Source organism: Pararge aegeria, chromosome W (assembly GCF_905163445.1).
Source record: "Pararge aegeria chromosome W, ilParAegt1.1, whole genome shotgun sequence".
NCBI classification, from domain to species: domain Eukaryota; kingdom Metazoa; phylum Arthropoda; class Insecta; order Lepidoptera; family Nymphalidae; genus Pararge; species Pararge aegeria.
In genome coordinates, this window is record NC_053207.1 from 1,707,031 (window position 1) to 1,779,119 (window position 72,089).

At 35.6% G+C, this 72,089-nt stretch overlaps 1 protein-coding gene across 1 annotated transcript; it reads right to left on the reverse strand.

Annotated features, from left to right (window-relative positions):
- Window positions 1-13,336: 13,336 nt before the first annotated feature.
- LOC120635946 (glutathione S-transferase theta-1-like) lies at window positions 13,337-18,068 on the reverse strand. Its single transcript, XM_039907155.1, has 5 exons — window positions 17,862-18,068; window positions 17,009-17,096; window positions 15,634-15,784; window positions 15,137-15,320; window positions 13,337-14,566 (listed from the first exon to the last, which is right to left on the reverse strand). Exons 1-5 carry the CDS (start codon window positions 17,971-17,973, stop codon window positions 14,418-14,420), a joined length of 684 nt encoding a protein of 227 aa, XP_039763089.1. The 5' UTR covers window positions 17,974-18,068; the 3' UTR covers window positions 13,337-14,417.
- Between the last annotated feature and the right edge of the window lie 54,021 nt (window positions 18,069-72,089).

The following is a 72,089-nucleotide window of genomic DNA, read 5'->3' on the forward strand; positions in this document are numbered from 1 at the left end:
AGGTGTATACATAAATATTTTCAACAAGCATATTTGAATATGAAATTTAATTGAATACGTTGAAGTTGTGCATCAGTGCAGGCCATTTAGTAGATTAACTGAACTCCAATGTCACATTTATTAACTTGCAACTCACTAGAGGCACTGAACTTTAGTGTAACTTTTGCCAAGCTAATATACTTACTACCTCCAAGTTTGTAAGGGCTTTCCGAGTAATTATCACTTCATCTGATGAAAATACTTCGTCGTAGTCTACATCTCATTCGATAAGCATCCATTGCTGGATATAGATTTTAATACAGAAATAGCTTTTATTGCGTTAATGTAGAGGGTTGGTTTTTCTATCGTGTGCCACGAATTTTATTGAAATTATATGTGCATTCGATTTCTTTTTCTGAGAAAATGATGTGTCACAGACAATACAAAAATGGGCCTCCACCCCTCCCCCCTCAAATTCAGGGCGCACGATTTAACATTTTACCAATGTAGATTCTGTCAATTAATTTTAGATTGACCTTATCAAAATCTACTTTTCCATCTCATGAAGTGTGCTTTTTCATTGAATACACGTTTACTATTCGATATTTTATTGCTAAGTTGTATACTTTCGACAAGTTAGAGGACGATCTGCAGGGTGATTACGTATCTTGCGACAGGCGTGAATCTTGCAATCACTGCTGTCAAACGTCACTTTTGTTTACTTATTATATGGAAAAGTGACGTTTGACAGCAGTGATTGCAAGATTTACGCCGACCGTAGTCGCCCTGCCGGTGATTGAACTCTGTAGTATCAAATCTATTAAATGCATTAGGTATGATTTTATATATTCGTAATTCAATTTTAACCTTCTCATGCCAAATCGGTATGGTTTACTGAAATTCGCCAAAGCCACACAAAACTTGCTAAATGCACGTGGCCTTCCACCTTGTTTGTCCGGCACAAACAGTAGATACCACAACCAGACATAACAGCACACACACACACAAAACACACTTTACGCATGTTTAAACTTAGACACCGGAGCACCCTTCTGAGAGGTTCTATGATTGGGCATAATAAACAAACTCAATATGATATTATTACCTACTATCGCAAAGTAAAGCTTTAACAGGTAAAACCATTTTTTCTTTGTATATATAATGTAACAGTAGTTTTTGTAAAAGGGTTAAATATTAGAGCTTTTTTTATACAACTGTATTCGAAGTTTTTAATAAATTAGTAAGCATTTCTACAAATCTGATATGTCGATTCATGTCGTTTTAATTTTAATTGAATTCTATACTTGTGGACTCTCGCGACTTCGTCCGCGTATGAGTTAATCGAGAAGCTAGAATCGATGTGATGCTTACATCATAATCATCGTGGCTACGTATGTACCTACTATTATTTTACGTGGTATAATATGATAAATGTAAATATGCCGCAATGTAAAATATGATAGTGATAGTGATTGAGATTGAGATTGCGACTGCGACTGCGACTGCGACTGCGACTGCGATAGCGACAGCGATAGTGATACTTTCACACAGTGGCACAGTACAGGACAGTTGAATCTGGCCGCATACCTTAAGAATGCCGCTGGTACGTAAACTCTCTAAGATCTCTCTATTTCTCTCCAATATCACACTTGCGAAGGTTAGTTCGATGTATTATACTACTATATTTATTGTAGTGGTTAGCATATAATATAACCGACTGTGTTGTACATGTGCCCCAAAAGACCTTCGTTCACGAAAGAACAAATTATTCGTGTTCCCTACCGCGTTCATTGTCGTCATTCGTGTTCCCTACCGCGTTCATTGTCGTCATTCGTGTTCCCTACCGCGTTCATTGTCGTCATTCGTGATCCCTACCGCGTTCATTGTCGTCATTCGTGATCCCTACCGCGTTCATTGTCGTCATTCGTGATCCCTACCGCGTTCATTGTCGTCATTCGATGAGCTCTTGGACAGCAATGCTTAATGGGATCTATTCCATGACGAGTGGACAGCATTGTTCCGTGAATTGTTGAGATACTCTGACAAAATTGAATGACCTTTACTTCATTATTCGCAGAGTATCACTATAGTAAATTAAATAAATGAGCAAATAAATATACTACGACAATGCACACATCACCATCTAGCCCCAAAGTAAGCGTAGCTTGTGTTATGGGTACTAAGATGACTGTTTATTAAATATTTTTTTATTTTAAACCGTCATTTATAGGAAACTTTATAATTAGTTTAAATATAGTAATATTGTTTCTTTAAAATATAAATATAAACTATTTAAAACTAAATAAAATCTAAAACGTCCTCGAAACCACCGCAGCGAGGCACAGTTCCTAAGATGCTGGCAGCATTGCCCCTTTGGATGGCCAAACTAATTCGTTGGCCAAGGTAACTGCCCGCTCTAGGATACCCGGTAGACTCGATAACCCTTTTCGATAGATAGAGTTTGCATAAATGATGCAAAGTCTCAGGGTTCAAATACCTCAATGGGTGTCCCACAAGGCTCGATTTTGGGTCCTTTTCTATTTTTAGTGTATATAAATTATCTACCGTACCATGTCAGTGGAACATGCGACATTGTATTGTTTGCAGATGATACATCTCTAATTTTTAAGACTGATAGGAGTAAAGATAACTCTGACGAAGTAAACCGTGTTATGTCGCATGTGTCGCACTGGTTTACAGTTAACAACTTACTTTTAAATGCAAAAAAAACAAAGTGTGTCGAATTTATCTTACCAAATGTAAAGAAAATTGATAAAAATATAATGATAAATGGTGAATCACTAAGAATAGAGACTTCCACAGTTTTTCTGGGCGTGACCTTGGATAATAAGCGACAGTGGGGTGCCCATATAGATTCACTAGCGGGTAAACTAAGCTCGGCTGCCTACGCAGTCAGAAAAATTAGACAGATTACTGACGTTGAAATAGCTAGGCTAGTTTATTTTGCGTACTTTCATAGTGTTATGTCCTATGGAATCTTGTTATGGGGTAAAGCAGCTGATATCGAAACTATATTTATATTGCAGAAAAGAGCTGTACGGTCAATATATAAACTTAAATCACGCGAATCCCTCCGTGAGAAGTTTAAAGAAATAGGCATACTTACTGTAGCTTCACAATATGTTTATAACAATATAGTATTTGTAAGACAACATATTAGTATTTATAAACAAAAAGTGGACATAAACAGTCGACTTACAAGAAATGGTCATAAATTAGTGTCATCTGCATATCGTCTGCGTAAGGTACAGGGATCATTTGTGGGATTGAGTATACGCTTTTATAATATGATTCCTAAGGTGATTTTGGACCTGCCAATGCACAAGTTGAAAGAATTTGTTAAAACACACTTATTACAGCGAGGTTACTATACAATTGATGAATTTTTTAATGACAAGGTTGCTTGGAAGCATCCGGCTCCGCTTTCAGCTCTCACAAGATAGAAAAATGAATGTTAAAATGCAAAATGTAAATTGTTGATGTTGGAAAAGAGCAACTGCTGAGTTTCTTGCCGGCTTCTTCTCGGTAGAATCTGCCTTCCGAACCGGTGGTAGAATCACTACAAACAGACAGACTTGACGTTTCAAAAGTGCTTATATTAGGCCTACTTGAAATATATGAATTTTGAATTTTGAATTTTTGAATTTGATAATTCTTTAGATGACTGTTGAATATTTTTATGAATAATATACATAAATACTTATTATATACAGATAAACACCTAGACACTGAAAAACATTCATGTTCATCACACTAACATTTTCCAGTTGTGGGAATCGAACCCACGGCCTTGGACTCAGAAAGCAGGGTCGCTGCCCACTGCGCCACTCGGCCGTCATTAGTATCATGTCATTTATAATGTTCAATGTCATCTTTCATTTATTTGTCTTATAGTTATCCATAAATTATGTAGTTCTATCTAGTTAGTGTAATTGGCCTGCCGTACTAACAAGGTGTAAAATAAAAAAAACAATAATACAAGACTGCTTGTTAAGGGTATAGTGATTGGTATTTTCGGTCCTAGAAAGTAAAACAAAAATTTTAGTTTTCAAAAAATTCGTAATCGCCAATGAATTCAAAAATAAAAAACCTATCTACAAAGCTGGAAAAAAGTTTGCAACTAAATTTCAGATGGACGGGTTTGATTAAAAAAAAAAAGGCTGTTACATACCGCCACGACTTTTTCAATAGTCAAACGAATATGAGAAATTTCATGTTTGACTACGTTAAACCCAATATTAAAACAGAACAAATAAACCTGATATTTTCCATTTTCCGTGTAATAAAACATTTTTGTTCGCGAGTGGAATGCATTCGCACGAAAAGATAATTAACGTAATGTAAGAGGGATCTAGGAGTCCAGACAGTTTACACGGCTCTCTGCAAACAGTTATTCGAAATTTCCCTTTGAACATCGCGCATATTTCAATATCAACTCGTATTTTGTAATACTGGTGAATTCGTGCGTGAAATTTGCTTTAGGACATACAGAATTTCCATCGATGTACATATATTTGCATAGAGAGGTTATTATAGATTAAATAATACGCTCATAAATTTTGAATATTTAGTTAGAAACAGCGTTTAAAATGTATTTACATTATCGTCATCCTCGGCCTATAAACATCCATAGACTGCAGGCACGAGTTCCCTCTCTCATTGGAAAGAGGGTTTAAGTGCATAGACCCACAACGCTGTTTTAAAGTGGGTTGGCGGACTATAACGTGTTTTCGTGCTCTCTGAGGTACTAGGGTAGATACCAATAGTATTTTAACGCCAGTGACGAGTTCTCGGGTTCGATTCTCCGGTCGTGCTATTATTATAAAAATTCGCTGTGAATCAAATATCATCATAATTATCATCCGCAGCCCATTAACGTCCTATTGCTGGGTACATGCCTCGTCTCTCATGGTAGAGACGGTTTTAAATCAAAGACCCACCCCGCTCCTCCGATGCGAGTCGGTGGGCTCTAATCAAATACAATTTTAATTATTTCTTAAAATATATTCCATAAATTAAATAAGAATTATTAGCACATTTGTTAAAACAGAATAAATAGATAATAGATAAGCATATCTATTAAGATAATTAAAGTAAAGTTAAAAGTTTAGTCATTGACGCGCTTTACAAAATACAAAATTACTGTACCAGTATTAATTATTTGTTACTGTCAGACTATCATTAACATTTACGTTTGAATTAAGTCAGATATTATTTAAAGGATAGTCGCTTGGATGTACCCGTCACTTCTCGAGGATAAGCTGTCCCTATAAATAATTTTCGACTCTATTTCAACATCATCAATGTCAATAATAGTTTGATAGTGACAAAGGCGGATCAATTCGGATATGCGCCAGCCACTGACCTCTATTATACAATATATAGTACGCTGGAGAGGCTTTACCATATAAAATGACAGCTAAAAATTGTTCCGATTTGAAACGCTGATGAGAGTACTACGATAGGGCTGTACCAACTTTGTCGATAGTACTCATCGACACTATTACTGTTAAGATTTATGAAATCACAACACTACATTACTACATTAAAATCATTATGCAGAATATGAATGTCGTAAATTGGGGTTCTTAGTTGAATGATTACTCTTATTCCAAATATTTTGCTGTGCTTTGATTTTTTCAAAAGGCATTCCAGACTTACACTAAAAGAAGTACAGTATAACATAATTTTTTGGTGAGTTAGAATAGAAATAGGCAGATATTTGGAAATACAAAAACTCATCATCAGATCTATATGAAACTTAAATGGAACTATTTCGGAATAATTTTTTGAATTGTACATTTTCCTTTAAAAAACAGTTCAAAGTCAAGTCAAGAGCAAGTCTTAAATCGTTATCGATTTTTTAAAACTGAAGCATCACTAAACTTAGTTCCAAGAACCATCACCATTGCTATCAGCGCCAAAATTAAATAAATAAATAAAGATCATCCCAGTAGTGAAACCAAACGGTTTTAATACGGAGATGTTTCAATGTCAGTAGCGCCAGCATTTCACGTTTTTGTGTTACGTATTCTTTCTAGAGAATCTATTTATCTATAAAGAACGCGTCATTATACAAGAACGTGTAACGCTTAAGGTTTCATCTTCAAAAAAGGAGGAGTTGCTATAAGCACGAGTGTATGGATTTTTTTAATTTTGCTGACCGATTTCACCGACAACTGGCTGATCTGATGAGGAAATTTACCAACAGTTTGTTTAAACTCTTAAATGAATTGAGATCTATTTCTAATTTATGAATGAATGAATATAAGTTGGACGTTCCGGGTTCGATTCCCGGCATTAAAATTTGGGATTTTATAATTTCTGAATTTTCTTTGGTCTGGTATGCTTTTTGGGAGGCTTTGGCTGTGACTAGTTATCCTACCGACAAAGACGCAAAGCAATTTAGTCTCCATCTGTGATAGACTGGTTTCGGAGTTACCTCTATGGTCGTCGACAACGCATTCGCTTGGATGAGTCTGTCTTCTTGGTGTGATGTTACGGCCGGGGCACCTCAGGGTGGCGTGTTATCTCCCTTACTCTTTGCTATATTCATCAATTCCATTACTCAAAATATATCTTCTCTCTACCACATATATGCAGATGATATCCAAATTTATCGCCACTCAAACATTGAAAATCTTGGTTCTGCTGTCTCTGCTATAAATTTGGATCTTGGGGTTATTTATGAGTGGAGCAAGCAATATGGTCTAAAAGTTAATCCTGTGAAGTCTAAATCAATCATCATTGGCAGCCCTGGAATGATTTCGAAAGTTGATAGGCGTAACTTATGTCCTATTCTTTATAACGGTGTAGGTATACCTTTTTGTGCTACCGTTAAAGACCTTGGCTTATATTTAGATCAGGATTTGTCTTGGTCCACACATATAAAAGAAATAAGTAGACGTATGTTTGCCACCATGGGCTCGCTGCGACGCCTAAGATCTATTCTCCCAATCCCGACTAAAGTTATGTTGGCACATTCCCTCCTTCTTTCTATTCTTGACTATGCGGACGCAAGCTATCTTAATTTGAATGAGGACCAGCTAAACAAACTTGAGCGTCTCCAAAGACTCAGGCATCTTGACTGAGTCTGAGACTGAACTTTACCAGCCGAAAATAGGTTTGCAGTAATTGCTTAGGCTCGCCTTTATTTGTTAACAAATATTGCCGAATCGAATATGCCTAACACCTGCATATGTGTGTAGTATGCTAAAGAGAAGGCCACACTGTGGCTTCCAATCAGCGTCCATCGTTGCGTTCTTGATTGCGTATTACGTACGACCCATAGGCCTAAACTGCCGTTTGTTTCCACTAAAAGTTAGTCTTTTGAAGAGTTATGAATCAGTCTAAGACAATAGCAGACTTACTCAGGATATCCTATTATAGTATTAAGGACTACGTCAACGATAAAAATGCTTGGGTGTAATTTATTGCTCTAACCAGGTTGCTTCTTTAATAGTTTATAAATGACAATGTGAGATGGTGATAACGAAAAAAAAAATAACAACCGGCTAAGTTTGTTGTGGGCTGCTTCTTCTTAGACCAGGGCGCGTTTGGAACCCTCGTAGCTTTAGTTTTAAGTTGACGAATTTATTTATCGCCATCAACTCACTCCTGTGTCATATTTTACATGTAATGTACGCATCAAAAGTGCCATCTATGTGCCTATTTGAATAAAGAAATATTTGACTTTGACTTTGACTGATAAAATACAGATAAACACCCAGACACTGAAAAACATTCATGTTCATCACGGAAAAAATGTCCAGTTGTAGGAAGCGAACCCGCGGCCTTGGACTCAGAAAGCAGGTTCGCTCACTCGCAATAAATATTTTTTTTATTTGTCCAACAATAACAAGACATACTATTTGAATAAAGAAATATTTTTCTTTGACTTTGAGTTTATGGGAGTTATATTGGACACAAACTCCTAAACTGCTTCTACGCAGCATTATAAAAGAACGCTGAAGCCCTTGGTTAGTAGGGTGGTCACGAACCACGGCCGAAGCTTCGTACCAAGTTTGACTGAAAATTCAGAAATAATTAACTATCGAATCCGGAACTACCCATTTATAAGACAACTCGAAGACCTCCCTGGCGCAACGGTGAGCGCTGCGAATTGAAGTAGGAGATCCCGGGTTCAATTCCCGGCCGAGACAATTTTGTTATTTATAATTTCTGAATTCTCTCTGGCTTTGTCCATGGCTAGTTACCACCCACCGACAAAGACGTGCCGCTAAGCGATGTAGTGTTCCGGTGCGATGTCACGTAGAAACCTATCTACACTCTATTATCTATCAACACTCTTGGCACTATCCCGTTCTCTTGCTGTAAGTCCTATCTACAAAGGTTGCCTGTAAGAGATTGCTTGCAGCAATAAGGCCGCCTTTGCATTTACATTGTGTACTGTATACTCCTTACTGTTTCTTTTCCTGTATGTTATACGTGCAATAAAGTGTTTTTTCTTCTTCTTCTTCTATTAGGGGTATGACTACCATACTCCCTCTCAGGGTAGCCCGCAACCATCTTAGACTGCATCATCGCTTACCACCTGGCAGCTTGCAAGGGCTAACTTGTACCTAGTGAAAAAGAACAACAGTGCTCATTACTGTAGCAGGGAGACGGTAAGCGATCAGACGCAGGACGCAAATTTGAACGCCACAGCGGACGCAAGACGCTTTCTGGCATTGCCTTTAAGAGCACGTGCTTGTGTTACTTGCAGCTTAACGGCTCAAGGCAGCATCACGTCGCTACGGCTGGAGAACTGAGTGCCAGTGTGAGATTTTAGGTTTAGGTTTAAAGACATTTATTCCCATAAAAAGAACTAAGTCACTTACATAGGAAACTTAATTTTCTATAATAAAATAATACACTTCGCCATTAGACTAAACTAAATTCAATTTTACTACTATCTAATATATCTATAAGAAGCTAATTTAGTTTTGAATACATTGAATAAGTTTACATTTTTTATAAGTATAGGTATTTTATTATAAAATTTGGCGCCTTCAAAGGTAAGGGATTTTTTACCATAATTTGTTCTATTTCTAGGTAAGGTAAGGAAACTGACTCAACGAGTTTTCTACCTACGTTTACTCAATCGATCGCGTGAAAGTAAACTACGATTTATATGTAGGTATCGAAATAGCGCCATCTAGTGACAGTAGGGTTCAACTTCAACTTTTCTTTATGGCAACCGGGTCACTAGGACCCGGATAGCGACCATTACTGCCAATGACTCTTGAAATTCGCACAGTATATTATAAATAGAAATAAATATACTACGATAATACACACACCGCCATCTAGTCCCAAAGTAAGCGTAGCTTGTGTTATGGGTACTAAGATAACTGATGAATATTTCTATAAATAATATACATAAATACTTATAATATACCTACATATAAACGCCCAGACACTGAAAAACATTCATGTTCGTCACACAAACATTTTCCAGTAGTGGGAATCCAACCCACGGCCTTGGACTCAGAAAGCAGGTTCGCTGCCCACTGCGCCAATCGGCCGTCTAAATGGTATGATTAACCGGTTATAAAAATGAACCCGGAGACCCGGTTACCAGTATTACCAACTAATTGGCGCTCCTAAACGTAGGTATAAAATCTCACAGTTGGCACTCTAAGTCGCGCTATATCGCCAGCAAGCTGCGTAAGCCCTTAGGATGGGAATATTAGTACTCAATAATTTGACTCAATGCGTTTTCGCGTCACGAGCCAGGTAGGTGATCCCACCCTTATACAATCACCCCTCTGCTAAAGATTCAATAACAAGGTGTGCAGGTACGTTACTACGAGTAAGTCGGTACGAGTAGCTACTTATAATTATTTAGGTAGGTGTATTTTATTATATCAGACGCCAGACGTAATAATCCCCATTTAATTGGCGTGCTGAATTGATGCAGACTCGTTGGCGAAATAGTAAGCTTTTCGTAGGTACTTCAGTACCTCTCGTACAGATTATTCAACATAAGCTATCCTCATTCCCCGCGTTTTCACCCGCTTTGACTAAAGGTCGTAACATGCTATAATGGCCACGCGGATAACTTACGTAATTACTCGTGGACCCCTCCGGAAATAGTAGATTGTGCTACAAGGATTATGTCCTTGTAGCACAATCTACTAACAATCAAATTAATCAGAGATTGTTATGTTATTATGGTTATTGATTTTTAAGTCGACGATAAAATTGGTTATGACCGAGTTACTAAGGTAAGGTTCGATTCTCGGGTCAGATCAAAAGTATAAGTATTTAAATGAATTTGGCACTGTTTTTTAATTCGAATGCGAAGAAATAAAAGAAATTATTTAAAAAAAAAGACAAAATAACTCGTAAAATAGTGCAAATAGTAAAAACAGAATATATTTTAAAAAAACAACTACGTTATAAAATCCCTACTAATATTATAAATGTCAATGTAAGTTTGTTTGTTACGCTTTCACACAACAACTACTTAACCGATCATCATGAAACTTTGTAGACATATTCTTGGAAGTGTCAGAAATAATATAGGATACTTTTTATCCCGACATTAAGCTCGGTTCCTGTGGGAGAGGGTATGAAAGTGTTTGACGATTTTACACCATAACTCCGACAAATTATAACCTATTTAAATAATTATTTTGTACTATAGAGGTTATAATATGTGTTTAATTTTTCCCAAACTTTGTGTAGATCTGAATGTGGTTGGAGATAGAGGACAGAACTCCTTATTTAAGGCTTAGCGATACAGAATGCTTAAATTTTTTTTAGAACTACAACTTAATTGAATGCCACATCAAAAACCGAAATCAAACGCAGATAAAATCCCATAATTGAAAATATAATAGAACTACATACCGATTAGTAATTTTTACATTTGATGAATTTCTTAATTGGAAAACGCCAGCTTCGCTCTCATCTCCCGCAAAATAGAAAAATGATTGTGGTGACGCCATTTTTACTTTCGGGGAATCATCACCATAAAATGGAATTTCCTTTGTAAATTTAGTGGACTGTATATTTTAGGGTTTGCTGGATTCTTTTCCCCTTTTTAATGTTAAACTATGGCTTTAAAGGATATAAAACAAGGGATAACTAGGGTTGGACAGAAAAGTATTTGCACGTGGACTTACAGTTCGTCGTAATGCAGTTTTCCCTTGATTTCTCGTCACTTCACAAGGTTTCACAAGTTATCACTAAACACTAAAGCACTGATGTAGGTTTAAATACTATTAATCGTCCAGTATAAGGTTCTTTGGCCGGCCGACCATGTGGTTTTATTGAATGGATGAGCGGAAGATTGACGTGCGTTTGCCGCGGATATAGGTGTGCAACTAACTAACGGCGTGATGCGGAAAGATAAGGAAGCGGATATATAAAAAATGGAAGATGGAAATCCATAGTGTAGCCATTATCTATTACTTCGACCACAGATTAATGAGAATTTATCAAATAGATTGTAAAGGTTGATGTTGGAAAAGAGCAACTACAGTTTCTTGCCTTCAAACAAACATACTTAACGTTTCAAAAGTGCTTATAAGTACTTAAAATAATTGAATTTTTTATTTTGTTTCTTGAATTCCCGCCTTAACCCTGAATGCGATGCGAGAGTTACATTTTACCATTCTAAGAATTTTTTGTCTGGTGGATCGCTGAGAGTCTTGGGATGTGCACGGGCCAAGGAATTTGAAGCTTTCTTTAAGGTAGGGTGGTGTCCAACGAAGAAAGAGAGTAGAGTTCAGGATATCTATCCTGTACTCTACTCTCTTTCTTCGTGCAGATTACGGCAATACCTTATAGAAAGCCACTTCAGTTTGTTCAGGTTTATTTCAGTGTTTTTGCTGATTAAATAAATAAAAAGGGTGACAAAGGAGCTAGGATACTGAGCCAGTATCAGCTGCACTTATTCTCAACCAGACCTAGTTTTCACATGCTTGCTTGCTTCTAAAAATAACGTGGGCAATGTAAGCCCCAAGCAAGGCTAGCATGCGTGCCACGAGAAAATTATCTCTACTAGTTAATCGTTTTTTAGAGACAGACGAGATAATACGAAAACATAATGATCTCGTAGTGAGCATGCTAGGTAGGAATGTAGACATGACTTTTTTGCCGGCTCTTCTCAGTGAAATCTGCCTTCCGAACCGGTGGTAGAGTCTACAAACAGACTGACTTGACGTTTCTAAAGTGCTTATAAACTAGCCTACTTGAAATAAATGAATTGTGAATTTTGATTTTTTTTTTAAGCTTATTGCACTAACTTATTTTACTTTAAGTACTTCTATTAAACTGTATCTACCTACTGAAAAACGTCTGAATGAGATTCATATTTGGCCACAAGAAATACGATCACATTTCGGAATATCGCAACCAACTAAACTGGCTTCGTATAAGGCATCGGGGTACCTACTCTGCATGTCATTTCTACACAGTACTCTACTCTCTTTGATCTTTGGACACCACCCTTCCATAAAGAACGCTTTAAATCGCACGTCCCAAGGCTCTCAGCGATCTGTGAGGGAAAATATACTTACAATGGTAAAATATTTCTCTCAAAGCTACTCGGCATCCTTTACCTACTATAAAAGCTGCAACGCTTTGGAATGCACTCCTTGATGATATTTGTCGCTCTAAATACCTGGCAATGTTGAAAAGGAATCACTACATGTTTTTATTTATATCTGTGTTTTTATTTATACAGGTACCTATAGGTACTTATACATACACCGCGGTACCGCAAAAACGAAAGTTACGTTTGACAGCAGTGATTACGAATACGATCTGTCGCAAACCTGTCGCGAGATACGTGATTACGTATCTCGCGACAGGTTTGCGACAGGCGTAAATCTTGCAATCACTGCTGTCAAACGTAACTTTGGTTTATTTATTGTATGGAAAAGTGATGTTTGACAGCAGTGATTGCAAGATTTAAGTCCAACCTTCACTAGTTTGCAGGGCATGTAAAGAAGAGTTGATGACTCCTCTCACAGGATATTAATTTAGAGCCTAACCTTTTAAGCTGCTCAAAAACGGATCATACATTTAGATCATATGTTCAAACGTCGCATTACAATCACAGGCTATTTTGGAAACTATACATGTACTGAAATTAATGAATAAAATATTTTATCATTGTTTTTACATGAATTACAATAATGCAACAATGGAAAATTGAAATACTAAGTATTAGTTATGTGAAACCTCCGAATAGACACAGCGGGTGGTAAGTAGATGCCGAGGATTTGAAGTAGCCGACGCCCGCTTAAAAAGGGCGATAACTGCTTGATCACAGGAGCTATATCTTAGTAGTATAAAATTAATTAAAACAACCAATCCCTTCACACCTTTTAATATAAAATTACAATTAATTAAACTTTGTATAATTTTTTTACTAAGATTGTATAAATTTATATACATAACGTATCATATTTTACATTCTTCAGGTAGTACACAACTTGCAGCCGTGCGAGCTTGGGGCGTTTTCGAGTATCAAACATTTAATTGAGTTTTATTTTATTATTTCACAAGTGGTTAGCCCTTGATTGTAATATCACCTAATATTAATTGATAATAAGTCTAACATGATAGTTGGCAAACCTGTTAGGGTAATGGAAGTTATATTAAATCAATATGCCCCTAATAAGCTTCTACGAGGTAAAGAGGCTCCCAGGCAAGAATAAACCTAATGGCTCTTTTTATATATAAGTGATTTCTAAACTAATTTTATTTTACTATTGTTCCGCCTACCCCGCCTACTCAGACGTCTACCCTGCTTCAGGTAAAGAGCTCTAGAAGGCTTCCTTGCGCAGAGTGCAAATTATGTACAGGACAAATAATACCAGCTTAAGCCTAATATTATTGCAATGAGGAATGCAAATTTAATGTTCATTACTGTAAAAAAAATCTTTAACTAATAATATAATTGCACATATTCGAATGCAATCGTAAAATTGTCTACTGAGGGTCGACCATCAGATGTCTATACGAAACGATTAAATATAATCCTTCCAAAGAAATCGCGACGAATTTGAAAATAAAAGAATTAGTTTTGTTTACAAGTGCATAAAAAGAACTTTCGCTTTCGAGGATGAAAATGCATTAAAAGACTACTAAACGGGAATTTTATAGAAAACTTTACTGTGACTACAGAAATTTACGATGTTTACTTTTCTCCTGCTGTCACGTATGGTTAACCTATAAACACTTATGCACAAAAGCAATTCTAGTATAAAAGAGAACTTTAAAATAACGAGGATTTAAGTTTATTTTTTGTGCTTGAATGCCAGTTTTTACGGAAGTCGAGCCTGTTGCGCGTAATGACATAAAAGTGTACGGCTTTTTTTTGTTTTTCCTATTTTAGAGTTTATTTACCAAACCACACACCATTATTATATTACGTCTAACATATTTAATATTTTTCATCACAGCTTTGCAGCTAGCTTATTTTTTTCGGTAACTTTGTTAATAACCACGTGTGCCTCGTCGTAGTAAGGGTTGAAATGTTCTGGAACCTTCTTCCACCATGTTGATATACCCTTAAAGTTATCAGCAGGTTCGTAGCCTGCAGCTCCTGGATAAAAATTGAAAAAATTCAAAAACGAAATTCACTTATTTCAAGTAGCACGCCAGCTTGCTTGCGCACCTGTACACTCTATGAGTATACAAAGACTAACTAATTTTATTATTATACCTGTTACACATGGTAAATAGAAACCTTTTTTTTTGGCAAAGAAACCCAACAGTTAGTCTTGAGTGTTTGGAAATGGCATCAAGTACAGGACCTCATGCTCAGGAGCTCATGTTACTCACTAGACCAACAAAGGATATGTTAAGGGAAATACAACATTACAATATGTAGTACACACTCAAATTAAATGAAACATAAAACCTCTTATGTAGTGTTGTCGGTTTAAAAATATATTATTATTATTATATTATTACATATAATATTTCTTAAATATAGTTCAATGGGTACATACCACGATGAGTCCCGTCGTGACCATGATCATGCAACTGGGTCGAAATATCGACGAATCTAAAATATTATCGTGGTATGTACCCGTTGAAATATATTTAAGAAACGTTGATTAACCACGAAAATCTTACTTTAAAATTTATATATAATATATTTAGTAGTTACTTGGTTGCTCCAACTCGCATGCCGCCAGCAAGTCTGCCACAGTGATGGTGTCACCGGCAACAAACTGGGTACCATTTTGAAGCCAATGCTTTTCAAACGTTTCCAAGGCGGATATCATCCTCTTTTCATAGCCCAACAGAGTTTTAACATCTGGCGCTTTACCCGTAAAAGTTGGGTCCAGAATCTAAAAATGTAGAGAAATAATAATTATAGAGTGGTGCGCTTAAAATTACAAACCATTCGTTAAAAGGAAAACTACAACAAAGAATACCATGGTAAGTTTTATTGTGGGCTTTTTAAGCAGGATGCTTATAAAAACCTTGTAGCTGCAGTTTTAAGATACTCAAGGACATAATCACCATTATCTCACTAAGAACGCGTAAAAGTCCAGCATATAAAGAAGGTAGTAGTTGATTGAAACTTATTCTTGTTTAATTTATAACAACATAGATAGCAATGCATGTTGCCAAAGGAAAGAAATAATGGTGTAAACCTACCTTGACTCTGAAGAACATTGCGCAATGTTGTCTTAATCCAAGGTGTTGCCATTCCAAAAACTCATCAATCCTTGCCTGCAACTTGCTTTCCTTGGGGTACAAGACATCTGGTATAAGATTCTCGCGGGACAGATATTTGATTATTGCAACACTAAAAATAAAAATAAATAAAACCAAATACAGTGTAAACTCCATGTAACATCCCTCGATTTAACGACAAACTCCCTAAAGCGTCGAAATTAATTGGTTTTGGTTGGTTTAGCTTGTCTTCCATACAATGATACACTCTACATAGCATTACACCCACCTGTGTAGACTGTTGTTGACCATGACTAATAAGTAGGAGTCGTGGATTTTCTATACGTTTTCATATTCTTAGTTGATCACAAACTTTCTAACTGTAAACACTTGTCTAAAATAAACTTTTTGTTTTTCTAATTCTGATTTTCTTTATTTCTTCTCTCCATTTAACGACAACTCTTTATAACGCCATAAAGCACAGTCCCTTCAGTGTTGTTACATACAGTTTACACTGTATTAAAAAAGTCATATTGCAAGTCTAAAAATAAAAATGACTACAAAATCTATCACAACATGATATTATGTCCTCGCTGTGTATGTCTGTATGTAGGAATGCAATAAACTAAGAAAACACAACATGAATGTCCATAAGGGGTTCACCAATTAAAAGTGCTTTATGAGGAAGGTTGTAAGTGTATAATTCATTAAGGATTTCTAAAAAATGATATAGTTAACATTTATAGTACTAATTATTGCCAACAAAAGAATCTACAAGCTCTAAGTGTCACTATTATTCTTAATTCAGAATGGCTCATTTTTATTCACATTATTCAATGAAGTGAGAATTCAAGTCTGAACAATAAATACCTACTGTTCGCAAAACTCTTAACATTAGTCTTCAGATGGATGTTAAAGAGTGACATAACATGTCATTTCTAAATAGGAGTGTTTGTATATACTTTTTAATCCTAATATCCTATATAAGGTATGAGAATTACTAGCAAAGTGGGCCGGGAACTGTAAGTAAAAAATATATAAAATTGAACTGTAATTTTAAAATAACTTATAGTAGGTATAAGTCAGAGATATGTTTTCGAATAGCTCAATACATTTTTGAGACTAAAATGCAAGTAAGAAGAGGTCTTATTTTATACAATCAGAAACAGAGATGTAACGATAGGCAAAAAAAGTGACTGGAAAAAAATTTTACACGCACACACTAACCTTCCAGTGAAAATAAATCCTTTCAGTCAAAATAAAGTATGAAGAGGTCTTAATTTATACCATCAGAAACAGAGATTTAATGATAGGCAAATAAAGTGTCTGGAAAAAAAATTTACATGCACACACAAACCTTTCAGTCAAAATAAATCCATCATGTTCAATAACTGGAACTTTTTGAAGTCTATTTATTGCCGTAAACTCATCAGTAAAATGTTCACCTGTTGAGAGGATAAATAACTAAGCTTATTTATAGTATAATTGAATATCAGATAATACAAGGTGACTAGCGTGTAACTAAATGTTCTTTTTTCAAATGTAATTATAATGAAAGATTAAATGAAAAAATTATAATGAAAACAAAAATAATCTTCAAAATGACATAAGTATGAAACAATAATTTTAAGCCAGTTTTTTTCTTGTTGTTGTTTTTTTGTCAGTAAATAATAAGGAAGTGGATAAAGTAAAAAGTAGTGCATAATATTTAAGTTTTCTTTTTATTTTTATAAAAACCATTATTATTTATTTACAAAAGAACAAAATAAATAATACACATTTAATATAATATATAGATTCCATTGCACAGATTTGTCCTGTTGTTGTTAAATTTAACAAAAGGAGGAATCCTTTTGTTCATATTAATATAATGAGGAAAAAAACATACTATTCATACATAAGAGTCAGCATGTTGAATTGAAGTAAATACTTCAAGTAACCAAAAATATTGATCCCGAATATTAGAATTTCAAATCGGGACTTCTTGTAAGATGTATAATCATACGACGGTAAATGGTAGTTTGCTGTTAGTTAATTTCTATGCCAGTCTTTCTACCCGTTCATTGGTCTCCCCTTTACGGAAAAACTATGCACTTAAGTTTACTTTTAATAGTGCGAAGTAAAAACCTTTTATAAACTCAACAGAATACTTCTAACAATGTCATGTAATGTTATTTTAAAATAAGTTAAACTAGTTTATAGGTACGTACCTTTTCTCAAGTCAACTAACTTTTTTTCAAAATCGCACTTCGCACTTTTGAATAAAATGTATAATGCTCTTGATGGCTGGGACATCAAATCTAAATACAACTTTAAAACCATTTTTAAATTGTTAGGTATCTCCGGTAACAAAATTACAATAGCAAAAGATAAAACTAAAACTTTGAAATAATTACTTCAAAAAGTTAAAGGTACCTCTACCCTCCATAGTTAAAGGTCATACAACTTCAAACTCCAAAGTTTACAAACATGTAATTTTTTTATAATACCACAGACTTTAAATGACTTTATGGCTTTGCGTTCTAGTCTTTATGATTCTATTATTTTGTCTGGCTGTATATAACCACAGATTAGATACCTAAAGAAGTACCCATTTAATAATATCGTATAACATCTCTTCTCTTGTTGCTTGCTTTATTTTTTGAATATTATGTTATCCCAATTCAGCTTCTACGCGACATCGTACTCGAAATCGAAGTCTTTTCCAGTAAGTAAGCGAATAAAATTCACGCCCAGACCAAAGAAAATTCAAAAATTTAAAAATAATTACCAAATTACCCTTACCGGTGATCGAACCAATTTAAGCGATCACTCCACCAAGCGACCACTCTGCCAAGAAGGCCGTTGCAGTATAAAAGGTTTTTCAAATCCGAATGGCAGGTAGGTAGTTCTAAAGAATGCATTCCAACTAAAACTCAAACTCTTGGGCTTTATTATAGTAATTATTATAGGTGTTTAATAAGCCCCTAGCTATTAAGGAAGCCCCGGCCGCAACCGAGCTTGATCTCCTTGTATAGCTTATCCTAATGGAAGGCTGGCTGTTATATTTCAATCATGTAAATGCACTCCGATAATGTTTCCTAGTTTGTACCTACTGCTTTGTTAGCATGGTTTGATTAATTAGATAATTGCTGATGGGAGCTTTAGATGACATATAAAATACCTCGCTTTATAGTCTATGTTACAGTCGTTGAAATCCGTTTTGTTATTTTTGCTTGCTTTTGTTACCTTTTAGAATAAGCCAAGATTAAACAATAACGAATACTAAGATGTTTATATATATTACAAAAACAAGTTAATCATATTATAATTAAGAATAGGTGATAGAATAGTGGTTCGGACTTCTACCTAATCGAATCGAACAAATCGCCGAGAAGATTCCTTCTGCAACCCTCTTCAAAATGATAGTTAAGAAATTACCTTATTCGACTATAGGTTTTTTTTCGGAAACTTAAACAAATATTATATTCTATTACACAACATTTAAAATATAAACAGGGTAAAACTTCGTAAGGCGTGCAAGGAACAAGTCCTACAGCTTGCCGCCTGTGTAAACAAAAATCTAAAATAAATAAAAAAATTCACGAGTTAAAATAAAAACCGGCTTAGTTTGTTGTGGGCTTCTTCATAGACAAGGGCGCGTTTGGAACCCTCGTAGCTTTAGTTTTAAGTTGACGAATTTATTTACCGCCATCAAGTCACTCCTATGTCATATTTTACATGTAATATACCTACGCATCAAGTGTGCCTATTCGAATAAAGAAATATTTGACTTTGACTTTGACTTATAAAACACAGATAAACACCCAGACAATGAAAAACATTCATGTTCATCACAAGAACATTTTCCAGTTGTGCGAATCGAACCCGCGGCCTTGGACTCAGAAAGCAGGTTCGCTGCCCACTCGCTCGCAATAAATATAAATACATATATATTTTTTATTTGTCCAACAATAACAAGACATACCGATGTCGATAAAATTTTTTTCAGCAGTAACATAGATTTAAGTCAGTCACTGGATCACAGAATTAAGATCATACAGAAACCGTTTACTCTACTAATATTGAAGCATCAAAAATCACTCCACTTGAAAAAATGGGAAAAGTCTGTGGGCTAGCAAAATTCCGCGGGTGTGAAGTGTGACGTGCTCGAGGCGTTTTCTCTGTTTTTGCAACCAATGCACTGCATGCCATAATGGATGAATGAGATTTTGCGTGTTCTTTATTATTCTGGGTACTGGATTTAGAATTACACTTTATGTAATCTTTCTCTACTTACGCGGAGAGCATAAGTTATGTGTGAAACTTAATGGTCCTTTGGGTCCTCAGTTGCGAAAACTGTACCGGTATACGCAGCGTTGGTTAAAACCCACAAGTTTGAGCAACGACATCAAAAGAGTCGCGAAGGTCTACTAGATATAAGCGGTACAAGTCAGTTGTCTGTGGATTTTGCCTCGTAAAACACCCTAAGCTACTAGACACAAGCGGCACAGGACAGTAAGGAATTTACCTCCAAAGCATAATAAGCTACGTCGTTAGTTTTGTCCCCTGACTTCTAACGAGTCGCAGATAATTTTCTTTAAAAACAGTGCTCATAAGTGGCCGATGTATTCAAATGAATGATCTAATAAATCAATTCCAATTTCTGTCATGCGTATTCCTACCTCCTACCATTTACAAAGCACAGTCGAAAATGCTTTGTCCAAATATCGCCCTTTGTGCACAAAAAACCGTTCACAATAAACAAGAGCTCATTTATAACACCCTGATCATTTTGAATTTATCCTATCTAAAGAATGCTGCCAAATACGTACGTCTGAAAGTTTAAAATTTTTGACATTTCTGTTGTGTACACTTAACTTCACAAAATTTACAGCTCTTAAAGATAAGAACAGACCTGTTTGATAAATTCTCATTAATCTGTGGCCGAAGTAATAAGTAGTGGCTACACTATGGATTTCCATCTTCCATTTTTTATATATCCGCTTCCTTATCTGCCCGCATCACGTCGCTAATTAGTCGCACACCTATATCCGCGGCATACGCACGTCAATCTTCCGCTCATCCATTCAATAAAACCACATGGCCGGCCGGCCAAAGAACCTTATACTGGACGATTAATAGTATTTAAACCTACATCAGTGCTTTAGTGTTTAGTGATAACTTGTGAAACCTTGTGAAGTGACGAGAAATCAAGGGAAAACTGCATTACGAAGAACTGTAAGTCCACTTGCAAATACTTTTCTGTCCAACCCTAGTTATCCCTTGTTTTATATCCTTTAAAGCCATAGTTTAACAATTAAAAAAGGGGAAAAGAATCCAGCAAACCCTAAAATATACAGTCCACTAAATTTACAAAGAAAATTCATTTTATGGTGATGATTCCCCGAAAGTAAAAATGGCGTCACCAAGACCTTTAATGAAATTTTGAAGTATTCCATGAATTTAAAGTCTCTTTTCAATAAAACATAAAAGCTTATTAAAGTTATTATTCTGGAAAATGACATTTTGCTACAAGCATCGAGTTTTTCAGAGAAACAAACGATACGAAATCGAACGATAACGAATCGACGAAAAAAACAAGATGAGAAGAATTTACCGACTTTACAATTTGGGATTCAAGTTGGCAGCTCTGTTTTAGAAATGGTTGTTTGAGGAATGGTTTGTTGAGCTCAACTCTCTCGGAATGGGGTACCACAAGCAGTAAACAGCGTACATTAGTTTAGGAAGTCAGACCTGTGTATTACTTGTTTTTGAGTGCTCATAATAGTAAAACTTATTCAATTTACTTATTTTAACAAGTGTCTACGTAAGTACAAATTGTTTAACTGCTCATTACAATATAGGTTGTCGCAATATAATATGGGACTTAGGACAATTGACTTAATAACCTTAAATCCATATGAAAAGTAAAAATATGGAAATACAAACACAAAATACTGTAGTATTATGTGTTTGTATTTCAATATAATACTTATGGCAAGAACCATAGACAAGTAAGGAATCGTAATCTAGGCGTTGCCTAGGAATCTTCTTTGATTAGGCGTTACTTAGGCATTGTCCGTCGTCGGTGAAAATAGCGCTCCGTGTTAGAAGAAAGTCGTAAATTTTGCGTACCTACATCCCTTCATCGATTTATATTTCACAAAGTTTCCGTCAAGGGCATCGGCTGCAGAAAGAATGAATTCGAGCTTTATTACAAGAGTATTAAGTCAAATTTACCCTGGTGTAGTTTTGATGTACTTGAAATCCATTGACGATGGCGAGGGGTCTAACCTTGATCCTTCCAAAGTTACCTGAGCCTACTTCCTTGTGACATTGAACTCAATTCGAGCCTATCAATACAAGTTCAGAAGGGTTCATCCATTCTAACTTATTACTAACAATTCATCGCGCAAATTAAGATAAGGTACCAAAGTTTTCAGGACGCAGAAAAAACACCTTACTAATATTATTCTTACTAAACGTTATAAATGTGAAAGTTGTGTGTATTTGTTTATTTGGTTGTTTGATTTACGCAATCAACTTGATTTTTGGTATTTAGTTGAAAGAACGGAGCGTAACACAGGTTACTTTTTATCTCAGGTATACCAACGGTTTCCACGTTTTGTAAAGAGCAGTAATGAACGCGGACGAAATCTGGGCAAGAGCTAGTTATGAATAATAAGAGATATATTCGAAACTTTGAATGTTTATTATTGTTTTAACATTCTTGAACAATATTCCCACTAGCTATTAATTAATTTACCTACTCGTATATCCAAAATTCCTTTTGCATATTATATACATATTATATTTGTACATGTATTATATTTTATTGTATGAAAAGGACGTTGGTCGAAAGCGCGCTTGGCGCCCGCGTAATCAGTCTTATAAAGATTTATTTTGTATGAAACTTGACTAAAGATCATCAAAATGGTCGTGCCTTGTACGCGCCACGTCATTTTAGATTGCCTATCGCCTTGATGGATACTATTTACTATTTTTTTTAGAGCACTAGCGGTTCTTGCACAAAGAACAAGCGTACCTACTTACACAAACGTAGGTAAGTAAATAAATTCAATCAGTAGATTCATATTGAGATAACAACTGTAACCAATCGAATCTAAGGTATAGGTAGGTCTAGCTTTCAATACTCGTGTAGATTATCGTGTAAACCTAAACGTCGAATGGTGATATAAATCTTTATCAATGACCACGTGACCTCGCGTCACATTGCGACATTTTGAATACAAAGCTACCAACTTGAATTACAAACTGCGTCGTCAGTAACATGATATCTCGGTATTTTAGGTAACGTGGTAACACAGCGCTGGTTTTTATTTAAAAATCTGTAGTCCGTTGATTGGAACTAAACTTAGTTCTAACGTAGTTTCAAGTTACTGTAAATAGTAGTCGCTCACTTTTTTTTTACACCCTAACTCTATAGGTGATAGGTTGTCTGGTAGAGATTGCTTGTTAGCGATAAAGCTATATATATACTCGTATATATTGTACGTGCTTAATATTTGTTATGTTATTCTAGTTAAACTTTGTATTACGTTTAGGTGTACAATAAAGTGTATTAAAATAAACATGGTTATACTAATAGACTCATTATCGGACATCCTAATTTCTCTCATTACAATTTGAGATTTTTACAATTGAATGAATTAAATTACCAGAATGAGCCCGCAGACTTTGACAATTGAAAGAGTACACTGTCAAACCTGACAGCTAACTTCAGGGTGTCGGTTTTTTGTGACGGTGTGCGCGCAGATCGAAAAAATGTACTTTCATCATTTTTCCTAACGCGGCAATAGACGTATAATTAAAAAAAATTGACAGTAATCTATATTGTCACTGACTTTTTTTAAACTTTTAATGAGAAACAATTTCGTGCTACATTATTTTGGCGTAACTATAACCGTTTACGCATCGCACGGATCGGAAGCTCTCAATATTTTTTACCGTTTCTGCAGCACTTTTCATTTATGATCCGCTCCTATTATTCGAAGCGAGATGTAGATATACTCGTTGCTGAAATAGCGTACATAATCCATTTATTGAGGAAGGCTATAAGCTAAGCTACGAGTATATCTAGTTAGTATCTACACCTTGCTACAAAACAAAAATACTTTTTCAATCCGAAGTAGTAGTTCCAGAGATTAACTTGTTCAACCAAACAAACTCTACAAGCTTTATAATATTACTAGCTTCTACCCACGACTTTATCTGCGTGGACTTTTGGGTCAAAACATTAGCTCGTTAACAATTTTTAATACTACCACGGGTACTATTTGAGAGATCGGTATAGAAACTACATGTCCTTTCCATTGCACAGGTGACATTCATACCAAATTTCAAAGCAGTCTGCCCGCGGCTTAGCTCGTAAAAAAATTTCAACTTAAGGAATCGGGATAAAATATAGCCTATGTTCTTTTCCATATCAAATGCTATATGCATGCCAAATTTCATCCAAATCAGTTCAGCCGTCTTTGAATGATTGAGTAACAAACATCCAAAATTTCACATTTATAATATTATATATATATTTATCTATAATACTTATCCTACTTTTGTGAAAATATATATAGTAGGATAGATTTTCACAATGTTCATATTGCTACTTAGTTTAAATTGTGGCTGTCTGAATATTTGTCTGTAAAATCTGTTTTTAATTAATACCGATATCGATAACAAAATAAAAAGAGACTTGATAGACTCGAGCCTCTTCTAGGGAACGAAGCTGGCTTATAACCCAATATAATAGTGATATGAAATATCTAAATAGAGTACCTATTGTGGAGCGTAATGAAATATTTGCAACGCTTCTCTGCGATTCAGCTAATTTGGAATTGGAATATTGATACAAAAGCACTGTAGCTGCATTGTCTTGTTTCATTGTTATTTTCAATAAATTGCTACGTTAATACTGAATTGCATTCAATATGTAGGTATGCAATCTGAATAGTTGAATGGCAGTGGCGTGCATAGAGGGTATGTACAGTATGATATAAAATGAAGAAAATCTACAGTACAAGTTATAAAAAACTTAAGGATAGGCATTGTAGGAGTTATAATAATCCCTCTCTTAAATATTTATAACTCGTACAGGAGGTTTTCTTCATTTTGTATCATCTGCATACCCTCTATGGACGCCTGTTGAATGGTTAGCTTATATAGCTTAGGTACCTTACGTTAGCCATTTGCATATCAGAATAAAACTGTATACAATCTGGAATAGAACTCGGAATTCGAAATAACTGCCTCTTATTAAGCTTTTAATAATTTGTATTTCAAGCTTGCGTACTTAATCTGAACATGTCTGTTTATGAATGAATGAATACACTTTTATTGTACACCACATAAACATATAGTAAAATAAAAAATAAAAAACAAAAGTATAAAATTTGTCGGCCTTATCGATACATAGCGATCTCTTCCAGGCAACCAAAGGCATTAAACACAGCTCAAGAAGAGAGGTAGGTGGTGCATTTAAATAAACTTGCATAAACACCTATATATACATATATAATATATACATACAACTTACAATAAAATATATAGATACTGACAATAATTAATATATACCTATATAATTAATATCAATAATACATAAATATATACAATATTGTCAAACCCCAAATAAAACAGAATAGGCATGTTAAAGTTCCGAAGATTCAGAATTCATTGTTTATCTTGGTAACGAACAGTGGCGTGCATAGAGGGTATGCACAGGGTATGCAGATGATACAAAATGATGAAAATATCCAGTACAAGTTACAAATACTTAAGGGTAGGCGTTTAAGAACTCTTACAATGCCTATCCTTAAGTTTTTTATAACTCGTACTGGAGATTTTCTTCATTCTATATCATCTGCATACCGTGTGCGTACCCTCTGTGCACGCCATTGGTAACGAAGATTTTGAATCGGTCACAGGCAGGAAGAGAAATAACCACCGCATCAAATCAAAAGCTCATTTTTGTCAGATTTTTTTATGTTTCTTTGTAAGATTTCTAAGAAAAAGTTTAACCATCCACTAAAAAGATGTTATATGGATGATTATTTATAATCCGGCCAACTGCAGGGCACTCCTACACATGAGAAGGGTTAAGACCTTAGTCCACCATCCTGGCCCAGTGGCACACACGCCTTTCAAAACATTTTAGAGAACTCTTCGTCATGCAGGTTTCCACACGATGTTTTCCTTCACCGTTGAAGCAAGTGACATTTTATTTATTCATTTATTTATTTGGGTTCACAAACAACAACACAGTATCACATTACACAATGGTATACATAGTACAAATAATTACTCACTGCGGCGTCAACTGCGTAAACCACATATTACAAGACATATTTGTTAATGGGGCTTATTCAAAAGCTAATAAAACATTATTGCGTAAAACGCACATAACTTAGAAAAGTTAGTGGCTGGTGGTCGGCGCCCTGAAAGTGAGGCTGAAGTCCTAAACTATCACGAAAGACCTTTTTTTATTTTTAGAAACATTGTCATATGGACACGGGGCGGCAAGTTGCAAGGCGTGATCCTTGCATGCCCTGCGAAGTGTTGCTGTGTTTATACGTGATAGTTTTTCGCTTACCAACAGTCCGGCCATCTGATTGGTCCGTCGAGTACTCCTTCCTAAAAAAAAAAAAATAAGGGCAAAGAGCAATATGAAGAAGAGAACACAAGTTTATTATTTTGCTATCCCCAACCCACCTAAATAGGGATTTTAAAACTAATAGCCTCGAGTCTAATAAAAAAGTTATAGTGAGTACCTTTGTAAGAGAGTTCGCCGTACTCAATTCACCTTTGCTTGCTAATACATTTAGCGATTCACAAAGTGACAAAAAAAACCTAGCCCAGGGTACCTCCATTCCCCTTTGTCACAGATGAAAGCTATAAATCAAAAAGGATAAAAGAAATTAGAACGTCACACGAGTTTCCTGTATGCAACGGTTCGAGTTCATACGCCATATTGATAAAAGTTTACAGCCATCCGCCTGAATTTTTAACAGTTTTTTTTTTTACAGAGGCACAGAAAGGCTACTACCCAGGGCCGTATAGCCGGTAAATAAAAATTGAAAAATGTTTAACTACGTCTGGCGCAGCATTGTAGCTTTATAATTCAAAGTTCCTTGATTCGATGTCGACTGGGATAATTTTAGCTTATCCAGGTTTACGTTTAACCTAGCTTTGAATATTTATTTATTATTTATTTATTTATCTTCATCCTCAGTACCTATACTTATAGCTAGCCAAAACGTAAATAAACCAAGTCAGTTTCAGATGTAGGTAGATTAAAAAAATATTAGAGAACTTTTTAATTAAATTAAAAATAATATAATTTATGAACTTACCTAAACTTATACTAAACATGTTTTTTTGTTGGTGCTAAACCATCAGATTATGAAGCAAGGATAATGCCCAAAATGTTAGAGCATTTCGAGCATAATGCATATTTTTGTTTTTATCTGTGAAAAGCAACCCGTTGGGTTGCTCATCACATTTAAATAAAGTATCAGATTAACATAAAAGGTTTTTGTTGTTCGCTTAGTAGCTGTTGTAACAATATCACTTAGCAAAGCTAAATCAAATTAGTTAGTTTCGAACCTGAGCCCTTTAAATGTAAAAAATAAATATAACTTCAAAAGAACCCTTTGTGAGTGTCCAGTTTCATATCTACTTTATATACAAGCACTGATTCTCGAACTCCTATCCGAATAGTAAGAGAGGCCACACCACAAAAAAGTTGTTAAAAAATCACAGTAATTATGCGTGAAATAGTTTGCTTTTAATTGCTTTTAATAATCTGTTTTCAAATTTTATTAAATTAAACGGGACATTGAACGGGTCTACATTTTGGGTATCCTAAATTCCCGCGAGAACCGTTTGTTTTATTACTAAACGTCATCATTAATTGGTTCATTACAATTATTGTTTTCCCGTTCACTTTCCTATAATGCATTAAATAAAGCTTAAACCTGTAAAGATTCTTATGCACTTAACAAGCAATAACGCAGAGTCAACTCAAAATGCACTGTGACTGTACTTGGCGTATTTTCAGCGTATGCGGCCACCCTCACTGTCATATGTGTTCCATGTTTTGCGCAGTACGCCGCGTAAGAAACATGCAGTGTATTGCAGGTGCAAAGAATATTTCTTGAGATCTTTATCACAAATATTAATAGGAATAGAAAAAGGATAGCCTGCTGCTATCTTTTAATGCATCATTACTTACCATCATTTAATAATAGACAAGTAGCTATAAACGTCATATGGGCTCTACGGGCATTCATGATTCAAAAGTAAACAAAGAAATACTAATGTATAAATTACAGATCTTTCCCGTTGCCTACTTCTTAACCTACAAACAATCCAGGGGCCGTTACAACTTTCCTGCAAAGCCAAACCGTATTTGAACTCTATTTTCAAAGAGCCAAGGTATATTTTCCTATTGCTAGGCATATATAATTAATCATATATTTCGGTCTAGACCGTTGCCCGGCTTTAGCTGGAGCCCCGGGCGGGGTTGTCATGGAAACAGCTGGGATGCATCTACAGCGGCCCGGGCCGGTATTGAAATTGCACAACCTTTGATGTCGGTCGCTCTTTATAAATCATATTGACTTACTGAGTGACCTAGTGAGCGTTGGCCTAGTTCATGATTCTCACACATATAACTTCAAATTATAGGAAAACCTGCTTTATTACAGTCGCTATAAGATTGATGTAATAGGCATATACTAATTTTCGGCCACGACGGCAGGAGAGCCGTAGCTTAATTGGAGAAAGCGCTTAGGCCGCGATTGCCAGAGAGTCGCAGGTTCAAATCCTATCGGTTCCGAAAATATAAAACGCACATTATTGTTATGAAGCGGTATTAGCCTAGTGGTTAGAGCTTCGGTTTTCCTACTGCCCGAGTTCAATCCCCGGGATGTAACTCTAACTTAATAAAAAAATTAATATATTATTACAGTACACATCGCCATGTAGCCCCAAAGTAGGCGGGGAATCCCTACTAATATTATACAATGTAAGTTTTTTTGTTACGCTTTCACGCAAAAACTACTTAACCGATCCTCATGAAATTTTGTACCTACACATATTTTTGAAAGTGTTAGAAGTAATATAGGATTTTTATCCCGACTTTAAGCTCGGTTCCTTTGGGAGAGGGGATGAGTGTTTGACGATTTTACACCATAACTCCGACAAATTATAACCGATTTAAATATTTTTTTTTATACTAAAGAGGTGTTTACATGTGTTTAAATTTGCCCAAACTGTGGTTGGAGGTAGAGAACAGAACTCCTCAGCGGACAGCAGCAAACCCCTCATTTGAGGCTTAGCGATACTGAATACTTTATTTTTTTTTAGATCTTCAACTTAATTTAATGCCCCATCAAAAAACAAAATCAAACACAGACGAAGTCGCGGGCAACAGCTAGTATTTTTATAAATAATTTATGAATAAAACAATATTCAACATAAATACTTATAATATACAAATAAACACCCAGACACTGGAAAACAATCACGTTCATCACACAAACATTTTCCAATTGTGGGAATCGATCTCACAGCTTCGCCTTGGACTCATAAAGGAGGGTCGTCGGCCGTCAATAGCCTAGTGGTTAGAACTCCGGTCTCCTTTCCAGAGACCAATTCGATCCACGGCGCTACACTTACATTTTTTCGAGTTATAATTATTCATTTTGACTTTGCTTTAACGGTTTCAAAATTCAAAATTCAAAATTCATTTATTTCAAGTAGGCCTAATACAAGCACTTTTGAAACGTCAAGTCTGTCCGTGTGTAGTGACTCTACCACCGGTTCGGAAGGCAGATTCTACCGAGAAGAAGCCGGCAAGAAACTCAGCAGTTGCTCTTTTCCAACATCAAAAATTTACATTTTATATTTTAACATTCATTTTTCTATCTTGTGAGAGATGAAAGCGGAGCCGGATGCTTCCAAGCAACCTTGTCATTAAGAAACTCATCAATTGTATAATAACCTCGCTGTAATAAATGTGTTTTAACACATTCTTTAAACTTATGGATTGGTAGGTCCAAAATTACCTTAGGAATCATATTATAAAAGCGTATACTCAATCCCACAAATGACTTCTGCACCTTTCGCAGACGATATGCAGATGTCACTAATTTATGACCATTTCTTGTAAGTCGACTGTTTATATCCACTTTTTGTTTATAAAGACTAATATGTTGTCTTACAAATACTATATTGTTATAAATGTATTGTGAGGCTACCGTAAGTATACCAATTTCTTTAAATTTTTCACGGAGGGATTCACGTGATTTAAGTTTATATATTGACCGTACAGCTCTTTTCTGCAATATGAATATAGTTTCAATATCAGCAGCTTTGCCCCATAATAAGATCCCGTAAGACATCACACTATGAAAGTACGCGAAGTAAACAAGTCTTGCTGTTTCTACGTCAGTAATCTGTCTAATTTTCCTGACGGCGTAGGCAGCCGAGCTTAGTTTACCTGCTAGTGTATCTATATGGGTACCCCACTGAAGCTTACAATCCAAGGTCATGCCCAGAAAAACTGTGGAATCTTCCATTTTTAGTGATTCTCCATTTATTATTATATTTTTATTAACTTTCTTTACATTTGGTAAAATAAATTCCACACACTTAGTTTTTTTTGCATTTAAAAGTAGTAAGTTAAGGAAAACATAATGCAACAACACGGCTAGGTACACGCCTCCTCGCTTAGAGGATAGATGTATAGAGAAGGCCCACCATGCTGTTTCAATGCGGGTTGGTGGTCTTCCTCGATTAATATCTCTTGTAAGTGATAACAGAAACTAGTGATCTCAAGAGCTTCGAAACCAAGTGTCTTAGCCCTACTTACCCTAAAACATGAAGTCTTCTTTAGCGGATGCTGGTCAATTCTGATACATAAAAGTTTCAGCAAAAAAGTCTCCTCTCTCTGTCTCTCCGAAGCGATCGAATGGGTCTTCTCTCAGAATAAGACGGGTTTAGGGATAAAATAAGTACAAGCGCGGCTGATGCAACGCGGTGGGTCGGGATATAGTGTGTAGAGTTATCATCATCATCATCAGTATACATTCGTCTGCTGGACTAAAGGCCCCCCTCAATGGCAGGGTTTTGCCTATTATCACCACGCTGGGCAGAATGGTTGGTGATCCAAGTAAATGCGCCTATATATACCTATTACCTATATACCTATTAGCGCAGAGGACACTACTTCCCGTTTTCCATTATACTCTCTAAGTCGCCTCGTATACACCCGTGAGAAGACATTTGGTGACAACTGTACTTCTGATCTGCTGCCACATTTAGGCACTCTAAAATACGAGCCGCCTGTGTGAATAGAATAGCAAATCATTATTGTACAGGACGCAAGCGTCACAAAACCGTAATTTGGAACTCCCTACAAATACCTATGTCTAGCAGTGTTCGTATAAATGGGCCTCATAAGAAGGCACAGAGTCACACAGCGGGCGATGGAGAGAGCTATGCTCGGTGTAGCACGCGATATTATTAGAAATGAAGAGATTCGTAGAATAACCTAAGTTACCGACATAGCTCAACGCGTCGCAATGCTGAAGTGGCAATGGGCCCGGTACATAGTTCGGAGAAAGGACGGACGTTGGGGTCCTAAGGTGCTGGAATGGCAGCCCCGAACGTAAAAGCAGCGTTGGTCGACTCCCAACGAGGTGGACAGGCGACATTAAGCGCGCCGCAGGTAGCCGCTGGACCCAAGCGGCACAGGACCGTGGAATTTGGAACTCCCTATAAAAGACCTATGTCCAGCCGTGGACGTCTATCGGTTGATATGATGATTATGATTGTTTAGGAAGAATTATCTTTTCAATATTTGTATGCAAATGAAGTCACGAGTAACCTCTTGTATAGAATAATAAATGATTTTAAATTACACCATACCGGCTTGTCTGCGCGGATTATAGCAAGTTCATTATATGAAATTTTACACATGGAATTTTAATCACGAACGCATCATATCAACTTAATTTACAACCGTAGTGTTCAAATGTTTGGCAGATTCCATTTCGGCATTCATTAAATTATCAAAGGGTATATTGAAATGGGCTCTTTGTATTTGTCAATCCTGTCGCAAAATGTTATTGGACACTCCATATTGCGGACGTATGTAGAGGATTAATCAAAATGTACGTTCATATGTAGGATGCACTGCGATTTTGTATTGATATTTGTTTGCGTCCGATTACAGGGAAAGCTGCAAAAGGGAGATGTAATCTCCTCGAATCATTTTACAAGCATAGATTTAGTAGGCAAATATCTAGTCGCCGAATAATGCACGAGAGGCTTGTTGGACGACGGAGAGAACTATCCTCTACGTGATCAGAAATGAGAAGAACGAGAGACAAGTTTCTTGTGGCCGTAAAGTATATTTAAGAACCATCAAGTTTACTTGCATCGCAATGAATTATTTATGTTAATTAAGCAATATGATATTTTTATTTGAAGCAGGAAAGTCAACGATCTTAAAATAAATAAGACTGCTTTAAGCGATGATAGTATGCCCTTAGCCCACTGACCAGGCTGTTGCCACTTTCTTGGTCTCCAAATAAGTATATTGACTATTTTGGGAAATTACTAAAAACGACTAGGTATATATTTTAAATTTTTATTTTACATCTAGTTAGTACGCCACTACATGATCACTTACACTAACAAGATAGAACTACATAATTTATGGATAAGACAAATGAATGAAAGATGATATTAAACATTATATAAGACATATATACATACAGATATTAATACAGTGTACTATTGTGAAACTCTGCGAGTATTGAAGTAAAGGTTATTTAAAATTCTCGGAAAGAGACGATTCTCAGAGTATCTCAACAATTCACGGAACATGCTATAACTAGCTACGAAGTCATTCGTATTTTAGAGATACGAATCGCAAGGAATAATTTTGAAGTCTTTGCAAACATACAAAGCGGTCAAACTTGTGTAGGAGACTCAAATTGAGAAATTACCAAAACTACTATGTAATAAGCTCCAAAGTCACTCGTATTTTAGAGTTACGTAACGCGCGAAATAGCTTTGGAATCTTGTACCTACTTGTAACACCCCTTGCGTCGGGGGCTAAAATAACTTCCTTTTTCCTCCGAACACGCTCTTCCGTGTGAAAACAATGCAACGGGTGCAAATAACATTTCCCGCTTTTGGTGACCTATCATGACGTGAGAGGATTTATTAGGTTTCTCTATTTAGAAAGTCTGTCACCAGCTGTTAGACCATTGATTACCAAATCGACTGCGGATCACGAGGTTTTATATTAGATTCCCAGTTTTGGCAACAAGTTGTTAAGTATTGGTTTGTTATTTGAAAATGTATAAATTACAGTTATTAATGGCAGTCCAGCACTATTTGTTGTTAGTGGAATAAGTATTCAAATATACTTTTTACACGACCAGCGGTGCAAGCTGGTAGTGCCAAGAGCGCATAACGGAGTAAGTCAAAGAATCTGGAAGGGGCATGGCTTTGTTCAACCACTTTTTGCCACTAACGAGCCAAAGTATTTATTTTGTTAGATGCGACTGCTTAAGTCAGTTATTATTTATGCAATGTAAGATGCGCAGGCTGAATAAACTGTCGTACTCCTTTCAAACCTCTACGACGCCATGCTTTGATAAAATATTTAGAAAGCTTTAAAAGACGTCCTAAGCCTTCAAAGTGGGCTTAAAATATATTACAGATGAGGCTTAGTGGAAAATTGCATTTAGGAACACTTTGTGAACTCGCTACCATATTTTAAATCATAACACATTTCTCCTCGAATTCACGTTCCTTTAACAAAATGGTATCTCTATAGAGAATATCTATATGAGAACTTTATACGGTACGACTGTCTGTCTATTATTACTTTTTAAAATTAGAACCTAGGGTTATTCAAGGGTATATTAAAAAATAAATTCCATAAAAGCCAGCAATGAATTGGTAACTCCTCTGTTGCTGTAGATGTTCATGAACGACGGTGATGACTGGTGATCCACCTGCTCTTTTGCCCGCTAATAATATATAAGAAAAAAACTTGATATATTAATAACTGACTTGGCTACCTACTTGAAATTATCTCATCTGCGTATTTCAAACGATGAAAGGCGAAGAATATTAACTTATCATTATGATATGAAATGTCTTTAAACACAAACATGAATACTACTGAATCACGATTTAATAGCATTAACTATATTTACAAGTCTCGCTCTATTGAAGTGCTTCAAATTTATTTACACCCTGGTTGCCTGGAGAGAAGGAATAAATCCCTCTCTCCAGGCAACCAGGCCCATATAAAAAAAAATATATTATATGAATATAATTAAATGAATGTGGCACTAAAATTGCGACTCTGATAATAAATGTGAATAAAACAAGATAAAAAAGATAATATTATGGAAATAAAAACATGTATTAATAAATGTTGTCCTGAAATCTTGAGAAACCATGAGACCATAATAATCGATTGTGAAAATAACTTAATAATTAAATATACTTAAATTTAAATAATATGGCTGTTATACCTTGACCTCACAATAATGAAATTAAAGTAATGTATTGTAAACAAATAAAAAACACTAACAAAGTTAATTCCAAAAATAAATAAAGAACATAAAATAAAATAAAATAATAATTATCAAACATGGTCTCCATTGCGAACAAACAAAAAAAAGCATAGACTTTGACCACTAAGTCAGAGGTAGGAACGTATACTATAGTTAGAAAACTACCAGGTACTATTTCAACAATCTATCTTTTAAAAACTAATCGGTTTCTATTATACGCGCCATCTTACCGGAAAGTATTCGTCGGTAGGGTGGTAGCTAGCCATCACCAGACAAAAATAAAAGATAGCTATAGTAAGTATACTAGCTTACAAGCGGCCGTATAACGTCGGGGCGATTGATTCCGACGGAACTTTGAATCGTCATGCAATAAGTACCTTTTTACACGCTTACGATGAAAAATAATTATAGACCTAGTTTAGAAAATGCAAGCCAAAACCGCCGAGCATATAATGTAATTAAAGTTATTATATTATCATTATTGTCAAATTATAAAAAGCTGTGGTTGGAAAACACGATCTGCTGAGTTTCTCACCGGCTTCTCTGTGAAATCGATCTTCCGAATCGGTGTTCACAGTTATTTATACAGACAGATGTGCAGTTTCAAAAGTTCTTATATTAGCCTACTTGGATTAAATTAGTTTTAAATGTAACTTTTAGTATATTAAATAAGTAACTAAATTTTGCCCAAGTTCTTTGTCCGATTTATTACAGTTTTCTTGTAAAAATAGCCTTGTAAAACGTAACTATAAGCCAGAAATTTTTATTTTGTTTGCTTGCCTTATTAGGGTGTGAATGAAGGATAAACAAACAAACACACTTTCGCAATATTAATATTACGCATTCATAATACTAGTTAGGATTATGATGTAAGCTTACTCTTTTTGTCCAGCACCCTAAATATTAGTAGCTTTGTAATATTTGTATAAATATTAGTAAAGAGAGTAACAGATACATTGTGTTGTGCGAGGCAGGATGATAAACACCCAATTAAAATTGTACCCTTTAAAATGTGAACTGTGAAATACGGAGTGGATATTTCAATAAAGCGCAAAGCTGTATTGGTAAAAACACAAAAGTCAACGTTTCAATGCCCTTTGGTGATGTTTGCGTATGTAGCGTCACGTTGATGTGCATATTAAACAGATTGCTGATATTGACGCATGACATCCTCACACATGACTGGTCACAATATCCGTTTGAACGCTCTAATAGGAATATTCCTAGTTTGGTATTAACAGCAGTAAATGGATTAGTGTGTACAGCGATTAATATCTGGCCTTATATTTTAACTTTTATGGGCAAGAGTAGCAATAGAGTCCAATGGTGTCAAATTATTTATTTATTAAATTACTTAATTACCAACCTGAAATAGCATGGGAAGGTTAGAATTTTAAAAAAGAAAGGTATAAACATACATTCATATGATTTTTACCGTATACATACGCCGTCGACAATCATTCAAGTGGCAACTACATTACATTAAAAATTTTTTTAAGCACAAGGCTCCGGCGCCAGGCTCTGGCCCGTCCTGGCATTAATAGCAGTGAATAAAAATCTTAGTTTGGTCTAAATTTCATTATATTTTGGCAGGCGTCGACTTTCTATAAATATCTAACCCCCATTTTGTGGCGGCGGCCATCTTGGACCGATTTTCACCAAACTGCTAAGAATACTTCCAACTAATTAAAATTTTAAACATAAAAGAAATTCGATGTCACAGCCAAATTCACAAACACACACAAAGACACACAAAATTTGAGATGCCAGAAATTAAAAAATGTAATGCAACCGGCCTTCCATTTTTAATTTTGAGGATCTTAAAACTTGTTGAGATACCATAGGTTGTTAGACGACGCTGTCTAGCCAGAGGAACCGTACAATGTGCTGGGCGAGGAAATAACCCACAAGGAATGAATACGACTTCAGTAAATGATGATGATGATAAAAGATGATTTAATGAAACCCTGAATGGGGTCAGACCCATTTCACAAGTGCCGTGGAAGTGGCCCAAGAAGTGGCCCTACATAGCTCCGAAACAATGTCATGACCCTACTTATACTCCGTCGGCATTTGTCACGAGATCAAAGGCGTCGAACTACTGACCATCTTTACACTGTGATAGTAGGTACTGAATAAAAAGGGAATGCATTTCCATTGTGAAACGTGGAAAGCTTTTAGTTATGCCGTGTCTGGCTGTCCATCCATCCGTCTATCTATTTGTCGTAACCATTTTATTTAGAAGCCATGAAAGCTCCCACGTTGAAATTTAGCACAATTTAATCTCTAAATCTATTCATATCGCTTATGAAATCTATACTGATAATAAAACTGTAGAGTTTTTTTTATGTTTGTTTTATTATTTTTTATTTTGAACGTGATAATCTCAGGAACTTTCCATCGGATTAATTTTTTTTTTGCATAGCCTAATTAACCTGGTATATATAACTTTTTACATTATCAACCCTTATCTTATTAATTCTTATCTAATTAAGTCGGAGATGAAAGTTTCTATGAAAGTCCGACATTTTTTAAGTTATTGACGGCAATTTATATAATGTGGATAAATAAATTCTTCCTCCAAAGAGGTTAAATACCGGATGAAAGTTTATTTGTCAGAGCGCGCTAAACTCATGAAATGTCAACCCATTTCATGTGATAGTGCAATTCTCATCGGACGTAGGCAAGCGTAATTTGACGTGCCTGGGGTGTATATTGTAAGATTAATTTATAAGAAGTTATGTGCAGCAGGTATACCAGTAGCCTGTATGTATAAAAGAAAAAGTGGCTGACTTATCTATCAACGGACATCTTAAGCAAATGAATTAATCCGTATCTCGTGGAAGCCGCTAAGGGGTATACGGGTTAGGTTGCCCTCCTGGGTTAGGTTAACCTGTTAGGGTTTAGGCAGTTATATTATACCCCTAACCCCAATCGGATTCTACGCGGCATCATACTGGAACGTTAAATAACCAGACGACAAGTCGGTAAATGACCACGGCCGAAGCATAGGCAAAATTTTAATTTCAACGTAGCTACCGTAAAGTTATCCGGTGGCGTTATATCGGTGGCGCCACTTGTCGTGTAAACATGTCGGAATTCTTCATTGCGTTATAAAAATTAACATTTATTTCCAAAGTAGATAAAACTCAGTATAATTCTTATACAAACAATCATTACTGTGCAATAAACCTGTGTTGATGTTATCTCGTAAGAAAGCGAAGTGGTTTTTAAGAAATAGTGGTGTAAAAATAATAACGGCAACTACTCAAAATTATTCACTATCCTGTTAATTATATGGTGTAATTGTGTAGTAAACGTGTGACAGAGTGCCCCAAAACGAATATTTGAACCGCTTAAGTTATCACTGTGAAAGTTTGTACCTTTAAAATTACTCGTGATTACTCATCAAAATTTACTTTCATAATATTGTCATGACTACCTGCATACCATCTGTTTAAAAACACACATACAGTCCAGCCAGTTGGAGTTTTTCGCAATTTAAAAAACAAGCCAGTGGCGCAGTTTGTAAAGTACGGAATATTTATGCAGAGTCGTGCGATCGAATCCTGACCTCCTCAGTAGTTTTTTTCATCATTAAAATTTCGTTAATATTTTGATCCTCAAGCTATGGCAACTAACTTAAATGCTAAAGTATGTGCTGGATGCAGAAGTGCTTTGCCTAAAAAAGAATTTCTTAGTTGTATCACTTGCAAATCTAAGTATGATTACGAATGTGCCAACATAACTCCAAAGCAGTTTGAAGAAATGGATCAAATCAAAAGAAATAATTGGAAATGCCCTGAGTGTTGCAGTAAACAACCAAAGACTGGCAATACGCATACGCCCGTTAGATCCGCCGCCTCGTTCACTAAATTAACCAATGAGAGCTCGCCCGAGACTTATGTCACTGCTAGGAAAAAACAAAATAAGACTGCTGCTTTTCCATCTACTAGTGGTGGCGATAACTACTTGACCGAGGGTACTCTTCGCGATATTCTTCAACAAGAATTGTCTTCCACGATACAAAAACTAGTTACGGCTCAACTAAATTCAATTAATGAACAAATATCAGGATTCAGCGACTCAATGTCTTTTATAAACGCGCAGTTTGAGGAAATGAGAGTTACAATAGAAGAAAAATCGGCTATTATAAACCATTTGAAAAAAGAAAATACTCATCTCCAGACCTCGGTTAAAGACCTTACAACTAGACTGAATATTGTGGAATTGCATATGAGAGAATGCAACATTGAAATTAATGGTATCCCGGAGCATAAAACCGAAAATCTAATTAACACAGTAGTACAATTAGGACAGGCTGTAAAAAACCATGTTTCTGTTGATGATATTCAGCTAGCTACTCGAATAGCTAAACTGAACAAAAACACTGATAAGCCACGTTCTGTAATAGTAAAGCTCCGCACCACAAAGCACCGTGACGCTCTTCTAGCAGCTGTAGCACAATACAATAAGAAGAATCCTGAAGACAAATTAAGCACCCACCACCTAGGAATTGGAGGACCACATGCTCCTATATACGTATCAGAACATCTAACTCCGGGAAGTAAATCTCTACACGCTGCTGCACGCATAAAAGCTAAAGAAAAGAAATATCGCTTTACGTGGATTCGAAATGGGAAAATTTATGTCCGCAAAGATGAGTTTAGTCAAGCTGTAGTAATAAAGAATGAAGATAGTCTTAAGCTTTTAGTTTAGTTTAATAAATAATACTATTTATGCGAATGTTGTGGCTGTTACATATTTTTTACGGGTCTAGAGATATATTATCAAAATGTGCGAGGATTGAGAACAAAGACTAACGATGTGCTTAAGAATATCTTTATTTCAGATTATAAAATTATTGTATTTACTGAGACTTGGCTAAATTCTAGTATATTCGATAACGAATTATTTGATTCCCGTTATGTTACCTACAGAAAAGATCGTACCTGTTCCCTAGAATCTAAAAAAGATGGAGGAGGCGTTCTTATTGCGATTTCACGTGAGATTTCATCTTCTCGTGTAATCGGTTGGGAAACTGGTGAAGAGAATATATGGGTAGTCCTAGAAATATGTTGTAACCACGTTATGAAACGAATTGGTCTTTGTGTCGTTTACTTGCCTCCACCGGTTAAACTAGACATTTTGAATAAATTTTTGGAGAGTGTAGATAATGTAACCAATCACGTAGAAGACATCATTCTGTTGGGAGACTTTAATATGGGTTTTATTAATTGGTCTTCTAGTGATAATTGTGCGTACACAACACCATCAAACTACAGTAATGCTCTTGGATTCTCCCTCGTCGACTTTATATGTATTCATAATTTATACCAATTTAATTGTATCAGAAACTGTGACGACAGACTTTTGGACTTGGTACTAAGTAACATGATTAACATTACTGTAACTCAACCCTCGAACCTCCTTAGCAAGCTTGATTTGTACCATCCTAGCTTGTTAATAAGTATCGAATACTCACATGTCTCGTACCTTCGCCCTAAAAGTCGTGTCGATTATAATTACTTTAAAGCTGATTATACTACCATAGTTAAAAAAACTAAAAACATTGATTGGATACATAAATTTTCTGCCTGTAAGGATGTCGATGCTATGGTTCAGACATTTCATAAATGCTTGTTTGAGATTATCGAAAATTCTGTACCGAAACGTAAGGTAAAGTCAACTAAGTACCCTACTTTTTTCAAACGCAACTTAATTAAACTCTTAACTGATAAAGACAAACTCCGAGCCAAATTTCGCAAATATAAGAACCCCAGAGATAACTTAGAATTTGAAATCATTCGGGGACGCTGTCATAAACTCTACGATATATGCCTTATATAAACATGATGTTGAATCAAATATCCTAATAAATCCAAAATACTTCTGGAAATATTTCAAAAATAAAAAGAAAGGTGAATCATCCCTGCCCGATTCTATGAAATTGGGAAACGTAATTGCAAAATCTGGAACGGATATAGCGAATCTTTTTGCTGACCATTTTTCTTCTATCTACAGTAATACAACTAATAACAATTCGATAGTATTGCAACAAAGTAGCAACTTTACTCATTTGGCTAAGATAAAATTACTAGAAGCTGACGTATTAAAGCAGATTAAATCATTAGATCCCCAAAAGGGTGCGGGCCCTGACGGTATTCCTCCCATATTTGTTAAGCGTTGTGGCTCAGGAATTGCTCTACCTTTGACACTCATTTATAATCGATCTCTAGAGCAAGGCATCTTTCCTGAAGAGTGGAAAAAGGCTCGAATTGTACCCGTATTTAAAAAGGGTGATCGAACTGATATCAAAAATTATCGCCCCATCTCTATCCTTTCGTGCTTTTCTAAACTTTTCGAAAGTCTTGTGTACCCCATGCTTGCCAAACACTTAGATAATTTTCTGACAAGCGCGCAACATGGGTTCAGAAGCGGACTGTCCGTACAAACGAACTTATCAGATTTCACATCGGATCTTATAAAAGAACTGGATAAGGGTCAGCAGATCGATGCTATATATACAGATTTTAGCAGCGCGTTTGATAAAGTTGACCACCAACTTCTTGTCCACAAGCTTTCTCAGTACGGTATTGGGTCTTCCCTTATAAAATGGTTTAAATCACATCTTGAGCAGAGATCCCAAATTGTTGTAGTAAATGGTTATGAATCTATCAGTTACCTAGCCCAATCGGGGGTACCTCAGGGTTCTCATTTAGGGCCTCTATTATTTCTGGTTTTTATTAACGACATAACAACTGGAGTGAAAAACTGTTCTTGCTCATTATTTGCAGATGACTTGAAAATTTATAAAACCGTAAAATCGGAAGATGACATTAATTTGATACAAGATGACCTGAATAGAATAGTTAAATGGTGTGAGGTCAATAGTATGGCTCTTAATGCTAAAAAACGTTTTCATGTAAAATATACAAGAAAGAAAAAATCACTTGTCTCTAGTTACTCAATTGGTAATGTTGTACTGCAAGATGTACCGGAGATCCAAGACTTAGGAGTCACTATTGACAACAAGCTAAATTTCAGATCACATGTGAATAATGTTGTTACTAAAGCCGCGAAGATTCTGGGGTTCTTAAAACGTAATACGAGGGGGTTTTCCATTAAGACTAAAATTATATTATATAATGCCTTAGTGAGAAGCAGCCTCGAATACGCGAGTACTATCTGGAATCCTGCTTACTGCGTGCACTCGCAGCGCCTTGAAAGTATACAGCGCGCTTTTACTCGGCACCTGGCTTTTTATGTCAGTGGCCTTTCACACAGACAGCCATATAATCAGCGATTGGCAGTATTTAAAATGACATCTCTTCGTAACAGGCGGGATATTCTTGATCTGTGTTTTTTACATAAAATATTACAAAACAAAATTAAATGTAACAACCTTCTCAATCATATATCTCTGACTGTCCCGCGCCGGTACACCAGAAGTTGCAAATCCACAAATTTTTTTCATATACCATTTACTAAATCCCATCTCGGAAAACGAGCGCCTATTATACGTATTTGTGCGAAATACAACGATTTATCTAAAAAGATACCTAGCATCGATATCTTCCATGACTCACCCACAGCTTTTAGAAAAATACTCACCGAACATTTATCGGTGAGTTAAATTTTGTGTTAAATTTTTTTTTATTTTTTGCAAATTAAGTTTATATGACGCTTTGTCAATGCTATGTGCACTTGTCATTGACGTGCATATCAGTCCATGTGTTCGTGTGTGTCCTATGTTTAAAAAACGTGTAATATGCATGTTGTTAGTGCTCTTAAATAAATAAGTAAAATAAATAAATAATAAAATAAAGTTAATGCGTAGAAGTACTACGTCGTAATCTGCATTGTCTACGTACTTCGTAACATGAAAGAAATTCTCCTACGTCTTGGCTACGAGATCGGTTCTGCAATTGAACCATATTAATTTGGATCAGTTTAACGCAATTAAACTTTAGAACATAACTCATTTATCAGGTAGCTAGGATGCAGAGAAATATAGAGATGCGAGCCCTTACCTCGAAATCCCGGGCGTTGCATATCCGATTATTGATTTTGTAGTCCTAGTCACCTGTTTATACAGGGCTTTTCAAAAGTCAAAAGTCAAATATTTCTTTATTCTAATAGGCACATAGATGGCACTTTTGATGCGTTATTATATACAAAATGTGTACATAGCAGTGAGTAGTGATGGCGATAACTACAATCGTAAACTTAAAACTAAAGCTACGAGGGTTCCAATCGCGCCCTGGTCTAAGAAGAAGCCCACAACAAACTTAGCCGGGTGTTCTTTTTGTTATCACCATCTCACATTGTCATTAGAAAATATTTAAGAAGCAACCTGGTTAGAGCAATTGTTTACACCCAAGCTTTTTTATCGTTTACGTAATCCTTTATACTATAATAGGACTTTTCTATAAGCTTTCGCTTAATACAAACTTTGAACTTCTTTAGTGACATCCCCAAGATATCAACCGGTAATTTATTGTAAAATTGTATACAATTTCCTTTAAATGAATTGCTTATTTTGTGTAGTCTAGTGTACTGCACTGCTTCTTCTTCTTCAAATTATTGCAGTCACATTTTCTTTTAAATTTTGATATATTTTTGTGAACATACATTAAATTTTCAAATATGTATTGGCTATAGAGTGTCATTATTTTAACATCTTTAAATTTATCTTTCAATGACTCTCTCGGACCCATTTTATAGATCGCACGAACAGCCTTCTTCTGCAGCACGAAAATAGTGCCAATATCAGCAGCATTACCCCATAGTAAAATTCCATATGACATAATGCTGTGAAAGAAACTAAAATAGACTAGCCTAGCAGTTTCTATGTCTGTCAGGTGGCGTATCTTCTTTACTGAAAAGGCAGCAGAACTAAGCCTGTTCGATAAATTATTTACATGAGGGCCCCATTGAAGTTTAGCATCTAACGTTATTCCTAGAAATACTGTTGTATCCACCGGATTCAATTCCTCATTATTAAGTAGTATAGTGGTTTTTACATGTTTAACATTTGGTAATGTGAATTTTATGCACTTAGTTTTATTTTCATTTAAAACCAAATTATTAACTTCAAACCATTGTACTACTTTAGCGAGATAGTTGTTTACATCGTCTAAAGCTAATTCACGTCTCTTAATTTTGAACATAAGTAATGTATCATCAGCAAACAATACTATCCCGTGATTGTCCTTAACAAGGTAAGGCAGGTCATTAATGTAAATAAGGAATAGAAAAGGTCCTAATATAGAACCCTGTGGAACACCAATTTTCACAAATGACCCATTAGACCGCTTTCCATTAACGTCTACCATTTGCACCCTATCACGCAAGTAGTAACTAATCAAGTCGAGAGCTACACCCTGAATTCCATAGTGGTGTAGTTTTCTGACTAACGTTTCATGTACAACACAATCAAACGCCTTAGACAAATCACAGAACACATCAAGTGCATCATGTGACTCCTCCCAAGCTTCAAATATATTATGTATTAGCTCAACACCAGCGTCGATAGTTGAGCGACCCCGTGTAAAACCAAATTGTTTAACGTGGAGTAAATCATACTTATGAAAATAGGAAAGTAACTGATTTAAAAAAAAAAAATTATTTTGCTCACGCTGTCTACGACATATTGCATACATAAATGAAATCATCTCATGCAGCGGTTATAGTTAGATAAAATAAACATATACAATTAAGATAATATTATAATTAGTAATAATATAATAAAATATGAAAGTCTGTCTGTGTGTTAATTTGTTGCTATATTAAGCCTTACGACATTTCACTGATTAACTTTCTGGGACATAGGATTTTTCTCCCGGAACACCCCACTATGAACCAATTCACAGGAATTAAAAAAATAACTTTGTTTTCTCTCAAACTGCTATATAGACAGTAAGCAAAACCGATCTTGACAAAATTTGGACGGAAAATCAAAACAAAATAACTTTTGATTGTTGTTTGATTCCAATAACTAGCTGTTGCTCGCAACTTTGTCCAGTTTTGTTTTTTTTTAAACATCTCATAGGAATAATTAATTGAGAAATATGTGGCAGTAGCAGCTGCAAAAAAAGTCGGTTTCGCTGGCTAAGCAATGTTAACTGGAGTCTGTAAATGCATAGACCCAACTTTTGAGGTTTAAGGGAGAATGTATCTATAACACTAACAAATACGTATTCGGCAAAAAGCATTCAATTGAGGCCTAGTTGTACAGCTATTTTTAAGTTGAGTATTCTTGTGAAAAAAAGTTTTTAAAAACGATTTTTTCAATTAAGTGTAGAACTAAAAAGAACTGTTTTTTGTGCTTAATTTTATTAAACTTTCGATTACTTCTAAAATAAATGCACGAACAGAAAGAATTTAAAAGTAATTCGATGTTATATAAATACTTAATGATAAAACCTTTATGTTTAATAAGAATTAATACTGCGATACCAATGTAGACCACTTTTGTTTATACCGGCGATCTAATAAAATTTTAAAACGTAATAGCCGCTAAGTGACTTCATTATGAGAGTTAGATACATTATCTTGCCGATTTCTTGGCAGGTAATAATGAGTACTTTAATCATGTAGTGCATAATTTTTATGTAGTACCAATACTTTTCTCGGCGAATTCCAAGTGATGAATTTTGGCATACATTATTCCGAATTACTTATTGCTATACTTTCTCCAACTTGCAAAAAATCTTTATAAATTATAATCTATGCATTTCACTGATGTAAAACCCTTTTTTACCGTAAAGTATTATCAAAATCCATTACGTAGTTTTTACATGAAAGGGTAAAAATAGGGTCACAGTTATTTTCTTGCCAATATATATAATTTCGTTGTGTAGCGGTGATAGCACAGTGTGTAGAACTTCGACTTCTCTTTCGGGGGGCCGAGTACGAGTAACTCTAACTTTTCTAAGTTATGTGTGTTTTCAGCAATTAAAATATCACTTGCTTTAACGGTGATGGAAACCATCGTGAGGAAACCTGCATGCCTAACAGTTACATAACGGATGGACTACGGCTAACACCCTTGTTATTGTTGAAGGAGCCCCACGCCGGGTATTGGCCCAGTAATGGATTTATATGATGATGATTGTGATTATATTTGGAGCTCTAAAAATCGTACGCCTGTAATTTTTTAAGTGTATTATACGTTTTCTGCGCTACGCAATAAAGATGTTTATAAAAAAACAAATAATCGAACGGACAAACACCATTATGGTTTGTTACCATTTATTAAAAAAACTAAATACTACGCGGACGGGCATTGCGATATAGGTACGAGTTACACGATAAGTGATAATGCAGTCTAAGATAGTGACGGGCTAATATTAAGAAGAAGAAGAAGAAGAAAAAGTCTTTATTGCACATACAAATATAAAACCAGGTTAACAAAAAAAAAAACGATAATATACATATGCACAAAGGCGGTCTTATCGCTTGAAGCGATCTCGTCCAGACAACCTTTGGTTGAAGAAACATATTACATATTAATAGCTGTGGCGTGCATAGAGGGTATGCACAGGGTATGCAGATGTTATAAATTGAGTTATATGAATCTAGTACGAGTTGTAAAAACTTAAGGGTAGGCTTTTTATAACTCTTACAATGCCTACCCTTAAGTTTTATATAAATCGTACTAGAGATTTTTATCATTTTATGTAATCCCTCTATGAACGCCACTGATTAATAGTAAATGCATGATTTATTATGAAAACCAAGCATAACATGCTACGCTCCATTTCGCGGAGTTTAGCAAGCTTGTTTTTCATAATAGTAACGAGCTATCCTTTTTGTGGTATGGCAGGAGTATTAAGCCCATACCCCTAATCATAGTAAAAGACATCATTAAAGCCCACCAACATGCTTTAGAGCAGTAGTGTGGGTCTGTACTCTATAAACCTGACTTCCCAAGGAGTGAAATAAAACAACTGGACTGACTCTAATACTGTATATTAAGCTTTTCTATAATTCATATTACTTGTTACCTTTAAATCACTTTACTACCAGTTCGGAATGCTGTCTTCGGCAGAGAAGACCACTGGCAAGAAACTCTACCGTTGCTCTTTTATTCAATCAATTAAAACAAGACTTATAAACACAATTACAACATTTTCATATGTTATAACGCTCAAACATAACTACTATGATCACTTATAACATCAGGACTTTTGGAACAAGTCGTTTGTATAGAGCAACCTCTGCTACATAAACTGTGTATGTAAAATAATGCTAGGGCTCCATATATGATACCAATAAATAACCCAAAGGATGAGATATACTTATCTGATGCAACATCAGGTACAACCATAGTACTAACAACTTTTAACAACTTATCTCAACTCCATCACCAGTATATACGACTCTAGTTCCGCCACAACTATATTTCGTTACGTTTATCGTTTCCATTATAAATCATCTATTCCCAATTTGTAACGTTCTATCCTCAATACTTAATCTCCTTTTCTCAATTCATTACTTTAAATCCGCCCTAACTTTTCGTTCCCGCCAATCTATCTTGTCAAACTCGCGTCTCCCGCCATAGATCCTACACTTTTTCTTTGACAGTCTGCTACCATTATTCTATTTTTAATACACTATCAATGAGTATACCAACTATGATTTGTTGATATATTTAATATAATCATCGGGTTTATCATAGATAAAGTGCTGTAATTCCCTATTTCCTAACAAGCTCAGGTTTCGTTTAGTGGGACTATAAAAAGTTCCTTTCGGATCTGTATGATTGCTAAGCTGTGATGTGTGTATTAAAGTTAGATGTGGGAGGTTGTTTACAAGTGTGCTGAAGATCGTAACACACTCGTTATACGAGTTCGCTTGATCGATTACAGCGATTGACGCATAGTGAAATGGTGATAACTATGTTTTTAACCTGTTAGCGGTGATAACCTAGTGGTTTACACTTCGGCCTCCCTTTTCTAGCACGTCTTTACTGCCTCGTTGGTTAGCAACTCCGGAACACTAGATCCTGGGATAGAATTCCGGGTCCAACCCCTATGACTCGGAGATCACATAAAGCCGCCGGCCCCGCTTATTATGACTTGATTGAAAATAGTCGTAAAAACCCACCAGACCGTATTGGAGCACCATGGTGGGTCTTTACTCTAAAACCACCTCTCATATGAGAGGCGAGGTCTGCGCCCAGCATTGGGATACTAATAGGCTGCGGTTGACTCAAGATGATGACTGATGTGCGTCTTTAATTAGGGCAATTAAATGTCACTTGCTTAAACGGTGAAGGAAAACATCTCGGGGAAACCTGAATTCTCCATAATGTTCTCAAAGAGATGTGAATTCTACCAACCCGCACTTGGCCAGCGTATTGGGCTACTATAGCCCGTCTAATTCAAAGCCTTGGTCTGAAGTGAGCCAGATAAGGGTAGATGATGATAATGATGATTTTTAACGTTTTATACATCGACAACTAAACATAGGTCTTTTGTAGGGAGTTCTGAATTCAAAATATTGTGCTTCAGCGTCTCCCTGCAACTCGTTCGATGGCACCAGAACCCATTATTATGGTCCACCAACGCTGATTTTACCGGTGCCACCATTCCATTACCTTACGACTCTCCAGCGTCCTTCGGTTCTGTAAGCTGTTCTCCGCTCAATGACACTTCAGATTCGCGACTCGTTGAGCTGTTGGTATAGCTGGTTCTTGTACGGATCTCCTTATTCATAGAAAAACTAAATCAAATAACGCAGAGACCCCGAGTATAATCTTTCTATCACCCGCTAAGTGGTTTATGGCGACCATAGGAGAGAGAGATTTATATCACAGGCCCCCTCGATGTTCCAGTGCGGGTTGACGGGCCTTTACAATAGCGCAGCCAGTGAAATAAACTCAGGTTAATATCACTAAAGCGTGATAGTAATTAAATCTTTCTCTCCTATGAGAAAATGCTTGTAGGTAGTAGGCTGTTCTATAAGAAACTAGCGTACCCAGCCCACTTCGCCTGGCTAGATTTTGCTTTATTTTATTTAAACAATAAACTTACAACATTAAATTTTTAATTTCTCATAATATATTAAATCATTTATTTCTCTCATTATTTATTCCCTTCTATTCTCTTCTCGAGCGGGTGAAGATCACTATCTACACCCATTTACACCCAACAATAGAATATCATAATAGTAAATAAGAGCTGTATTTGACAGTTTGACAGTTCAAAAATAGGAGTGCTCCGATCGTCACCAAACTTTACAGGATTACTTGCCAGGTCAATCCGGAGATTCCCTGAAATCGGTCCAGCCGTTTCGGAGCCTATACGGAACATACCCACACACTTTCTCTTTTATATATACATACATAATTTGTCTGGTGTGAGGCTTCGCCCGTGGCTAACCAACGACCGACAAAGACGTGCAGATTAGCGATCTAGCGTTCCGTAAGGTGTCGCGTTTGAGGAGTATGAGTTTTATATAACTGCCATACTCCCTAACAGGTTAGCCCGCCACCATCTTAGACTGCATCATTACTGACGACCAGGTGAGATTGCAGTCAAGGGCTAGCTTGTAGTGGAATTATGGAATAAATTTGATCATCGTCATCAATTAACTAGTTTAATGATCTTATAAAAAGCAAGAACAATAAGTTCAGTTTAGCTCAGTTGTAGAGCTTTCAGTGACAGAGCTCGTTTGAGAAAGTACTACCGCCATGCTTTTTTCTGCTTCGTCTATTATATTCTCTAGTCTCGAGGACGTGTTTTTCGGTGTATTAACAGACACAAACGGCTTAACACCTACATTTCAAGATGGACACAGGCACGCAGTTTTTAGAACGTGTTCCTTGCATGCCCTGCGATGTGTTGCTCTGTTTAAAAGCGATGTTTTCCCGCTCACTATCGGGTCGACTGCTTGGTCCATCACTTATTACTAAATGAAAGTTGTAAGAAAGCATATTGTTTTTAAGAAACTTGGAGTTCCTCTCGCAGTTTTCAGTTCAGACGGCGGAGTGGCGCAGTGGGCAGCAACCCTGCTTTCTGAGTTCAAGGCCGTGGGCTCGATTCCCACGACTGGAAAATGTTTGTGTGATGAACGTGAATGTTTTTCAGTGTCTGGGTGTTCTGTATATTATATGTATTTATGTATATTGTTCATAAAAACATTCGACAGTCATCTTAGTACCCATAACACAAGCTACGCTTACTTTGGTGCGTAGTTGGCGATGTGTGCATTGTCGTAGTTTATTTATTTATTATTTATTTATTTAGTTCAAATCTTGGAACAGTTCACATTAGAAACTCTCATACATTTAGTTCTAAGTTGATTCATAAAACATCAACTTCACGGTAGTATGGAATATTTATGTATCAAGCGATAGAAATGTATGAAAGTTAAAAAAAAGACTGAGTTTTATTAATTATGTGCCGTTTTTCTTACGCCAAATAATGCATCCGCCATCAGTTATTGAACTCCAATAATATACCCTTAGTTTAGACCTATGCCCGAAGTTAATAAATCTGTCTTTTCGTAGTGCTAGCAGTACTAAATTCAATCTGCTATCTGAAGATTTTGGACTGGATTGATTATTAACTTCGACGTTACACTTAAGCAAGGGCAATTAAATCCTCCGATAAAGATCCTAAGGTAAGGTAGATAGAAAAGAAACAACATTCAATTTTAATAAATCGTTTACTTGTATTCAATAAATATAAACTGCATAATGCAGTCTACACACGTTCAATCTGCTATCTGAAGATTTTGGACTGGATTGATTATTAATTTCGTACATTATACTAAAGCAAGGGAAAGAAAATCGTCCGAAACAGATCATAAGAAACCATATTATATTTCATTAATTACTTAGTGACATTTATTTCTATAAGATTAATATAAATTGAGTATACAGTCTACACGAGTTCATTAATAACGTCCAATTTTCAATAAGGCTTAATCCAGATTACAGTTGTACAAAACAAATTAAAAAGTCACATTTTACTTAAAGAGACATAAATTCCAAACAATATCATAGTAGTTTCTGTATCGCAGGGACTCTATGTTCGCAGAATGTATTTTGTTTGCAGAGTTGGAAAACGATGATGCAACGATGACTGGTGTCTGCTGCGCTCCAAAACTTGAAAAAAATATTAAAGAATGTTAAAGTCACCTTAAAACAACTACTTACAAATTATACTAAACATATTAAAATCCCTACTAATATTATAAATGTCAATGTAAGTTTGTTTGTTAAGCTTTCGCGCGAAAACTACTTAACCGATCCTCATGAAACTTTGTACACATATTCTTGGAAGTGTTAGAAGTAATATAGGATAATTTTTATCCCGACATTAAGCTTGGTTCCTTTGGTAGAGGGGATGAAAGTGCTTGACGATTTTACACCATAACTCCGACAAATTATAACCGATTTACATAATTATTTTCTACTATAGAGATTATAATATGCGTTTAATTTCGCCCAAACTGTGTAGATAACAGAACTCCTCAGCAGCCAGCAGCAAACCCCTCATTTAAGGCTTAGCGATACTGAATACTTAAATTTTTTTTAGAACTGCAACTAAATATAATGCCACATGAAAAACAAAATCAAACGCAGACGAAGTCGCGGGCAACAGCTAGTATGTTATAAAGTGTTATTTAACAAACAAATTGCCAACAAGTTTCCAAGCTTTTATTCAATTAATTTAACTATGAACTAAATATATATAAAATAATAAATTAAAATGTGTGTGTCAAAACTTTCAATTTAACTTTTAACCAGTTATCGCAATTTCAGGAAATGTTGATTAACAATGAATAATTGTTAAGTACAATTATTCTTTGTAAATCAATATCTCCTGGGGATGCTATATCGTATAAGGATTGAAGAAATATATTACACTATACAGATTCTCCTGCTTTTCGCGGGGTATAGCAAATTAAGTTTAATTTTCAAAATATATCATGGAATTCCGCAAAGTAACGCCTGTAATAGCTATCCCCATCCGATTGAGCTGAAATTTCGCTACACGTTCGGTTTGGATTACATTTTATGGCTAAGCAATAGTTTAGTGCCATAATTCTAAACACAAAGATGGCGTTGTAATATTTTGTACACACTTCAATGGGTGCCAGATCAAAAGGTTTACCGAGTAGACTACCAAAAGTACGGCTTCATTATTCTAAATAAAAAATTGATCAGCGAGGTAAATTATATTGATAATTATTAATTTCAAAAGCTTACATTATATAGCAGACCAGGTACAGGTACTCCCGCAGCGTGCTTATTGATGAGACCCGCAGTACCATGTCATCGGCATAGCTGTGGTTATTGGCACTGCTGTCCTGGCTATCCTGCAACATAAGGTACAATATTTGATATATCTCTTCAATAGTTTACTATTTTTCACCACCAATATTTCTAATATTAACACTCTATAGTAACTAACTATTGTCTGCCTCTTTTCTTCTCCCCTCACCTGTGAAATTTTACGACAAAGACGTGTGTAAAAACGCTCCAAAGTTTTAATTAATAACCACGCTAATAAAAAAATACGGGCGAGGGCAAACCGCGGCGTCAAAGATTGCGTCAAGCGTGCGACCAATCACAATTACGTATCGATCGAGAGATCGCGAAGGACGCAAAATTAGACGCAGCTAAGGACGCGGCTTGGACGCCGTGACCCTCGCTTTAATCTTCTTCTTCTTCTTCTTCTGGGCAGTTTCCGCACGTAAGCGCTTCGCTTGTTGTACGTGAAATTTCCCAATGTTGCTCGCTACTCCAGCCATCCAAGCTCGTTCCAGAATCCCAGCATGCCGCCCAGGTTGCTGAGGATTTCTGGGATAGTGGCTGGTGATCCCAGGTAGATCTCGCGTTGCTCTGTCACGCCCGTGCACTCCAGCATCACGTGCGTAGGTGTTTCATTCTTCTCCATGCATGCTCTGCAAAGAGGACTGTCGGTGACACCTATAATGGAAAGATGTCTGTTTAAGGAGCTATGTCCTGTTATGAGTCCCACCACCTTCCTAAGTTTGCTTCTATCCAGGCGGAGTAGTTTGTTAGTTAGGTGTTGGTTTAGGTTAGGGAAAGCTATTTTGGTTTGTTTACAATCTTTTGCATTGGCCCAAAGTAGGGAATGCTCCCTATGTGTTTGTTCATGTAGCCATGTTTTGTACTCACTGAACGGAATCGGTACGATCGGTTCTGGTCCTACTACCTTCAGTGTTGTGGCTTGGCGAGCTAGTGAGTCCGCCGCTTCGTTGCCTGGGTTCCCGTCATGCCCTTTGACCCACCTTAGGGTGATGTCATTAGAGGCAGCGAGTGTTTCCAGGGCGTTGTGGCAGTCGTATATGAGATTAGAGGTTGTGCTGCTGCTGGCCAGGGAACGGAGAACCGTTTGGCTGTCAGAGTTTATGATTATTTTATTGTTCATTACCTTTCTGTTTGTCATCGCTATGGCTGCAGTGGTGATGCCGACGCACTCTGCTTGGAAGACAGAATTGTTCTTACCAAGTCGGTAGCTGATCCTAATGTTTAGCTCCGGGCATACTATACCGGATCCTGTGCCTGTTTTGCTTTTGGAACCGTCCGTGTATACTTCGATGGTGTTTTGTTCTGTTTTACTACTTTGTTCTTTTCCTATGTTTATTTTGTATTGCCTGTCTAATATGTAGCGTTTGCTAATTTTGTCGCATTTCCACTCTAGTTGTGGTTGTCTTTTGTACGCCTCTTCCAGGATTTTGGTGTGTGCTGTGCTGGTGTTCTTCCAGAGTCCTGAGGCTTTGAGTCTCAGGGCTGCAAGTGTAGCCTCCTTTTTGATATATAAGTGGAGCGGCGGGATATCCAGTATGGTTTCAAGCGCCGTTGTTGGTGTCGTGCTCATGCCGCCAGTGATGGCTAGGCATGCTTGTCGTTGAAGTTTTTGTAGTTCTAGCTGGGTGGTTATGAGTTCTGTTCTTGGCCACCATATGAGTGCAGCATATGCCAGAGTACTCCTTACTACTGCTAGGTAAAGCCAGTTCATTATTTTAGGTTTTAGTCCCCAAGTTTTACCTAGCATGCGTTTACATTGGTGTAGTATAATAGTTGCTTTGTTTGTTTTGTCTTCTATGTGTCTTTTCCAGCTGAGCTTACTGTCCAAGGTGACTCCTAGGTATTTTACTTCATTAGATAGGGTGAGGCTCGTGTTGAACAGGGTGGGTAATTTTGGTATGTCCGGTTTCCTTTTGTTAGTGAAGAGAACCAGCTCTGTTTTCTTAGGGTTACTGAAAGATCGTTTTCCTTACACCATCTTTCAATTAGTCGCAGAGCTCTTTGCATGATTTCGCATAGTGCATTCTAGTTTACCGCTGATGAGAATAACAATATCATCTGCGTACCCTATAGTGTAAAATCCACTTGTGTTGAGCTTTGTTATAAGGTCGTCGACAACCAGGTTCCAGAGGATTGGTGATAGAACTCCTCCTTGTGGACAACCTCTGGCTACTATTCCCTTTGTAGTTCCGTTTATATCCACTTGTATTATTCTGTGCTCCAGTAGCGCTCTTATCCAACTGCGCAGTGTTGGGTGTACTTGGTAGCGTGATAGAGCTTTGTCTATGCTGTTAAAAGTTGTTTTATCAAAGGCTCCTTCGATATCGATGAAAGTTCCTAATGTTGATATCTTGTTTCCTAAGTCTCGTTCTATTTTGGTTACAACTGAGTGTAGCGCGGTTTCGGCTGATTTGCCGGCTGTGTTGTAGGCGTGTTGGTTTGGGTGTGGGGGTAGGTCCCTCAATGCACCATCTCTTAAGAATCGGTCCCCCAGTCTTTCTAGCGTTTTCAAGAGAAACGACGTCAGACTTATTGGTCTGAAGGTCCTCGCTTTAATGTGCTTCGTATTTATTAATTCATTTGACGAAGACTCAAATAATAAAAGAAACTTTGTATAAAAACCTACGACTTTGCAGATGAGGGAGACTGTGCAAAGTGTATATTTGTTAATTAATTTCTGTTCATTTCAATATAACAAATTTTTTAAGTAAAATATACTATTAGAACATCAATATTAGAAGTTAGCATAAACAACAAGTACCAAACAACAATAAACAACCAGGCTACATAAAATTTGTAATTCTATAATTTCTCCTAAATAAATATTTATTTTATCATAATAAAGTAATCACTAAGGGTAAAATATGTTCCTAATATGTTAAGTGATTCACTAAATTCTACACCTACTGCAGCTCAGACGTTTATTAAGACAGCACGTTAATTAGTGCAACTTCGACTAAAAGTCAAATAAAATAGTACATATATCTGCATCGAATATTATTAAGAGCTTCATTTCTTATTGTGTATCCTGAAAAAACTCGTAATCTATGGACTTTGATAGTAATATCTGACATTATTGACGTCCTTGCTTCTTATCTAGCAATACTTTTTTTATAAATGTTCCTATGGGTACTTTCCCACATTTAGTGCAACATAGTAAGCTTATTTTCCTATTGAAATGGTAATAAAAACGACATTAAACACGAGATAATTTTTTTTATGATAAATTTGAAGTTTTTTAAGTTAGTAAGGAGCCACGAGTTTTCGCCAGCTTCGTCTCGGTAAAGTCAGCAGTCTGAATTTTGTTTTTTTTTAATAAATTAAAATCCAATACCAACAACACCAAATTAGAATTTAAAAAATGAACATCAATGTAAAAATGTTTTTTTTTTTTTTAAATGACATAACTGACCTTGATTTACACATTTATTTTTAAGCAACTTTTTAAAATAGAAGGCTATGAGTCTTACCATCTTATTATTTATTTATTCATTCAAAGCACCACCAAGAGAATCACATGTAACACATTGAAATATGATATTAGCCTAAGGTACTAAATACATGTATTATACAACTTATAGGTAGCTGCAACCTGCATAATAACTAATCATTTCGACGCTGAATAAAGATGGAAACAATAATAATACACATAAAAAAACAAAAAAAACGCTACAGTCGCTTTAGACTGATGTAAAAGGCATTTTCAATTTCGGCATCGACAGTAGGAGAGCGGTAGCTTAATTGGGTAAGCGCTCAGGCCGCGATTGCCACAGAGTCGCAGGTTCAAATCCTGTCGGTTCCGAAAATTTGTATATGCATTTTAAATTTATAAAAATTAAACAATGCTATATTGATTTGAATAAGAAAGAGATAAAAATAGAAAATAAAATAACCTTTTTCCAAGATAGATGATTCTTAGTTTACGAGACCTGGATAAGTTTGTTGGAGACTTCTTTTCGGACCAGTAAGGCTTGCATGCGCGCCAAAAGGTAATTAATTAATGCTACCATATTCTCATTCTACTTTTATGACTAAGGCAGAATGAGAATACGGCTAGACGTAATTATACCAGGTGAAAATGTGTATGTCACACATCAAGAGTGCCCCAGGCCTTTTTGATTACTCCTCCTTTCTTCACCGTCGATAGTGTAATCCAGATCCTTATTCATCCAAATTCTTGACATCGATTAACGAATACCAGGAAATCTGGATAAAGAAGGGCCTAAACTACATAAATAGTGGTTAGACCGAACAAAAACGTCCCTTCCTTTCATCTCTTCTTGAAATTTAAATCGTTGTCAAATGAACGAAAATGCTGTGATATTCGTTTGCGTCCATATCTATATATAATTATATTCTGAAACAAAGGAATATCGCAGCTTTCTCTATTCAAAAGAATTAAAAAATCCAACCTTGAAAGTACTCGAGGAGTTATACATTTTTGATAAGGTAATAAACATGTCTAACATGTGTAGAGAGAGTACCTAACCTAAAATTTCGACGTACGAATTTTACCAAATGGCAGAGAAATCCACACATGTAGACAAACTATACTTTTATGCCGGAACACCTCCATCGTTCCCAGGGGATTTAAAAAAGGTGTGTAACAAATGTATCAAATTTGTGAAAGCTAAAAAGGCTATAACAATCTTGGCAAAATCTTGTATACTAGAGATAGATAGGACACTTTTAAAAAAATTTAAAAAAAAACGAAAAAAAATGCTGACGGTGCCGCGGGCAACATTCTTTATATGACGTTAATAAGATAAATTTATGGTTCCGCGTACAAATTTGGAGATAAAAAACATTGCGCATCCATTTGTACATACCAAGAATAACGCTGGATTTCTCCTTTTTTTTTTTGATGGTTAGCCATCGCCTGTAAACAGAGTAACACTTCACAGGCATGCAAGGAGCATGTCCGGCATCACGGTGACCTGCGTCCATCAATTCGAAGTGTTTAGCCTTCTGTGCTTGTAATTACACCGGCAACCACGCCCTTCAGAACGGAACACAGCATTCCTTAGCGGCAGAAATAAACATGACAAAAGTACTTCCCAGGACGAGCTCAATAACAAAAAGCGCTACTACAAAATTTCAACTCACCAACGCGCCGGCAGCGTACAGCACAGTACAGTCATCTGTCTCACTTGATCAGAATACAGTTGTGACCACCCCTTCTCTCCCAGCCGGTGTCGTACCGGTACGAGGCCATTGAGGTACTAAAACTGGGAACGGGCAGCATCCGGCTCTATGCTACTTCTACCATCTACTGCGATTACAAACCCGTCTGCCAAGCGTGGTGATCCAGCCGTGGACTGTTATAGGGTATTTATGAAGTCACATACCTGGAATGGCTACATACAATAATAATAAAAAAAATAGAAATAGAGTAAACCTCGAATCACGAATAATAATAATAATAGATCTTTTATTTGGGAAAAAACAACACATAGGAATCGACATATGATATATAAGAGTACACGCTACACAAACACATATCAATGATGACTTCTATCTATCTATATATTTATAAAAGAGAAAGTGTGTGGGTATGTTCCGTATAGGCTTCGAAACGGCTGGACCGATTTCAATGAAACTTTCAGGGAATCTCCGGATTGACCTGGCGAGTAATCCTGTAAAGTTTGGTGACAATCGGAGCACGCCGGATCGGTATTGGAGGGAAACGCTGAAACCCTACTTTGTCGGGTCATTAGCCATCGGATAACAATGAGTGGTATACTGTGGTCCTACCAGCACAGGAGACATTTTCCTCCAAGGAGAAAGGACACATATTTATAAACTCTCCGAGCATTTGCGCATATGTAGATCTAATAGCCAAATAATATACGTGTAATAATAAAAGGCGTGCCCTGCTTTGGCAGGTGGATACGATAATTTAATCCCTTGCCAGGGAATATAATCGGGGGATATATTTTATGTCTCCCGCCTTGCTTGTGAAATTGGTGGGACCACGGGCTCTTAGTGCCATATCCCATATGAGCATTGTTAACCGATGTTTCCAGGGTGCACCGGCCCGAATGCTGCACTTCCCATCGGACAAATCCAAAATTACCACAGCATTCAAGCACACGCGGAGGTTACCCGACCTGGCACCCCAACCTAACCAAAATCTTAAGCAAACTATAATAATTAACTATCCTACTTATTTTTTGTCATTATTGTTTTTTTATACTATTTTTATATCAATAAAAGATAACCCTTAGCTAACCAGATGAGCAGTCTGATCGTAATGATCAAATATGGTAAATTGTATACTTTTTGTAATAAAATTATTTATAATTTTACTATAACTTTATGTGGTGTACAATAAAAGTGTATTCATTCGTTCATTAATAAGGGGGGGGGGGGGGTACCTATGGCAGTTTTATTCCCCGTAAATGTTTCTACGCGGCGTACGAGCACGCTTAATCTATATTATAAATTCCCGAACTGCCCCCGCCAGGGCCAGGGATCGAAACCGACAGCATCACAAGATCACAGCCCTCAGCACTGCGCATGGAGGTCGTCAAAGATGTATTAAGTCTTTATTTCGTTTTATCCTATAAAAATAGATTTTATTTCTGTCTTAGCGATCTTAAGTATCTTTGCAGAAAATTCATTATGTGTTTACTTTAATAATATGATTTTACACACACTGTGCATGCTCAAAAATTGTATGTATGTTACAAAGCTTACGTGAAAATCGCTAGTAATTAAATGAATAAACTAAATCATTTTAAATCGGTTCAGTAGTTTCAGAATTGATCTATTATAAACAAGACATAAGTAACAACAACAAGATATTAGTATAGAGTAGTATAGATTCCATCATCCTAACTAACATAATAAATGTGTTTGTATGTTTGTCCTTCATGAACTAACTAAGCAATCAATCAACTTTATTTTGGATATAGAGTTTGAAGGAAGGAAGGTAAAATAAGACAGTTTTCATTCCAGACAAATTAAAGAAAAAACGCCGACAAAGAACGCGGGAAACGAGTAATCTATAGTTTATTAAAAAAATATGTACCCCTTTGTACGAAAATTGCATGGACGCAGGAGTATAAAATTTCCCACACTTATGGTTTATATACCTACTTAAGTGAGAGTGTTTGATTTACCGCGGACGCGTACGGAGCGCTTTGCATCTTGGTTTATGATTCGCACCGCAAGGATCTGGAATGCCCTTCCAGTACCATTTTTCCCAGTAACTACAATATGAGTACCTTCAAATCAAGGGTGAATAGGCATCTTCTAGGCAAGCGCGCTCCACCTTAGGCTGCATCATCGCTTACCATCAAGTGTAATTTGCAGTCAAGCGCTCGTCTATAAACATAAAAAAAGAGTGCAGAATACATTTTTTTTTTATTATGCCTAATAAATTCATTATATTAATAAAATAGGCAAATTGTGTCAGTGTCAATGCCTTAGTAAAATCACTCAAATTTGGCAATGAACCTTAATAATTTTCAAACTTATTATTTAAATTAATTATGGTCGATTTTGACTTCTGCGGGACCACTAGTTTATTAAAAAACCATCTTTTATTTATGTTTGATATTCATAATAAAAAAAATAGACAAAAAGGAACCAGGAAGGAGGAAAGGAAGGGAAGGAAGAAAAGTGAGGAAGGTAAAAGCAAGAAATAAATATTTTCTTCCACATTTTTAGTTGGTGCCAAGTAAAACGTAGATAGCTACTATAGTGAGATCATATCCTCCGTATTCCTATTTAGTAGCAAGGAAAATACCAGTAATTATATAGTAGCAAGGAAAAAGTAATTATATCGTAGTCAGTGGCGTGCATAGAGGGTATGCAAAAGATATAAAATGAAGAAAATCTCCAGTACAAGTTATAAACAACTTAAGGATTGGCATTTTAAGAGTTATAAAAATCCTACCCTTGAGTATTTATAACTCGTACTGGTGATTTCCTTCATTTTATATATCATATCATCTGCATACCCTGTGCATACCCTCTGTGCACGCCACTGATCTATATTATATAGTAGCAAGGAAAATACAAGTAGTTTTCTACATTATACTTGGAACCGACTAAAAAAACCTTATGATAATCGACTAAGACACCGGGAGGTATCTTTGCATCGTTCGAGTCCATGTAGGACTGCGGTCCTATAATGCAGTCGTATTTATATCAAAATACCCACAAACTCAATGTCATGAACATTGGTAGTTAATCAAGTATAATTTTAATTGTTTCTTGAAACTATCTATTAACTATTTCATAAAATATCTTCTTCTTCTTCTTGCGGTGCCTCTCCGACTAGCGAAGGTTGGCAGTCAGCTTCGTAAATTCTTGTCTATCTTTCGCGAGGCGAAATAATTCTGCTGCACTCGCGATTCCAGTCCACTCTCTGATATTACGAAGCCAGGACTTTTTTCTGCAACCAACGCCTCTTCTTCCTGCAACCTTTCCCATCATAATAAGTTGAAGGAGCTCATATCTCTCGTGCCTTAGCACGTGCCCCAGAACGTCGCAGAACTTCCTCATTGGATACTTTGAGAGTACAACTAATGGCTAACATACGTCTGAATGTCCACATCTCAAATGCTTCTATGCGTTTCCTGAGGTCTTCTTTAATAGTCCAAGCCTCGCATCCATATAGCAGTATGGGCCAGATGTAACAACGCAGGAGTCGAATGCGCAAAGGGATCTTAAGTCTGCGGTTGCAGAGTACTTTTTTCATAAAATATCTGGCAAATATGAATTTATAGTTATCAAAAGTTTAATTATTTACCCACTTTATAAATTTACTTGTACAGTAAATTGTCAAAGTTATAAGAGCCTACTACAAAATATTACTTTTCCCGAAGTCAGAGCGTTAATTCTCGAGGAGTTCTTCCGGCAATTCACCATCAGCTCCTTTATTGTGACGAGCATAAATTGCTTTCTTACTGTATACCATATTTAAAGCGCAACAAGTGTAATTCTAATTATGTAGTTTCGGTGGCCGTCCGTGGTCTTCATCATCACGACCAAATGTTTTACGATAGCAAATGCTCAAGTTACTTTTAAAAAATACTCAAATTGCTATACATAGGTGGGCCTATGATATTTGAAGAGTTCCCTAAATTCCTCGAGGACCCCTTCAACAGATCTTGACCTGATACAAATGGGACATCGGAAGTATGACGTCTCAAACAAAAAAATGTTTTTTTGATCGGTTAATGCTAACGAACACAAAATAAAATACAACCGTATTTATTTATGAAATAATTAGCAATTTATATGGTTTTCGTATTATTTACCGCACTTTTTTTGATATTTTCATCACATTGGTAGAAATTGACTGCTTCACTTTATTTTAATATTAATTTTTGTTTCCTTGGATGTCACTCGGGTCTCAGCTGGATATTAACTTCATGCTTAAGGTTAAAATGTTTAAAATTCATGGCATATGCTGAGATGTATACATTTTATGTTTGGTGGTACAGACAGACATATTAATATTTTATACAGTGATATAAGATGTACTGTTTGTAACACTTAACATCAATAAATGCATTTTCTTTCTTCTTCTTCCCTTTTGTTCTTTCGTCGACAGTTTGAAAAATATATCAAAACTAGCATTTTGCCCGCCCGCTGCTCGGCTCACGTTAAGTTCGATTTTTGATTTAGTAAATTTTAACTACAGAGGTTTAAAAAAATGTATTGCTGCAAATAGAAAAATATAAACGTAAATTACTTAGAAAATCAGAAACTTTCATATGAATTTTTATCCCCTTAAACGTATTTCTTTATTTTTAATCGAAACCTTAAATCAAAGTTTCATGGATGTAACTTGAAAAATAAATTGATAAATGAAGGATGAGACGATAGATTGAAAAGTTTATGAGAAATATTTCCAAATTAGTCAGTTGTAAAGTAAATCAGTAAAAGTATAGGAATAAGAAGATAGATCCTAAAATTTATTACAAATAAAGCATTAATAACCTTCTCATGAAGAATGTAAGTTTAATTATGTGATGAGGCTTTTAAACATCTAATTTTCTACGTGCATATTCAACCGACTTATAAAACGAGAAATTAACAATTGTTTCATTTTGTTGCCAGCACTATATTCTTCACATACAAATTAATCTTCTTGCTTCTTTCTTCGTCGTCGATTTTGTAATCCAGATCCTTATCCATCCACTTTTCTGGTATCAATGAATACCACAAAACATGGATGGAACAGGACCTAAATTAAATTGTTGGAAATTCGACCGAAATGAACACTCGCGCTGCATACTATTCTTATTGAGAAAGTCATTCATACAATAAAGAAAGTTACCGAGCAGGATGGGAGTATTTTAAAAAAATCATTTCTGCCAGGTAACGTTCTAACTGTTTGAGTGAAACGTGTTTTAGAATACACAACAACAAACTGCTTTTTAGAGTTCCATAGTCGAAAAGGATCCTGTACACTCCCGCCATGTCTTCTGACCATCCGTATGCGGCCTTGGGCGCAGAAGCTTAGTTTAGAAGCTGTTTTCAAGTTCATCACTTTAAAATAAATTACAGTAAACACTGACATATTGTTAAATAATATGAAGAAAAACATTTTTAGGGTAAACGTAAAGATGAAGGCGGTAAATGGTTTTTAATCTCGTTAACTTATAACATAGGGTAAAAGTTGGAGGATAGGAATTAAAAAAATAATGCGTGTATGTGAAGACATTGATGGCTATTAAAATTGAGATTGTTTCAGCATCATAAAGGATTTCTCTAATAATTTTTTTTATTTCTAATTTATACTGATATTTTGTTAGTGACAATAATTGGAGGTAAAAACACATACATAAAAATGTAAAAAATCATTAGGTTTTTTTTATAGCATTAATAGCAACAGCAACAAGAAGTTTTATTATTATGACCAGTGTAACTCGATAACTCTCAAATCACTTCAGGCATTTATTCTAACTTTAACTTGTGGTTGAAAGAGTTCCTGAGAAATCGTTATTGAATAAGCAATATAAAAAAACTATAAAAAAACTATAAAAAAATAAAAATAAAGGTTCTCAAAATTAGGTAATTAAGTAAAAATTCAATAAGCTTAAAACAATCAAATATATATATGATGGCAGTGACATATCTGTGGCAGCAACATACGAATAAAGTTTGTAAGATAAGGATAAAACAATGATAAAACACTATAATTATTACTAGAGACTTTAATGTTGATAAAAAAATCACTGTGTACATTGAATGCAAAGCACACTATGGTAAATATGTATTTTAAAGCATATCCTTAACTTAGATTAGATAGAAAAAAACAGAGATATACATAGATAGATATACATATGTTGCAGGAAATGCTCCTCGCATGCCCTGTGAAGTTTTCTTCTGTTTAAAGGTTTTCCCGTCGCCTATAAACAGAGCAACACTTACCATCAGGTGCACCATCTACTTGGATCGTCAATTATTACTAAAAAATATATATATATTCAGATTAGTATATATATTATACCAGATTAATTCAGCTTTTACAAAAAAAAAACAAAGGTATACGAGTATTGTACGGGTAATTCTAACCGTGAGAACCCGTAAGTAAAGCACCTACTATGCACCAATATACCTAGTGGGTACTTTTATTACTTTTATCAGCCTTTCTTAAAGTAGTCAATTGGATTATTCGTAGAACGCCCGTTATTTTATTTGTATAACCAACCGAGACCATCTTCAAATAACCCTTTTGACACAATATATCATACTAAATATTACCTAGATATTGGGCTACATAAATACACATTTATATGAGTAAATGTAGTAACCATCGCAAACTATTTGTTTTTTCTGATCCTCTACAATTTAGCGTTTCATTGCAATTTTAATGTTTCATATACACCTAAATATTTTCTATATTGCAAGTCTTAACATTTCCAAAGTATTCCGTCATTCAGTAAACGAAGTCTATAAACAAGTAGACGATAGTTTCAAAAGTTTATAAGAAATATTTCCAGATTACTCAGTAAGAAAGTCAGTCAAAGAATAAGAAGAAAGATTCAAAAGTTTATTAAAAATAAAGCATAAGAATGGAAGTTAAATTAATTGATGAGTTTTTTTGAATTTAACATCAGTGCTGTGGTTTTCTACGTATATTTATAACCGACTTATGTAAGGAGAAATTGTCAATTGTTTTATCTTTTTGCCAGCACTAAATTCAGATATTAAAAAAAAAAACTTCTTGCTTCTTTCTTCGTCGTCGATTTTGTAATCTAGATCCTTTTCCATCCACTTCTCTGGTATCAATGAATACCAGAAAATCTGGGGGGAACAGGGCCTATACTACATTGCCAGAGATTCGACAGAAATGAACACTCGCGCTACATACTATTCCTTTTGAGATAGTCATTATTACTATACGATGCATATTTTTTCAAATCTGTTCAGGCAATATTCATTCTTTAGTTTGGTGTTGAAAGAATGTTCCTGAGAAATCGTGATAGAAATACAAAGATACTTAACGATAAAAATATTCAGATTGTTTAATTTGGTTTGGTTTTGATTAACGAATGGCTTTCTTTAGCTCGTCGGGTCATCAGCCATCGGCTAGCAATATCTAATAAGCAGTGGTGTGCATACAGGGTGTGCGAGGTATATAAAACTTAAGGATAGGCATTGAAAGAGTTATAAAAAGCCTGCTGCAGATTTTCTTAATTGTATTTCATCTGCATACCCTGTGCATACCCTCTGTGCACGCCACTGTGACATAAGAGCAATTGCTAAACGATGTTTCCAGAATGCAGCTCTTCATGTTTGCGGGGAAGAGCAACATTCGAACTCACCTGGAGGTTACCCGACCTGGCACCCCATATAAGACATACCTCTTGAAACAGATTTGAAAAGAGAAACGAGACGTTCTAATCATGCGAAGAGTAGAATTATTTTTTAAAATGTTCGATGTTACTTATTTGATGATATGGCCGGCATATCCGTGTTGGATAAAAGTCCTAAATAAATAGAGAAAAAAAATCTGTGAGAAAAAACTGTGCCTGCCATCAAACTGCCTAGCGAATGCGGGCCAAATCCTTCTGTTAGGAGAGCCCTTTGTTGCAGCAATGTACTGTTAAAGACAATTGATAACGTCATAATAATAATTCTTAATTAAATTTCCCCGGAATATAATAGAGAGCGTTACTTTAAGCGAAATTCCAACTCACAGAAAATGTTGAAAGTTTATAATCGGAAGCTGTCGAGGTATGTCGTGGAAGCCATGGAAGGATCTTGTAGTCTGATATGGTGCGAACCGTATCAGACCATAGAAATAACAAAAAAAAAACCAAATTGCCAGGGATTGAATAGAATAGAATAGAATAGGAAAAATACAAGGAAAACAGTAATAGTACTTAATGCTAGTAAAGGCGGCCTTATCACTAAAAGTGATCTTTCAAAGGCAACCTGAGCGTACGAAGCCGATAAAAAGTGGAAAGTGGGTGGTGCATAAAGGATGTTACAAAAAATAAAATGAACTTATATGAACATACATACTACATTTACTACAAAAATACCGATATAAATTTATATATACTATAATAATAGATATTTATGATATATATTTATGCTATTATAAACTTTCATATTACTCAATTACATAGATAAGTAATATTTTTTAAAGCGATGTTTAAACAGGTGAATGGTTTCGGAGTGACTTATTTCCCAGGGGAGCGAGTTCCACAGTGTTACAGCTTTAACACTGAATGATTCGTTATAGCGCTGAGAGCGAGATAAGGGAATATCAAGCTTGTTGTCCTTCGCTGACCGGAGACTGACAAGATGCTGAGAGAAGGAAAAACGCTCTTTAAGGTAAAGCGGAGAGATAGGACTACAGAGAAGAGAATAAAGTAGTGTATGAATATGCATATTTCGTCTATCACTACCAGTTACCCACTTGAGTTGCTGACGGTAATGAGTAATTTGGTAAAATTTCTTCAGCCCATAGATAAATCTTATGATTAGATTTTGAAATAAAAATTAGAATCTAACCTACGACCACAGCGCACGGCAATGCGCGAGTGAGGCTTTTTTGTTTGTATTTTCAGACAACACTTAACGTATGTCGCAGCCACAAGGACTGAACGGCAAAAAGGATAGCAACTTAATAAGAATCTTTTATTGAAGAGTTTAAATAAACACATTTATTTTAAAGTATCTAAATCTCCTGTCACGATGTTTTTCGCGATGGACTTCTAAACTACTTAATTGATGTTAAATTAAAATGGCACACCGTGAGCAGTCTGGTCCACCTTAAGAGATATGATAGCTTAGCAATTTTATTTTATTGCAAATTATTTGTCTATATTTAATTGACAGTCACATGTTATATATATATATATATATATATTTACTACTATACTAATTTAAGGCTTAGCGATACTGAATACTTTAAAAACAAAATCAAACGCAGACGAAGTCGCGGGCAACAGCTAGTAACCTTATGTGTAACAATTTATTAAGATATGTACTCGTATATAAAAACACAAACACCAAAAGTAATATACACACATATACACATTCTAACAATTTAGAATTAAACGTGTTTTTTTAATGTGGAAAAGTAGGAGTGAACAGGAAAATTATCGGAATATTTCGATTTCTATACATACATACGAGTACATACAACTTGCGATACGATAACTTATTAATATATATATATTATTCCATACAATGTGAACTATATGCAGCATCTACTATATACTGATTACCTAACAAATATATCCTTTACTAAGATACATAAAATGTATTAAACACAAATATAATACTTTGATCCTGCTGAAGTAAGTATATCTAGTCAATTTGTTTGTTTGAAGTACGATCAAATCTCGTACAGAGAATAATACACGACACGGACAACAAACAAACTAATCGACCAAATAATAACATGCTACCTGAAAAGACAACGAATGACACATTGCTTCAGATGTATACGTTGTTTAACAATAAACGATGCGTACATCTGAAGCAAAATCTCAGAACGTATTTACTATACACATATTATAAGCACACGAAAATTCAAATATATCATACATTAAATTATTTCAAATCAAGCAATTAAATATCACTCACTTTAACGGTGAAGGAAAACATCGTGAGGAAACTTGCATGCCTGAGAGATCTTAGTAAGTATTAAATGCTTCAATTCATTTTATTTCTCAATTTTGTTTGCTGTACTCAACTCGGGTCTTAGCTGAAAATCAACTGTATGCTAACGTTTAACGTTTTCAAAATTCATGGCAAATGCTTAGTGGTACTCATTTTAAATTTTGTGTTACAGACAGACATTCTATGTTGATATAAGATGTTTTGTCTGTAACACTTAACATCAATTAATGCATTTTCTTTCATCTTCATTTGTTTTCCTCCGTCCGTCCTTACTTTACCGGTGAAGGAAAAAATCGTGAGAAAACTTGCTTGCCTTTCTGATTCTGCGAGGAGCTCGTGCCTTATTATGGATCAATGATGGTGATGATGATCAATTATATAAATACACACTGAGTTTAGTGTATAAATAGCATGCTATTTATATACTAAACTATTAATAAAAAAAAATTGTGTGTTATTTTTACCACTGAATAGATAGATACATCGGACAGATTGCGTAAATAAACGTTGTAAGACAAAAAAAAGTGTATCATGTAATCTAATAAATAGCAAACAATTTTTTTTATTAACAGTTAAGTATCTAAATAGCATGCTATTTATTAACTAAACTATTAATTAAAATCATCGGATATATTGCGTAAATAAACGTTGAAAGACAAAAAAGTGTATTATGTAATCTTCTTGCTTCTTTCTCGATCGTCGATTGTGCAATCCAGATCCACGTCCATCGACTTCTTCGATATAAATAATATGGAGGAGGTTGATGGGACAGGACCTAGATTGCTGGTGAGTTGCCTGAACTTCGACCTCACGTTGCATAACTAATTATCTCGAACAGTCAGTCAGGTATAATGAAGGTAATTCCAATTGAGAAAAATCATTTCATTCAAATTTCTCCAAAAGTGCTTCAATAAATTATATAGGGACATTTATATACAACAATTATATACTGCTAGATAGTCTACACCTATCATATAATATGAGAATTTTAGATTTTTTCACAAACATTTTTTCATCTTACGTACATTTTTTTTTGAAATGAAAAGTATACTGTTATTTCTAATACCTTCAAGAATATGTATAAAAAGTTTCATGAAGATCAACTTAGTAGTTTTCGCGTGAAAGCGTTACAGTCACAGTCACAAACAAACTTACAATCACATTTATATTATTAGAAGGGATAGGTATTGCACGAAGCGTTTTGTTTACTAGCTCTACCCTCAACATGTCAGTAGTGCAATTTTCTTGACTTAAATTCAATTTATTTAATGAAGATTTTAAACTAACATTTTCGTGGTTAATCAACATTTCTTAAGCATAGATCAACGGGTACATACCACGATAATATTTTGAACACGAAAGCGGGTAGTAAGATTCTGCCCGTGACATCCAACTTGACATCTCGTGCCTACGCAGTCCCGTCGTGACCACGATCCATGCAACTGGGTCGAAATATCGACAAATCCAAAATATTATCGTGGTATGTACCCGTTGATCTATGCTTAAGAAATGTTGGTTAACCACGAAAATGTTAGTTTGTACTTGAAGTAATGAACTTTACATTTAGGTATAAGAAAATATGAGACAGGAAATCAGAGCCCATGGCCTAATTTAGCAGTATCGAAACCGGTTAGAATTTTTGCTTTGACATTAGACGTCTAGAGCGTCTTCTAATCTACTACTACAATCACAGACCTGCTCAGCGGGGTTATTAACGGCAAACCCTCCCGTTGGGAAAGGCCTTTAGTTCAGCAGTGGACTGTTATAGGCTATTTATGATTCAAAGCATAAAACATTTTTTTTTATTATATACTAGCTGTTGCCCGCGACTTCGTCTGCGTTTGTTTTTGTTTTTTGATGTGGCATTAAATTTAGTTGTAGATGTAAAAAAAAATTTAAAGTAAATAATAAATAAAAAATAAATATACTACGACAATACACACATCGCCATCTAGCCCCAAAGTATGCGTAGCTTGTGTTATGGGTACTAAGATAGCTGATGAATATTTTTTTATGAATATAATACACATAAATACTTACAATATACAGATAAACACCCAGACACTAAAAAACATTCATGTTCATCACACAAACATATTCCAGTTGTGGGAATCGAACCCACGACCTTGTACTCAGAAAGCAGGGTCGCTGCCAACTGCGCCACTCGGCCGTCAAAAGTATAAAGTATTCACTATCACTAAGCCTTAAATGAGGGGTTTACTGCTGTCCGCTGAAGAGTCCTGTCCTCTATCTTTAACCAAGGTTTGGGCAAAATGAAACACATATTATAAACTCTATAGTACAAAAATAATTATTTAAATCGGTTATAATTTGTCGGAGTTATGGCGTAAAATCGTCAAACACTCATCCCCTCTCCCAAAGGAATCGAGCTTTATGTCGGGATAAAAAATATCCTATATTACTTCTAACACTTCCAAGAATATGTGTACAAAGTTTCATGGTGATCGGTTAAGTAGTTTTTGCGTGTAAGCGTAAAAAAACAAACTTACATTGACATTTATAATATTAGTAGGGATAGTGATTTGTTTTGGGTTGTATAGTTGTATCTAGTGGTCTGGCATTCATTCCCCAGATAAAAAATATTCTCTTACTCTATGGCCCTTATTGCTCTTAACCTTAGCCAGTGCGAGCCAAAAGCTTTTTTTAAACCGGAATATTTTCTGTTTTATTTTCATCTGACACAATTACCTCACAATAATTATCTGACACAATAATTTAAGTTTTGGGTTCAGTGTCGGTTATACGGAATTTGTACAGCACAACGTTTTAACATTTTTCCGACTCACGGTGTAGAGTTTCACAATAATATTTAATAAATATAGTAACTCAAAGCAGCACCCGTCTTTATTTTCTCCTATTCTTGCAACTCCCACCATAAAATATTCAAGTATTACATTTTGAAATAATGTGAATATGTAAAATCTATCTTGTGAGAGCTGAAAGCGGCCCGGATGCTTCCAAGCAACCTTGTCAATTGAGAAAAGAAATTTAATAAATGTGTTTTAACAAATTCCTTAAACTTATGCATTGGCAGATCCAAAATCACCTTAGGAATCATATTATAAAAGCGTATACTCAATCCCACAAATGACTTCTGTACCTTTCGCAGACGATATGCAGATGACACTGATTTGACAACATTTCTTGTAAGTCGACTGTTTATGTCCACTTTTTGTTTATAAAGACTAATATGTTGTCTTACAAATACTATATTGTTATAAATATATTGTGAAGCTACAGTAAGTATGCCTATTTCTTTAAACTTCTCACGGAGGGATTCGCATGATTTAAGTTTATATATTGACCGTACAGCTCTTTTCTGCGATTCCATGCTAGAGGGCACAAACCTAGCGACTCGCGGTGTAGAGTTTCACAATATAATTACAACACAAAAATTGGTTGCCTGTAAAGTCGGTATACGGGCGAAAGTTTTACGTGACAACGACTTTGAGTGGTAAAATAATTTTAATGTGAATATTCATTCGTATAGTAGGAAGAAGGATGAAATAATAGTAACAATTTAAAACATTTATTTATACAAAGAATTATATTTAAAACATTAATTTATACAAAGAATCTCGCACTGAATTTCATATTAACAAAATTTTATTTTTACCTTTACACATACATACGTATTTATATACAAATATACATACAATAACTTGCAATACATTGGCGTACAATGAAACAGCGTTTACTACAAAGGGACGCGTGCCTTTCACTTTTTATGTCTGTCTCTCTCGCTCTTAGGCGGGCTAACCATGCCCGAGTGGAAGGGACGCGTGCCTCTCACTCGCTCTCATTGTGAGCGCATAACGTGAGCGGAGCGTAACGCAGTTTCTTGAAGTGTCACCCGGCAAACCAATTTATAAGACGTTGTCACGTCAAAATTCAATTAAACACACAATCATCGACAGAAAATGTAGTTGCGCCGTCGAAGTGGAGAACCCAAAGGTATTGTGCTAAGAAACTGGCGTTATTTCCTATTGCACTAAATAAACGCCAGCTACTTGAGCACCAGACCGATGGGTCAGCTTTTGTAAGAATATTACTAAAAAAGAAAATATCAATAAATGAAAAACCAATTCAAACTACTACCATCTTCTGTGCACACCAACCCGCCCAGCTGATTATAGGCAAAACCACGCATTGGGAAATGACTTTAATCCAAGAGAGAGTATTATGTTGAGTTACGCTATTGTCTAAGTGAGTATTTGAGCTTTAAAAAAGGAAGCAGTTCAATTGTTTAAACACAAACCTAAATAGAGTTCCATAACATTAAGGATTTTAAGGATTATTTAATAACATAGTTCTTGCAACTCCAGCCAAGTTCGTCTCCCTACTTCAGGCATTCATATCTCCGTTTAACGGCATAGTGGGTTCACCATGTATCACTCCTTTCTCTTAGTAGAGGAAGAAGTATTTTATGGTACCATTATCTCTTATTGAAATAATGGTAGTTGCGAGCTCCAACACACGCAGCGCAACGGTGGACTCCTACCCGAACTCGGAATAGAAACAAGTTCGATTGTGAGTCCCCCCCCCCATGTATTACTATGCATTAATTTGTGAGAGAAATGCACAGCAATAAAATTAAACAGCGCATGTCCACGTAGTGTACTTTTTAGTAGTTCGTTACTTACATGTTTGGCGTCCCTAAAAGACCGAGTCAGTGAGATTACCTACAACTGCGCATGGACACTTTTTGAGAGTGTACCTCTAGCGGTGATGTCCGCGTATTTAAATTAAACAGCGCATGGACACCGGAGTGTGCCTTACAGCAGTGCGTTCTGCTTTGGGTATCTGCACGTAAGACGTCAAGGCAGGGCAAGGCAAAGCAGATTAGAATCGTATTAGGTTAACCACGTTATGAAATCATTTTCGGTTACTACGTTAACGAATCTTATAAGATTTACCACGTTATAGAATCATATTAGGTCCGCTACGTTATATAATCATATCAGGTTTACCATGTTAACGAAATATGATAAGTATTATTTATAATATTCATAAAAACTCATCCGTTATCTTAGTCCATTTGCCTGAACATAACATATTACGTATTTTAATGTATATTTCTTCTTTTATAAGCTAATAAGAGACCGTAATGAATTGAATTGATACCGCGCCGCTGCACTGCGCCGCTTACACTTAATATAGGTTGCTTCTTTTACACGAAACTATGAGTTAATTTTTTTTTTCTTGTCAATATGTCAGATAAAAAAGTTGGACTCAACACGCCTTTTAGGACATTGTGGAAATCTCTCAGACATGCATGTTTCCTCACGATGTGTTCCTCCACCGTTGAAGCAAAATACAAACTTATTGACCTCAATTATTTACTTACACTAAAACATAAAACAAACAGTTACAAATCAAATGTGATTACTAATTATTATAGAAACACAGAA

Coding starts and splice junctions, on each gene's coding strand:
- LOC120635946 (XM_039907155.1), bottom strand. CDS start 17,973: ATGGTTTTAAAGTTGTATTTAGATTTGATGTCCCAGCCATCAAGAGCA. Junction 15,785..17,008: donor GGATTTATTTTGACTGAAAG/GTTTGTGTGTGC, acceptor TTTTATTTTTAG/TGTTGCAATAATCAAATATC. Junction 14,567..15,136: donor ATGCGAGTTGGAGCAACCAA/GTAACTACTAAA, acceptor ATTTTTATCCAG/GAGCTGCAGGCTACGAACCT.